The sequence below is a fragment of the Gopherus flavomarginatus genome, chromosome 11 (genome assembly GCF_025201925.1).
Source record: "Gopherus flavomarginatus isolate rGopFla2 chromosome 11, rGopFla2.mat.asm, whole genome shotgun sequence".
Lineage (NCBI taxonomy): Eukaryota > Metazoa > Chordata > Testudines > Testudinidae > Gopherus > Gopherus flavomarginatus.
Window position 1 is genome coordinate 51,798,048 of NC_066627.1, and position 51,874 is coordinate 51,849,921.

The 51,874-nt window shown below is 55.2% G+C and overlaps 1 protein-coding gene across 2 annotated transcripts; it reads right to left on the minus strand.

The window, feature by feature from the left end:
* Positions 1-1,068: 1,068 nt before the first annotated feature.
* On the minus strand, positions 1,069-46,304 carry VSTM2L (V-set and transmembrane domain containing 2 like). 2 transcript variants are annotated; one of them, XM_050917750.1, is made up of 4 exons: positions 46,132-46,303; positions 14,058-14,227; positions 11,521-11,571; positions 1,069-2,070 (listed from the first exon to the last, which is right to left on the minus strand). In XM_050917750.1, the coding sequence occupies exons 1-4, from the start codon at positions 46,220-46,222 to the stop codon at positions 1,729-1,731; spliced, it is 654 nt and encodes a 217-aa protein (XP_050773707.1). In that variant the 5' UTR covers positions 46,223-46,303; the 3' UTR covers positions 1,069-1,728. The 2 variants fall into 2 exon arrangements, with proteins under 2 accessions (XP_050773707.1, XP_050773708.1); XM_050917751.1 differs by lacking the exon at positions 11,521-11,571 and having other exon boundaries at positions 46,132-46,304.
* Between the last annotated feature and the right edge of the window lie 5,570 nt (positions 46,305-51,874).

Sequence of the window (51,874 nt, forward strand, 5' to 3'; positions counted from 1 at the left end):
AGCAGGACTGGCAGCTGCAGCTGATCCCCCAGCTGCAGGGAATCTAAACCCTCAGCTGGAATTGAAGTGCTGCTCTGCAGCTTGGCAGGGCCTGCAGCTGGGACCAGCACCAGGCTAGGGTGCGTCATGGCTGCGGGGCACCTCCAGGGGTCATTGTCATGGGGTGGGGATGCTGTCTCACATGGTACCCTGCTCAATTATATTGCCCAGTGTTTATTAAAGGCCCCCTGTAAAACGCTGCTGTGAACAGAGAGGCGGAGGCTGCGTTCATTTAAAGAGCTTTATTCGCTTCAGCGGGGCTGCAAGTCACAGCTTGGATCATGTGCTGCATGGGGAGGTTAGAGCAAGAGAGCAGCTGAGATCCCCTTTCCCCTGCTGTGTGACTGCAGGTCAGGGAGCCCATGGCCTCCCGCCCGTGCCAGGAGCTGCTCTTGCGGGCTGCAGCTCGCCCTCCCCGCGGATGATCGGCGCACATAGAAATACTAACGCATGCCCAGGAACAGGCTGGGCTCAGCCTGTCATATTGAACCAAGGTAGGAATGCTCAGAATCGGGCTGTGGTTTGAACCCACCCCCCTCCCTGGACAGAGGAGCGGGTTCGACAGTGCGGGAAGGTCAGCCTGAGTCCTACAGCGGGCTGGGCACCATCACCAGTCCTCAGGAGCGAGCCAGGCCCGAGCCCCTCCCCACTTCTCCATGAAATGCAATGAGGAAAGAGGGGCATTGGGTGCAAAACCTCCCTAAGGCTCTTGGGCCCCAGGGTTGGGCTAACTCCAGATGGCAGAGCTCTGCACTTCCCCAAGCTTAGGCACAAACCAACCGACCCAGGCCCCATCTTTTATCCAAATGAAATCTAGGCAGCTTGGCGTTTTCTGCCCCTTCCCTCCAGCCAATGGGATGGTTCATTAAAACCCATTCAGAGTGCCCCTCTCTTCCTCCCATGCCCTCAGAGACTGACCGGCCTGGGGGGTGGGGCGGGTTGTGGCACCTGGAGGAGGAAGAGGTAACTTTATTTACAGTCTATAGAAATGAGCGACATAAGTTGTATCCACATGACTGGATCCTACACTGGGTCTCTCGCGGGAGGGAGGACAGGACTCATTGGGCAAAGCAAAGGGGAGCGACTGCGATTCCCACATACAGAGAGACCCAGATGGGTTCACTAGAGTCATAAAAAGCTAGCAATGTGAAACGGGGGGGGGAGCAGCTGGCATACACTAAACCTGGCACAAAGCTGGAAGCCCTGTCTGCACACGGCCAGCCAGGGGAACCAGTGCGACTAGTGGCCATATTCCATGGAAATGAGCCCCAGCCCCTCCCCTGGGCACAGACAGCAGGGAGATTCCCCCCCCCTTACAAGCTGGTGGCACCGGGGAAGTTCCCCACCTCTGGTCACACCCTACTTGGGAACAGAGAGGTCCCATTTCTGCATTCGAGTCCTGGAGACGGCACTGCATCATCAGCTCAAGGGTATTTTTAAAGAAATTTAAAAATCCATAGCTACCTGGCAGGGTGGGGAGAGAGGGGTACATGCGAGAGTCACAGAGTGTGCGCACACACACGTTAGTCTCTGATTTGGAGCATTAGATTTCCATCGACCCGGCACCGGTCCTCGTGCACTCCTCCTCTGCCCAGTCTGGGGTGGGGAGAGACATGTGTGTGTGTGTGTGTGTGTGTCGGGAGGGGTGGGGGAGATCCAGCAGCCTGGTCTGTGCCACGCCGGCTCAGTCTACAGCAGGCAGGAGGTGTCTGCCGCTCGCTTCCTCAGCTCTTTGCCCATTTTGTGGTGGTGGTAGTGCTGGTGGTGGGAGGGGGTGCCACTCAGTCTGGCGTGGTCAGAGAGCTGGCCGCCCAGCAGCTGGGTGTCTTGCATGTGCCTGGCGGAGGAGCCGTGGTGGGGCGCCTCGGAGCTCTCCTCCGGCTCCACCCGCAGGTAGGCCTTGACCTTGTGGTGCTGGGCTTTGCTGTCGCTGAAGTCAATCACCCGGCACTCGTACGTCCCCTCGTCGGTGGGCTTCACCCTGGAGAGCCGCAGCTTGTGGGAGATGTTACTGCCGACCACCTTCACCACCTGGCGGGGAGCAGGAGAGAGCACAGCGCTGAGAGCAGAAGGGCTCCAACAACAAGCTCCCCTAACCCCCACCAGCCCCTAGGCGGGGCAGCCCGTCCCCAGTCCCCCCACTCTCCATCACACCTTTCCATGCAATGCCCCCACGCAGTGGTGGATTAGCCACTGGACCAACGGGGGACCCTGGAAAAATGGGCACCCCCATGTCCCGACCTGCTCTGCTTGGCCAGCGCTCCTGTCAGGGAGTGGGGTCGAGGTGCAGGGGCTTGCCCCACTCTGTCCATCCACCCAGCCCATCTGCTGTGGTGCAGGGCCCCCGGACCCTGACCCCGCTCCCCAGCAGGAGCACTGGATGGGCAGAAGCCCATTTCCCCGGCAGGAGTGTGGGGAAGGGCCCCCACTTGCTCTGGCCCAGGGCCCCACAAAACCCTAATCTGCCTCTGCCCCCAAGGAAGGCGTCAACAACTCGGGGTGGGTGGGGCCTTAGGCTTCAGGGTCACAGCTGCTCCCAGGCTCCGCTCTTGCTCAGGGCAGGGGAAAGCAGTTGCTGCAGCCCTTGAAAAGCCTTCCCCAGGTCCGGCGCCCCTGGCCCACACTAGGTCCATCTCCCCCCGGCTGTGCAGCACCCTCCAGAGCCACCATAGCTAGAGGGAGAAGAAGAAACATGGGGGCACGGGAGCTGGGTCTCTGCTACAGCTGGAGCGAGTGACCATCAGTGCCTGGCTGCCCCCAGCGCTTGGCTCACGCCAGGCCCTGCCCCCTTGGTGAGATCAGCGACCCTGTGATTAACCACCCCAGTGAAAGGGGCAAGAGGTGAGTGTGACCAAGTGGGGGGTTTTCTGGGGGTTTTCTGTGTCTTCCAGGGTTTGCATGCACAGGGGTGGGTCTCAATGTCCCTGGGTGTTACTGGTTTAACAAGGTGAGAGGAGAGGGAGTTTGTTGTTACAGAGGACCGGAGGGGGACTCGGGACCCCAGCCGAGGAGACACAACCAGTTCTGGCCAGAGGGAGGACAAAGGGCTGCAGAGAGAGGACCCCAGTGACCTGACCAGCCGGTTCCAGCCAGAGGGGCCGGAGGAGGACTGCGAGGAGAGGAGACCCAGGCCTTCCTGTTTACGACCCTGTTTACCTGGAGAGAAGACAATGGACAGAGGGGGGGCTTGAGGCCGGGCTGGGAAGCAGGGGGGCTTGGGGTTGGAGAGGGGGAGCAGGCAGAGCCCACCTGGCTGCAGGGGAGACTGGGATGTGCTGGGCTGAGGGAGGCCAGGCCTGAGACCCTGAGAGTTTCCTGTGCTGGGTTTAACTCTCAATAAACCCTCTTGTTTTACGCTGGCTGAGAGTCACTCCGGGCTAGAGAGCAGGGTTGCATCAACTCTTTCAGGGGTGAGGAGGCTCAGAGGGTCCAGAGCGCGAGGACTCCCTGAGGGGGCCCACGGCAGAGACAGACGTGCTGAGGCTCAGAGAGGTGCGGCTCCAGGAGGTGGAGGGGCCTGACCCCGAGAGAGTGGACCCCCAAGAAGGGCTGTCTCACTGAAAGGGGCACCCCCCACGGACTGCACAGGGCCAAGAGGGGGCACGATCTGCGAGTCCGTGACAACGAGGCAAACTGGAGCAGGCCAGGGCCCCAGGCACGAGGATGAAGCAGCTCACGCTTGTGATACATGCCATTCAGCCTGTGCTAGGAGAAATATTCAGCCACTGGCCGGGACATAACATCATCTCCTCTACTGCACACCCCTCACCCCCAGCTCCTGTGCACGATGGGATCCTTCAGCCCACAGCTGCTCCAGCCGAGGTGATGAAATCCAGCATTCTTCACCGAGCTGTGTTTGAGATCGATGCAGAACCATGCAGGCTAATTAGCTTTTCTACCAAATTGATTCGCTCTTAGTATTTATCACCCAATGAAATTTAAGACTTACGCACTAGTCCAAGCTGCTGCTGCTGTTGGATAAGGTCAATAAATCAGATTTATAACCCGCCCTGAGGCCCCTGGCTCTGTTCCCTCTAATCACATCGGATGGGAAAGGCCATTTTTCTCCTTACCACTGCATTGGTGAGCTGAGGATTTTGTGGGTTTAGCGTCTGGCCTGGAGGCTGCAGCCTGGGAGTCGTGAACCCCCGGCTGAAGCAGCAACAGGGCAGAACCAAACCCAGCCACAGGCTGAGCGAGCAGGAGAGACCTGTCACCAGCCTAATGAATGGATTAATTATAGGGCTGCATGTGCTCTGCAGCTGCAGGCCATGGAGCCAGAGAGTAATGAATTGATGCCTTAAGAGGGAGTGAGGTGGTCGGGCTGGACGCACAGTCTGGGGGTCCTGGCATTATGCAGCCACAGATGGGGTGCTCCTGAGACCTGCAGGCGGCTGCAGGTTGCATGGTAGCAACATGTTATAGCTGCTCTGCCACATCCCCTTAGCAGCGTCTGCTAATGAGAATCTCAGAGAGCTGCCAATGATCATTCCAGCTGTAAACCCAGCAGAGAATTGGCATGCAATCTCCCCCTGCCCTCTGCTGGGGTTGAAGGCCCTGTGGTGCAGCAAGGAACACCAGTACAGCAGTGCCAAGCTGTCACTAAGATTTTTTTCTCCCGCATTTTCAAAATGCAACATGAGAGTTAGCTGGGCAGGAAGCTGCCAGGGAGTCTAATACTGTCGATGAATTTTTAGAATGGGCTGGATAATTTTGTGACCAATACTCACACCTGTAGCTGCAGACTAGGAAAAGGGTCAGCAAATCTCATGCTCCTGATTGCAGCAAGGTCAGGAAGGAATTTAAATAGCAGTTTGCATTTATATAGCACTTTTCATCCACAGATTTCAGAGTACTTTGGAAAGTTAAGCAAAAGATCATTATTCCCATTTTACAGATGAAGAAATTGAGGCCCAGTACTTAGACCAAGGTCACGCAATGAGTCATGAGGCCCAGTCTGCTGCCCTGTTCCACTGGACAATGCTGTCTCTCCAAGTACAGCTGCTTACCGAGATGGGGAAGGCTAGAGGTCTGGCTAGAATTTACACACAACACCAAGTATTGCAGCCTTGAAGGGAGGTGAGCTATCCGGTCCTTTTGCTGAAGGGCGGGAGATTCTGGAGGATGTCATGGGAAAGGATCAGTTCCTCCTTTTAACTTTGTATTACAAGAACAAGGAGTCACTTAAAGAAATTAATGGCTGGTAAATTTAGCACTAATAAAAGGAAACCTTTGCAAATCTTGCAGTCAGTCTGTGGAATTTGCTGCTCTAGTGGGTCCTACAGTCCCGTCTTGTGGCTGGATTATAAAAGGGCTGGATAATTTTATGATCACTAATAATATCTGCAGTGATGCAGGCTGAGATAAAAGTAATGAAATGTCATGCTTCAGGCTGTGAAGTGACCGCCACAGGGGTCAGGAAGGAATATTCTCCTCCGGTGCAGCCACTGGACGCTGGGCTAGATGCTGGAAGGTTTCTTTTGTAGGCTCTCTCTGACACGCTGGATATTGGCCATGCTGCAACTGGACACTGATCGCCTTGGTAGCCCAGCAGTCTCTCCTGGCATGGCCAACGCTGCCCTCCTAGGGAAATGCAGTTGCTGTATGGGCATAACTGCCTTTTGGTGACAGCCCAAATGCACCAAGCCAGCAGCTTGCTAACGAACTCAGACACGTGCACTTGCTGTTGCCTCCCAAGCTGCTGGAAAAGCACCTTGAAATGCCACCCAATACTCCGTACAGGCTGCTTTGAAAGCAGTTTTTGTTTACAATAAGGAGACAAGTTTCCTTTGTGCCTCTCTCAGCTCAAAGCACCTTCTCTTCCGCCTCTGGGGTGAAATTCACTCCCGGGGAGAGCAGCCTAGAGCAAGGCTGAAGTCCTCCTGAGTCCCCCGGACACACAGGTCTGGAGCTGGCCCCTGCACGGGGCTGAATTTCATTCTGGCTGAAAAGCTGTGAATGGGGGTTAATGCAGACAGGTTCTGGGAAGGTGGTTTCTGGGCTGTAATGCAGTCGGACTCTCTGGAGCCGAGAATGTTATTTATGATCTGACTAAGTCTGAGCAGGTAACACCTGGCGACGGGAGCTTTCAATGCGACGTTTTCCACACGTCGGTCGCAGAGCCTGGTTTGCCTTCTGGGGCCGGGTGTGTTTGCTTTACTTCCCCTTCGGACGCTGCACATTTTATCACAGTCTCTTGCAGGGACGGCTCATCTCCCTGCATTTCTTTCCCAGTCTCTAAACGTTTAATAATCACGGATGTTTAAAACAACAATCAATAAATAAATGTTTTCAAAAGCGAATCTCTCCCCATGGCCTGAGCTGGAGGAAGCATCATCCCCAGCCTGCCTGGGAATCAATCACAGTTACACAGGAAAATGCACTGATCACATTCAGGCATGCAATTAACTGCCTAATTATGCTGGAAAATGCAATTGCGCAGTTAAAGAGAAGACCCCACCCCAGGATCCAGAGGGAGGGATAGCTCAGTGGTTTGAGCATTGGCCTGCTAAACCCAGGGTTGTGAGCTCAATCCTTGAGGGGGCCACTTAGGGATCTGGGGCTAAAAATCAGTAGTTGGTCCTGCTAGGGAAGGCAGGGGGCTGGACTTAATGACCTTTCAAGTTCCCTTGCAGTTTTAGGAGATAGGTATATCTCCAAAGGCACTCTCCTTGGTGGCGGAATCTCCTTCCTTAGAGGTTTTTAAGGCCCGGCTTGACACAGCCCTGGCTGGGATGATTTAGTTGGGGATTGGCCCTGCTTTGAGCAGGGGGTTGCACTAGGTGACTCCTGAGGTCCCTTCCCACCCTGAGATTCTATGATCATTCCGTAGCTTCTGCCTTCGTGGCCTCCCATCTGCTTCCCTTTGTGCTCCCTCCACACCTCCCGCTCGCTGGGAGTGGCCCGCAGGGGGTCCCGGCCGGCTGGGGCTGAGAAAGGGCCAGTGAGCTTCTCTTTCATTTTAACACTACACCTTCATTCTTCACCATGCAGAGCGGAGCGGCCGTGTGCCTGGCGGCCTGGGCATGAAGCCAGTGAGCAGCAGTGGATTGTCCCAAATGCCCACGGGTCCCCAACAGGGGGGCTAAATCATGAAGGCACCACGGTCCCACCAAGGGAAGCAAGGGTGCTCAGCACCTCCAAGAGGCATGTGCTGCATGGCCCCAGGCCGGTTCCATACACGTTGGACAGGCAGGTCTCTGACCTCCCAGCTGGGGCCAGACTGATGGGCCCTGAAGCTGAGCTCATAGCAAACCCCACGCCAGGCAACACTGCCTCCCCAAACGGACCAGGCTCACCCAGCCCATCTTGGATGAGCAGCTAGGAAGTCAGAGCTGGTGCTGGGTTTAGGTGGAAAAGCAGCCAAACCGGGGCAGTTTCCAGAGAGCTCTGGAATCAATCGAAACCAGCCCAGGAAAGAGAAGTCGCAAAAGGAGTGGGCCGGGTGGTTCACAGAGCTTGGTCGCTCGGCAATGCTGCTGCTTTGACGCTCACCCCAGCGACACAGCGTATCGCACTGAACTGGCACAGGCAGAGCAGCAAGGACCCATGCTTGCCCGGATTTCCAAAGGCACGAGAGCAGGCGCACGTTTGGGGAGCCCTGTACCTGAGCTGCTCGTTTCCAAAGGTCCCACCAGCAAGCGTTACCGGGCCAGGCTGGGACTGTGCTGGTGGAGGGGAGCGAGGAGATGGAGCCAGTGCTAATTTGTGTAACTCTCTCACTGCTGCCCTTTCCCAGGCAGGGACATGACCCAAACCAGCTGGGCTGGCATCCCCAGGCCTCGCACACAGGCTAGCGCTGCCAGGGTGCCAGGGGAGGAAAGCACGGGGGGCTGAGATGGGGATATTTTTGCCTGTACACTCACTCTGGGCCACTGAGGACTTCTTCCAGCATATGTTCAACCCAGTCTGACGCAGCCGGCTGGAGCCATTCCCGCCTGTTCGGCACATCGATACAACGCCTCTAACCTGCTAGCATTGCTCCAGTGGAGCCGGTCGGGGTGCTGTTATGCACACAGTAATGTGGGCTGGGCAAGGAATTTCCCCCCAGGTCAGACTGGCAGGGACCTTGGGGGGGCGGGTGTCACTTGCCAGGATTAGCTGGGTTTAGCTCACTGAATTCCTTCCCACAGCAGGGACCTCAGACATGGTGCGCCTCACTCCCGCCTATTCTCTGCCCATGCACAGAACAGTCTAGGGCCCCGGGGGCTGTAAGACCTTGGTGGGTCAGTGGGTGGGTGTACACAGGAGGTCAGACTTGATCTGGTGATCCCCCTCCTAGCCCTAAAGTCTGTGTCTCTGACTGGAGTGATGGTGATTTACATTTACACATTGCCTTCGGTCCTGTCCAGCCCCTGCCGACACTCTGTCCGGGAGTCATTCCCTGCCACTGAAACAGCCCCCGTTTGCATGGCATGCAGCAGCTGTGACAGCACCCGGGGGGCTGTGGGGGAGAGTGAAGCCCAGGCACAAAGTGTTTGGGGGGAACATGGAGCCCCTCTCCCTGGCGTCTGGCCCTGGCACATGGATTAACATCCCTGATTCTTATGAGAAGGTTCTGTGTGCTCTGATGCCCACAAGTAGCTGAGATCTCCGTTGAATCTCTCTTCAATGGCATGGTGACACCCTATTTCCCACAGATACTGAATCAGCAGGGGAAGCAGCCTGTCTGCACCAGTAACACTGGAGCTCTCCCAGGCTAACAACGAGCAGCGTTCGCGGCTAGTTAGCTTCAGAGGGTTCACGAGGCCACAGTCCAAGGGGGCACGGCCCTAGGTTGTTACACAGAATCCACACCCGAGCCACATTCAGACTTGTGAAACTCCACTGGAGTAGCAGAGTCCCTGGACGCCAGGTCTGAATCGGGCCCTGAGAACTTTCTAAACAGAAGCACCCTAATGAGGGTGAGTTGTTCTAGCCTCAGCGCCGAGGCAGCAGCACGACAGGTGCCCTAGAGAAATCTCAGCTAGATCAGGGTTTGAAACACATCCACATCACACGCTCTTTGAAATAAATGCCCGGTGGGACAATGTGTGAAGGGTGATGAATGTGGCTCAACATTTTGGAGATGACCCAGCTGACTAGGCCCAGGGGATATGCTCTGCGTGCTGGATTCCATGGGGGAAGTCATTATTGTCAATAGGATTTACCCATGTTAATCCCCACACATTGAAATGAGAGTAGATGCCCCTAGGTCGTGAGACTTGGAGCTGGATCAGCCTGGGAGTTTCCAGTTGCCTGTATCTGTATTTTCAGGCCCCAATCCTGTGAGGCACTGAGCACCGTCAGCTCCTGCCAAAGAAGACAGGAGGTTGGGGAGTGCCACCGCTGGAGGGGTGAGCTCAGCTGTTAAACTCAGCACAGAACATGGGAGTGATGTGCTGGGCTCGCTCGGCCTTCCTTGGGCTAGCGCAGGGCTCTGAAAATCCCAGGCAGTCAGAGCAATGGCAGTTAGAACCAGGACCTTTAAAATATTTTGCTATTTTTGTCATCCTGGGCCTGAGCAAAACCCGTCTCCGCCATGAGCTGCGAGATAATTGAGAAGCAAGTCTCTGTGACCGCCTGCCTTATCAGAGCCAGAGCAGCGAAAAAGCGCAGGTGGGAGCCAGACCGACAGGGAGGGAGCGAAGACGCCAGTGACAGCAGGCGGCCAGGACCATTTATTTTATTTAACTAATTGGTGTCTACTCATTCCGTTCATGTGAGCCAAAATGTCTTCGGCCTTCTAATCTTCTAAATCAATTTGATTATTTTCTTCTCAGTGTAAACTTGTTCCTTACATGCCTCAGGAACTCAAGTATCAGAGGGGTAGCTGTGTTAGTCTGGATCTGTAAAAGCAGCAGAGTCCTGAGGCGCCTTATAGACTAACAGACGTTTTGGAGCAGGAGCCTTCGTGGGTGAAAACCCACTTCCTCAGATGTATTCACTCATGAAAGCTCCTGCTCCGATACGTCTGTTAGTCTATAAGGCGCCTCAGGGCTCTGCTGCTTTTACAAGAACTCAAAGGAGATCTATCCTGGGCTGTCTGCACCCTCCGTTCAGGGAGTGCGACAATGGGGTTGGGATGAGCTTTGGGGCTTTCGCAGAACTCAGGCCAGCTCGGACTGAAGCAGCTGTGCTCCGGGGAGGTGAGGGAAAGGGTGGGGTCTGCAGCAAAGGCCCAAACCTGGGACTCAGGCAATCAATTTCCATCTGGGACACAGACACCCTGTGTGCACAGGGGCCACTTGCTCCCTCTTGGGGCCAGATTCTCCTCAACACCAGCAGGCAGCGGACAGGGGCCTTAGTGGGACTGAGAATTCGGGTCCTCGTGCCTCAGCTCCCCGCCTGTAACCTGGGGCTGGAAACCTCTCGTGTGGCCGTCTGGCCTGGTCAGACCTCGAGCTCTGGGGGGCAGGGACTGTCTCTCACGACTTGTCTGTGCCGCCCCCTGCACACTGGGGCCCTGCTCGCAGCCAGAGCATCCAGGCAATGCTAATAAACAAGGTTTAAGGCTGCAGCCCTCCTCCTGCCAGCAACCTGCACTCATGCAAGGAGCCCCACCAGAGCCACAGGGATGAGCACTCCTGCAAGGACCCAAAGTCCCTCGCCGCCCACGAACTCCACTGGGGAAGGAGGGCACTCAGCACTCAGGATCGGACCCTTCACATAGGCTAGTTCTGCAGTGACTGAGCTCCCAAGCTGGGCGGACCCCTAACCTGGCTGTGTGGGGCCACCTGGAGCCGTGGGATGACCCACCAGAAGATGTGCAGCAGGCATGTGCCTAGCAGCCTGACTGGTCCCATGCTCCAGTTCGGAAGCGCTGGCGCAGTGGATCCCTCAGTCGGATTCTCCCTCTGGATTCTCCAGCCTGGAGCGCCCCCTCTAGCATCCTCAATGGAAGCAGAAGGGAAGCCAGAGTCTTTGGCCCAAACCATTTCTCTCTCTCACTGTCCTTCCCTGGCAAAGGCCAATGACGTGATTTATCACGTGGTCACTGGGCAGAGAAAGGGCATCGCTGCACCGGGACTGACAGACTGACAGGCACTTAAGACCCCAAAGAAGTTTAAAACACTGCAGAAAACATAATTGCTTCAAGGGCTAACAGTCATTTTGTTCTAATGTATGGCCCCGATTCAGAAGAGCACACAAGCACGTACTGCACTGTACATCAGTGAGACTTGAGCGCATACATAAATGCTCTCCAGAATTCAGGCTTAGATTCCAAAGCAAGCCCCCCGGGAGGGAATCACTCCACATAGTGCCACACGGCACTCATGCGCCGTGGGTTGGAAGCCTTCACTGCGGAGTGGCCACCAGCTCCTGATCCCAACATGCACTAGTTCTCCTACCGGCAGCTTTTCAAACCAAGTTGAAAAGACTCTTTGGTCTTTAAAAAACAGAACAGGGCAATTTTTGTTCAAGCTGCCAGCATCTCGGGGACCAAAGTTACAGCTGTACCCTCGATTAAAGCCCTCGCCAGAAGTCATTATCCAAACTCACGCTTATTTTCGTCGCCTCCTTCCCAGTTTCTTCCTGCTGAGATGCTTTTAGCTGTCGGGGAGGGAGGAATGGGGGTGGCGAGAGAAGGAGAGATGAGAACCCATTAGTTTAGCTGGAAGGGGAGAAAAACCCATCAGACTAATTCACACCTCAGCCCCTAATGGATGCTTCCAAGGCAGGTGGCGGATGTAGTGTGGAGGAGGGGAAGCGAGCGTGCTACTGAGTGAAAGTTTCAGCAGTGAAAGAAAAAGAGGAAAAATTCATTCTGCTTCAGCCTTTCAGCTCTGAATGCTGCGCCTGGAAAAGGCACCAGTCCTGCCTGCTCACACAGGCTGCTCCTGGCCTGAGAGACCTGGCAGACTGCAGATTAGAAAGGAGCTTGCAATGCAAGATGATGACACCAGGCTGCAACAGGCACAGAGGCACCAGACCAGAGACGGGGAGATGGAGCACGCCGAGGATGCTGCAGTCAGTTCTGGGCCCCTCCGCGCCAGGCAGATGATGACAAATAGGAAGGCAAAAGCCGAATGAAGGGGCTGGGGTGAATGATATATGAGGAGAGATTAGCAACGTGCTGCTGGGCTCAATGATGGCTAAGGAATGCAGGGATCACTGGGATGGATGTCCGGGAGCAACAGAACCAGTCTGGGCAGAGGAAAATGCAGGCTGGATGTCTGGGAACCCAGACTTCAGACCAGGGAATAATCCGCCCAGGGAAAGGGGCTCAGTGGGCCCAGCGATTTAAGGGTGGTCTGGGAAGAGCCCTGGAGAACACACCAGGCAGGACCCTGCCCCAGCCCAGGAGCCTTGCCACACAGAGCATCTAGGAGTGAACAGACGTTCTTTGCATAGGGACAAGGCTGCTGCTGAGCCCGGGCAGCACAGAGGGGCCTGGGGTAAAGGAAATGGAGAAAGGAACAGGAGGGGAAGAAACCAGCCGTTCACGGAGCTGGTTGTTCTCTGCCCTCTCTCTCCTCACCCGTTCCAGGTGGCATCACCCTGCTGCAGAGAGCCACACCCCACCCCACACTGCGAACCTCCCATGCGGGGGAGCTGTTCCAGGTGCTGAGCACCATTTCCCAAGGTGGGTACCTAAGTAGAGCCCCAGCCTCTGCTCTGAGTATCCAGATACAGAACTGGGACCCCTCGGCGACCCGCAGGCACCAAGCATCATCGGTGGGCATGGGGGGTGCCAGCTTACAGGCTCTGGTTTTATCTTCTGTTCCTAAGTTCAAATATTGCGGCCACAATTTGCATGTAACTTCTTTAGCAGGTTGCTCTTCTAACTGGCAGGCCGTGATACCCCAGCTGTGTGGGGCAATACGGGCAGGGCTGGGTGCTACAGGCGACAGTGTGAAGGGAAAGTCTCGGACAGCTAGGCCACACAGAGACAAGCCCGGACTGATCGGTAAAGGCTCCTGGCTGGAATCAGGTTTTAGATTTGGGGTTTGCATTAGGTTTCAGTATCGGGATGACCCTCTTGCTTCCCCATTCCCCATCCTTCTGGACTCTGAGCTGCTTCAAAGCTCAGCACTTTCCCCGAGGAGAATCAATGCCTCTGAATGGCCTACTAAGCTGTGCAGTGAGCCTGCTCTGTCTGGGACCCAGCTGTCTGAGCTCTGCGGCACGGCATTCAGCTCATGCTGAGAGTCACTTTCCCTCCACCCCGCCTCACTCTCCCTCTACCCTGCTCTACAGCAATGCTGTCGAGTGATAGCATTTCTCTGACACGTCTCTCAATTTATGGTAATACTGCCAGAGACACAAGAATACAGCCTCATTAAAATATCTAAAGCTGCCTTTCCATTATTTGGCCCTTATCTCTGTGTGAACAGAAAGAGAAATAAAGAGACAGCTGTTTGCCAGGACTGATATCCGGAGCGAAAGGGGAGCGGACAATGACGGGATGGACAGTGGTGACACAAGGGGAGAACACAGGAGCACGAAGACAAATCCATTTATGATATTATCAAAACCCAGCAGGATTGGCCAGCTGGCATCAGAGGTAACTGGGGAAAGAGACACACCAGGGGGAGGCCACGCACCCCCCCGCAGCTGCTCCAGCCCAGCCAAGGTGCAGAGCGTGGCCTTTGGGACTCTGGGAAGTAACCTTCCCTGTTGTAACATCCTGGTATGATCCCTGATGGTGGGGTGGGACTGGCGGCCAGAATCCTTCCTCCCATCTGGGGAGGGCTGGGGAAACAGACTCCACCGCGAAACATGGGTTCTGAGGAAGGAGGGGTCCACTGGGATAAAGTCTCCATATTCAGCCCGCTGGAGACACAAACACCCTGGGCAAACTATAATAAAATGGCTCAGCCCAGAGATACCTGCCAACCGGGCACACTGCCAGGCTGCTGGCAGCAGTGGCAGGAGCAAAGGGAGGGGCAGCAGTCTCGCGGGAGGGGAGTGCCCGTGAGCAGGACCCCCCACCACCCCCTGGCATTGGGGGAGGGCAGGTCTGGTTTGCCAAAGGCAAACGCCAACAAATCTCAGGCAGTAATTCCGAGGCAGAGAAGCCAGCCGGGGGGCGTTACCTGGTTTGAAGCCCACGTCTGTTTGTCTGTCCAGTCCCGGTGATTGCGAACGTACCACCACTGGATCTCGAGCGAGTAGGAGGGGGAGCCACTGCCTCGGAAGGAGCAGGCCATCTCCACGTCCTCCCCAGCGTGGGCCGTCATGTCATGCGGGGTCTCTGTGAACAGGGCTGCAGGGGAGAGAGAAGGGAGAGCCAGCCCCCCGTTAGGGACTGCAGGGCACTCAGACCCCCTGCCCACAGCAGCCTGCCTCTGCTGACCACGGCACTGCCTGAGCCTGGCCCGTCAGGGGAGGTTTTCACCGGGAAGATCCCACCCCCTGGGGCTGAGGGGAGACACACTGAGGCTCTTCTGTCCAGCAGGCATCAGCCCAGCCCTAACCCATCCGCCTTGTGCAGCCCCCACATTCATTTAACTTTGGCCTACACGGCTTAGCCCTAACCCAGGGACCCTAAGAGACCAGCTTCTCTGCAGAGAGCCTGCCCCCAGCGCAGCCATCTTGGGAAGGATCCTTTCAGTACAAACAGGGTCATCCAGGTCAAAGATGTCTGCTGGGGCTGGCTCTCCTCTCACATACATCAGTTCTACACCTGAAAACCTTCACTAGCTCTCCTGTGCTTTCCCCAGACTCCTGCCTGTGTCCGTGAGAGCAGCACCAGACCCACAGGCTTTTAAAAGAAGCAGTATCCGGCCAGACAAAGACCCAGCAGCATGCAAAGGGGCCTTTTAGGAACCGTGAATCCATCCTGCTCTCTCAAGCCAGATTGTTCTTGGGCGCCTCCCGTTCCAGGACACGCAAGATGTCCAAGTTACAGGATCTCTGCCCAGTAAACCAAACACAATCCCAGCGCTGCCTAAATCGAAGTATAAATGAAAAACAAATCCTCATTTAATGCCGCCCCAAACAGTCTCCCACATGCCACATGGTTTGCTTTTCTCTCTCAAAACAAATATTGTTCAGAGGTGTCATGAGAATTCTTTTCACCGTCTCTGGAGAGTATTGTTCCATTGTAAAGAGTGTTTGCAATGGGCAGGTCACTCCGGAAATGCTATTGTCACAATTAATGACATATCCCACCAACAGCTTCTACCCTGTCAGGAGAGACCACTCCGTCCCCACCCTCTTTGGTTAGACTCCATGGGGCTGAGAGTTTAGCACCTGAATACTCAAAGCCTTCCAGTGTTTGGAGGCCCCCACACTTCAAGGTTGAACAGGCAACTTCCCTCCCAGGAGTGTTTCGTTTGGGTGAAATGCGGGCAGCTATTTTATCAGAACCAGTTCATCCCGCCCTGCTCCGTGCTGACTTTCCAGCCACCAAGATCCTCAGAGCTGCCTCTCAAATCCACCCAGTTTCCTCCAACTCCTACCCCAATGGCTTTTCCTGCCGCTGTGATTCTGCTCGGGAGCTGATTTCTACAGAACTGCATGTGCCGCTTCCCCGTGGGTTTCTTGCAGAGTTCAGATCCAGGCTGAAAACTGAATTATCATCACCCCAGACAGAAAAGTTAATACCTTTAATATCTCTCCATCCCTCTGGACGCATGGAAATCCCACAGACTTATCGCTTTCCTTTAATCCATTTTAGCAGGGGAGCTCAGGAAAATACATTGCATAAGGGGCTTAACAGGCATCCCCGTCTCCTTGCTGAATTCCTGGTGGCGCTCCTCCCATGCCACCCATTCAACCAAGGGACCCCAGACACCAAGAATTCCAAAGCTTCAGTCAGTGCAGGAAGATATCCCCAGGATTCCGTAACAGCCAAGCCCCAGAAATAAGTGCGAATTACAGGCCTGCGTATTCAAGCTGGCTACATAAAAAGGATGAAAGCCCCCTGCCTCCTGTTCCAGCTACTCCACACCACACAGCGAAGGGCTGTGCTGCTGGCTCCTGCAGCATCCGGGCTGGGGCCATTACCGTGAAACAATTACACAATAATGATGCTAATGTTCTCGGATTATGGCCTAATCGGGATCTCGCCCTCCAATTCCACCATCAGCAAAAAGTACAACCGATGGATTTCTCTGCCTGCGCCTTGTGTGTCCATTTCCTGCTCATGGAGTCCAAGGGCCACCAGCAGCAGGATACCGTGCAGACGCCTCCCGCTGCTCTTCCGGTGCGCTTTAATCCTCACCCACAGCCCCGCCTGGAGTGCCAGTTCAGGGGCTTCTATACAGCCCTCAGTGCCCCAATCCCAGCCCACAGCATTCCTGCCCTTCCAGTCCTGGCCATGGCAGAGGGACTTGCCAATGCTCCTCTCCCCCGACCTGCACGGCCCCTGCTGTCCCAGCCCGGGCAGGGCCGCCTCTAAGCTCTGTCACCTGCACATCAGTCCTGCGAGCAGAAGCCCTGCAATCCCAGTCTTCACTCTCTCTACAGCAAAGGCTAATGTGCTCTGGTTTGGTGAGGTGGAGACCATTCACCAGGGGCTTGAGCAAGGTTCTCCTCTGTTGTGAGGGAGGTGGAGTCTCTGAAGGTGAGCGGCTCACGCATTAGGCCCTGGCACGGCGCACAGAGGGAAGACTGGTTCATTGTTGGAAGGTAAAGAGCCATCCCAAGCTGAAGTATTGTTATCCCCAGTTCACAGATGTAGAAACTGAGGCCCAGAGCGGTTATGTGAGCAGCCCAGGGTTACACAGCAAGAATGCAGCAGAGCTGGGGTTCAGCCCCAGGTTCCTATGCCTAGCCCAGTGTCTCCATTTGCCTCCTTCAGTTCTTGAGAGAATCGTTCCACGGCAGCAGAGGAGCATGGCAGCATCTTGGTAAGGAACAAGGCAGCCACCAGTGGTTCCTCGTTTCCGCTTTCAGAAAACACAGCGTTGGTGTGTGGCAGTCCCACGGCTTGGCCTTCCTCTGCCCATCTGCTGCACATGTCCAGCTCTGGCAGTGGCAGCCAGGGTGCAAGGGCCCTGGAGCACCCATTCCGAGGGCAGAGGGCACGAGCTTTGCTGTTGTGCACAAAGCCTGGGGCCGTTCCCCAGCTCACACCCTGAGCCCCAAAGGTGCCCAGGAGAAGCTGCGGTTTGTGCAGGTCCCCCAACACTAAACAAAGCTACGTAAAAGTAAATGACTACCAAGTGAGTGGGAAGCACTTTCCTTAATGAGCACATCCTACGGGACTCCTGATTTCAATGCCACGTATGTTCTTATTAATGCTGAGCAGCTGGTTTTTAGCATCTGCATTATCTGTTCCAAACGCTGCACAACACAGCAATGAGAGCCTGTCATAAGGCCGGCTGGCCCTGCCCCCAGCTGTCCAGGACCCTGCTTTCTAAGGTGGAGTCTGAGCACAGCCCCAGCCTCACCTCGCGTTAGCCAAGCCCCACTTCCCCTGTGCACAGAGAATTAGTTACCCTGGAGGGGAATGTTGAGGCCGAACTATCCCCAGTGGAATCTGGGCAAGAAACCTCAGGGCTGCGCTTTTCATCACAAAACACATCTCTCCCAGCAGCTTTTTACCTGTCCACCCAGGACATATATTGCCTGAGCTCCCTGGGGAATGTGTTCTGACGTATGTCCTCCAAGGGAATCTGCTTTAATTATAGAGTTTAAAGAGTGTAGATTATGCTGGGTAGCCTGAGATCTCAAGCCCATGTCTAAATTACTCGGGACACAATGAAAATCAGCTCCCAGAGACTAGAATTTGGCAGACAAGCAGAGAAAAGGCCTGATTGAATCAAACATCTTCTTTCTTTCCAATTTTAATTGGGAAGCGTGCGTATTAATTAACCTCAGGACTCGGCCTTCTCAAAGGGCATCCGAACCGAAACCAGAGCTGCCTGCGCTGAACAGCTCCCCTCCTCTGTGGTCAACAGGATGTGCACCCCCATGATACCAACTTCTCACCCGTGGGAAACATGCAACCCCTCCCTTGGGTTCCCTCTGCCTCCTCTTTCAGCTCCACCTGGGACCCAAAGGAGGATATATCTTGGCTGGAGGCAACACCAGCCTTTAGGAGAGCTTCTAGGGGCCATTGCTCCATCTCTTGGAGGTCTGATGCTGTCACGACTGCATCTCAGGAAGGAAAGTGGCTGTGAAAGCCCCCGGCTCACAACACCACATGGAACCAAGAATGGAAATTCAGACTCCCTGAGATGCCCCGACCAGAGACAAGGGCAGGTGCCTAACAACTGCCTTCTCGGAAGCCTCACCAGGGCTGCAGAGGACACCGAGATGTGAAGGGACCAGGCCCTTCTGCAGTGAGCCGGAACGTGGTCCTCAGCACACTGCTGCCACTCTCCATTGACTCTACTAGGGTTACATGGCAGATTTACAGTGGTGTGACCAAGATCATCATCTGGCCTCTATGTTCACTCCCTTCCGGGTTCCCCCATCTGTACCGCAGAGCAGCGATCTAGAACATCAGCACCTCCCCTTCCTGAATCCAGGTGTAGCTGGGCTCTAGAGCTGCATCAAGACACCACAGCTCAGAGCACTCTCTGCAATGGGGCTCCCTGCCTTAGATACTGCAGCTGGGGCCAGAGAGGCACCTGAGCTGTTACGTATTTCTCCTCCGACCAGCCACGAGGCAGGGCAGTGGTTCTCCCTCCGTGCAGGGGGGAAGCGAGTCACAGAGAGGCTAAGTGACTGGCCCAACATCCCCCAGGAAGTCTGGACAGGGCAGAGAATTGAACCTGGGTTTCTCAAGTCCCCTAACCGCTGGGCCATCCTCCCTCTCAGAAACGAACCATCTGCAAAACAGGGGTTAATTCAGATTTATATCTAGGCCCAGCCCTGAGCTTGGTGGCTCCACTGCAGATCTCATGAGAGAGCCTGTTCCAGACCATGCTGCAGGCTCCAGAGGCTTGGACTGCTGGGAACGGCCTCCCTCCCCCCGCACTGGCGCCTCCCCTTGCCCATCATTAGACACTAAGGAGATCTGACCGAGCCTTAGCTGGAGCAGCCTCTGCAATCAAGCATCTTCCTTGGCTCTGGGTACCAGCAGCATGCCCGTGTGCTGACTTCCCTTTGCCAGCTCCACTTACAACCTCGGCACGTCCTGCAGATCAGGGATTTGCTCTAGCGGGATCTCTCTCCTGTGAGATCTCCTGGTGGTCCTCATCCTTGCAGCATCACCGTCCTCATCAAGTCAGGGCCTGGTGAATAGCTACAGGAGACAAGCTCAATGGGGAGCAAGTCTCTTGCTAAGCAGCCTGAGTAACAATAAAGGTGAGGGGGGGGGGATGTGGGGCAACAAGACCAGGAGGCTGCATTACCCCTAGGTAGGGCAAGGAGTGGGAAGCAATGCCCAACTGAATCACAGCCAACCCACTGCCCCCACACCCCGAGCCCCAGCCAATGCACAAGCGAGGCATTCTCGGGGTGACAGGATTAGCAGGTGCAAACGACTCCTCTAGGTTGAGCGGACCTGCTGGATTCTGCTAGGTGAGGCCAGGTGCTTTAGCCGTTGGGGGCAGACTGCTCCCTACAGCTACGCTTAGACGACAGCTCTGAAGGGCAGAGGGGGAAACGCACACGGGGCTGGATTTGGGGACCATTTCAGCCCAATTCCCAGCCAGGCCCTGCCTGCCGCAGCCACCCCACCATGTAAAATGGAGCACAGAGATTCCCCGGAGCGGACAGGACTTGGTCTTGGCTTCAGGAGCTGATGGTGCCTGCAGTGGTGAGAGGAGAAGGACGAAGAGGAAATAATCTGACCCCCATTATTGCATCTGTTACAAAATCGGTGGTTTCAGAAGCTTAAGACCGTAAAGCAGCTTATTAACATGAGCCTGCGAGAAAGGCACTGGAAGCACAGAAGGTAGCAACTGCCCAGGCTACAACATGTGCAGGGCCTGTGCTGCCAAGCAGCCCAGGCATTTAGACTGGATTTGTATTTGCTTCTAATCCTGGGTCCCTCTGTGACAACAAAGAGCGGGCTGGGGAAGCAAGCACCAAAGAGGATCTTGCTGCGAGGGGCCCCCGCCATCTGGTGGAGTCCTGGCACGCATGGCCAGCACGCTCGACATGTAGCAGCAAAGGAAAGGCGACAGTTATATCTGCTCCAGCAACATGCTCCCCACCTGGCTGAGAGCAGCCCTCGGCAAAGCTGACCTTCTGCTCCCCTTTGAGGTCCTGCCAAGTCCAGCAGCTGGTTCTCAATCGGCAGCGAGCAGGCTGCCATCAGAAGGAGGCAACCCAGGCTGTCAGCAGGATGCTGGGATTGGTACCAACCTGTCCTGGGCCAGGCTCAACAAGGGTTGTGACCTCCCCGACTTTCAGGCAAACAGAGGCCAATACAACCACCGGTCGCTGCAGCACGGAGGGCTGGGTTTGGTGCCCGGGAAAACCAGCGATTTGGCTCAATCCGTCCCCAAACCACGTGATGGTGATGGAGACATTTCATAGGACATTTCCCCAGACCAGCCACCTCATCCCTGCGCTTGTCCTGTGATTTGCTTTGATGACTGGAACTTTCAGCCCCACCGGCCCCATCGCTGCTCCGGCTTTCGGTGCTACCCACAAGCAAAAGCCACGAGCGCGCCAGCTGCCTGAAACCCAGCACTAGACTGCCAGGGTTTCTCACACGCGTGCACCCTCACGCCCCCCGCCGGAGCATCTTGGTGTCTCGAGAGACTGGGGAGACAGCAAGCACTGTAGTACTTGCCCTCTGCCAAAGTGACCCAGAGCAGAGAGAAGCAGGACCTGAGGCAGAGCTGCCCCTCCTTTATGGTGGTTTCTACTAGCCGAAAGCCATGCAGCCCCTCTCCCACCAATGACATAGTCAGCTGGGCCCGGGTGGGGGAAGGGGTTGGAGTGAGACCAGGCCCAACACCACCTGAGTGGGCAGCAGCGGCCAAGGGATGCACTGGTTCCGGGTCCATGTGAAGCCCCCAGTGAAATGACCTGGCGTAGCCCCGGCGGAGGGTGGCCATCCTCGCAGCCCCCGATGATGGATGCCTTGCAGTGCACAAAGGGCAGGGAGGGTGCGGCTGGGCCACGCTGGCCCCTCGACTGCTTCCAGATCCAACATGGTTCAGTTTCCTCACCAGGTCACAGTGGTTCCTCCAAGCGGGGCAACAAGGCCATGACTGTTCTGCTCAGCAGGGAGCCCTACTGTGATGGGTGTTCACCCCACCCCAGCTCTGACGGGGTCACGGTGGTGCAGGTGGGGCCAATTAACCAGATCCGGCGGAGCGTCTGGCTTGACTGACAACGACTAGTGGCTGATAAAGCCCAGCTGGCTAAAGGGTAAAGCCAGAGAGTCTGCAGCAGAAGGGGGCTGCAGTGTGGAAGCCGGCAGTCACCCTCTGGGTTTAGAGAGGGAAAAGCAGGATCCCCAGCAGCGAGAGAAGTGCTGGGATCCTGGCCCTGGGGCAGGGGTTTACCCAGAAGGGGGAGAAGAAAGCCTGTGGGGGGCAGAGTAGGAAGCAGCCCAGGGAAACAGCAGCGAGAGTGGAGATTGCACAAAACCTGGCTGCTGCTGAGGGTCTCTGGGCTGGGTTCCCCTGCCAGCCACTCAGAAATGGCACAGGATTGTGGGAGATGCCAACTGGACAGCTGGTCCAGACGGCCTGGGACAGCCCGGAAGGGGGCACTGTACAGTGACGTAGCGGGAGGGCTGTGACACGCTGCACGCGAGAAACCCCGAGCTGCAGACAGAGGGTCTGGGGCAAGCGAACGATGCAAGAGGGTGCTGGACCAGAGTAGCGCTGATTCCCCAGACACAGCCACGAGGGGGCGTTGCAGCAGCGAGTGAGCCCTATGACACCCACGTACAGCCAGAGCCTGGGGCCCCTGCTTGTTGGGGGGCACAGAGCAAACTGACACCGGCTGAGCGTCTGTGACACGCAGGCAGAGACCTGCTGTTCTCACGGGGCTGCTGAATGCCGTGCGACACCCGATGCGGCTGCAGCTGAGAGCGTGCACATCTGCTACCCACACTCCAGCCTCGCTAGTCCAATGTCCAGTATGGACAGGCCCTCTGCTCAGCCCAGCAGCTCCCCAACCATCCCTCCAGCTACCGGGACACGCTCGCAGCACCGCTGCTCTGAACAACTGCGAAGGCTCCTTGAAAACCTTCCCAGCTGGTCGGCACTGATGCCCGCAGCAGAAGGCGCCTCCCCCAAGGAGAGAATCCCGGCCACTGGCTACCATCTCCCCCACTCCACCCGCACAGTGCTGGCTGCAGCTGGGTCCCGAGCCACAGGGCCAGGGAGGGGAGGCTAAACGGGAGTGACCAGCCAGCTGGAAACTTCTAAGAGCTCGTCCATCAAAAGGCACCGAAGAGTGAAATGGGAAGTAAATAATCGCTGACAGGAAGAATAGGGGAGTTCCTCCCCCTCCACCACTGCAGCCCTGCTTGCCCCAGAGACCCAGCCCTTCATTCTCTGCTCCTTCCCCCCCCTCCGGTGCCCTCGGCTTCCTCCCACCCCCACATCTGGCTAGTCCAGTCTCCCTATCTCACCCCCACCACCTCTCTCTCAGCCGCCCACCTTTCCGCCCCGTCTGGCTCTCATCTGTGCTCATCTCCTCCATCCCACCCCCCCTCCCCCCGCACTGAGGGGTTTGTCTCGTGCCCTCATCTCCTCTCAGCTGCAGGGCCAGTTGAGCTGGTTCCACAGGCACCATCCGGCCCTGGGCACGCCCCCCCCCCCCCCCGCACGCTTCCAGGCTGCAAAGAGCTATTGGCCAACAGCCCCAGAGAGCAGCGCAGGGGAGGCAGCTGCTCACAGGCCCCAGAACAAGAGTGGGTGACTGTGCATGTGAGGGAGGAGACGCAGGAATGAGAAAGGGAGGAAGAGAGGTGAGAGCGGCGAACAGGGAGTGGGGCTATGGGGTGTTCCATGCATATGTTGGGGGTGGGAGAAGGTGTCAGACTGTTTGGCCTCTGCTGCTCTTCTCTGCCATACACCTGAGAGCACCCCAGCTCCTAAATGCAGCCCCCCCGCCGCATCGAGTAGGGGCCAGTCACCCCCCTGCCAGCAACCAGCTAGCTGGCAGCACATCTCCATAGCCTCCTACTCCCCCTTCTTAGAACCCAGGCATGCATCTCTGCTCATTAGATCCTAAGTCGTTGCCACGAAAATTACTATTGTCACACGAGCAGAATGTGGCCTAATATCTGGGGAAAGCGCGGTGTGTTCCAGGTCAGCGGGCCGAACGTCACAGCAGGCAGCGTCCCCGCAGTGGGTGGCAGAGGCTCACTACCTAGAATAGGGCCCCCTGGCCAGCTCGCTACACTCGGATTTGCATGCATGCAAATACGCATCTCCCACTGTCCCCTCCTTTCCACAGACAGCTAACGTGGTAAGTACAGTAAACACACGAACCACGGCACTGAGCCATTTGCTCACACAACTATCAAGTGTACGTGCTCAGCTGCAGTCCCAGCGTGTGCAAAGCTCTGCCTGCGTTGTTTGCAGGTGCAGTGCTCGCAAAGCATGGACCTAACTCACTAGCTGTCCTTTTAGAAAAATATCAAAGAGCTGCCATATTTCCTGGTGCCCTCCCTGCACTGGCATTGCAACAGCAAGTAATTCACCAAACACCCGCCTCAGAACTCTGCTAGCATCACAAACGTCACTGGTGCATGAACAAAGGAAGCAAAGCAAGAGTAACTGCAGGTCCCTTTACATTCAGTGTTATTGCTCAGACGGCTCAGGGAAATGGCTAACAGCTAAATAGCCAGAGGAATCCAAACTGCTCATAAGCCCTGACTAACTGCACTAATTCTCACATTTCATTACAAACTCCACAAGAGCAGCCAGGTTGGAAATCATGTTGCCTTCTTTCTGGAACTGGTTTTTGCTGGAACTGGCGCTATTTCAGAAGAGCAGGAGCCAGGCCCGGCACAAAGGGAACTCCAGAAATGAGAAATTCACATTTTTAATACTTTCCATTTGAAAAAGGCCATTTGTCAAATTACATTTAAAAGCAAAGTCTGAGTCTAAATTCTACTAACAGCTAGAAATAATCATCTTTCACGCAGACCCATTGTCATGGAGTCCCCGGGCGATGCTCTGGAACAGCTCCCCACAAAGCCAGTCAGGACTTTGGGGAGCCTCCTCTCCCTAGGAGCAGACTTGTTCAGGACTTCACTTCCTGGGTCTCTCCTTGGAGCATTCAGCATCCTCTGCCCCTCCGTGCGCTTTCCACAGTGAGTCCACCCAGCGGGGTCCTTGGAAAGCCACAGGGTCCTGCACTCCCACTTTGCAGTCAGACGTTGAGTCTCAGCCAGCCAGTAAAACAGAGGTTTATTCGATGACAGGAACAGGGTCTAAAACAGAGCTTGTAGGTACAGCGAATGGGACCCCTCGGCCGGGTCCATTCTGGAGGGCAGTGAGCCAGACTCCCCACATCTGCACTTCACTCCTCGTCCCCAGCCAGCTCCAGACTAACAACCCCCTCCAGCCCCTCCTCTCTGCTCAGCTCCTTTCCCGGGCCAGGAGATCACCGGATCTCTTTGTCTCTAACACCTTCAGCTGGCACCTTTGCAGGGGAGGGGCCCCGGCCATCAGTTGCCAGGACACAGAGTGCCAGGCATTTAGGTGCACTGGCCCCTTCCTCTGCAGCAATCACACACCCTTATTCCACCACCTAGATATTAAGAACTGCATAGGGGACACTGAGGCACCAACACAGTGTTCAGAGCAAACATTAAGAACATTCCCAGTTCCCATCCAGAGCACCTTGTGTATCCCATCCCAATGGCACAAAATCCACTGCAAAGAAACTGGCACCAAAGGCGTGGGCTGGATGCAGTCTTCCCTCCTGGCGCTTCTCTGCTCTACCCTTTGCAGAACACTGGGGAGTGAGGCTCCACCCAACTACCAGCACATCAGGACTTTTCAGTTTGAGATTGATGGAGCGCGCTAGTCTGGCTGATAGATGGACAGTGAGACACTGTCTGTGAGTGAAAGAAAGGCTGCGCAATAGCATGGATGTTAGCTGAGTGATAAGGTGATGGACAGAGAGAGGAATTTGGGATGAAGGCTCAGTGACAGAGGTGATATTTTATCTAGCCCCCCTTGCTGGGAACCAGTGCGGTGCGGGCAGAGAGTGTGGAATTGCAATCCCCAGGAGGTACAACGAGCAGAGAGTAGCACTTCAAAAACTGCAGTGGCGTTGCAAGACCAAATGCAAGCAGTTGGGATGCAGATGCCATGTTCTGTAAGGGCTTCTGCTGACGGTGGTATAAAATGGAGATGGTTCTCAGTATGTTAAAGTCCCTCTTGGTTAGCTGGGTATTTGAGGGGCAGTTCTTGGGGAGAACAAAAGAAATAAAAATAGACTGGGTCAAAAGGATCCATCTATTCAAGGGTCTCATTCTGCCTCCCAATAAAACCAAGGGGGCTTGGGGTCAGGATCAGCCACAGAGGTTGCAATCCCTGCCTTTCAAAGGAACATTTCACTGGAGCCTTTTTAACTATTAGTTGCTATTTAACCTTTCAGCAATATTGGAAGACACTAATTATATCTTCCTATAACAGAAGCCACGGCCTCTTGGGCTGCAGAGGTGCCCTTGCAAACCCTGCGCCTGGGGAGGGCTCCGTCTCACCCTGCCAGCAGTGGATGAGCTGCCCACAGATACATGAGCAGACGCAGACAAGGAAGAAGTCTGCTCTTCTAATTCAGAGTGTACACGAGCTTCACCCACAGGCCCAGGTCTGGAGATGGACCACATAGGTACCAGAGGGGACGAGTGTCTCGGAAACACAATGGGAAATCCAGAACACCACAAGGACACTGGATTAGGATTGACTATTCCCAGGAAGCAACTGACCGATTTCACAAACTCAGCCCTCGCTCCTGTTAGGGAGCAGGCGTCTCCTGGACGGTTCGGTTCTTACACAGAATTCTTCCCGCAATTGTTTCAGATGTATTTCTGCCTGCAGACGGTCACAAACTGACTGATATCTGCAGTGTGACTGGTCAGTTAAATTACACGGGGTTGCTACTGATTGTGCAAGTGCTTCCAACCCAAAGGGTGGCTTGTGACTCCCTGTGTTCATGTGCAAAGGCCCTGGTTCACACGGGAGCAGAGGGGTCTCCACTGAATGGCACAGCTGGTCCTCAGATGAAAAGCTTCAACGTTCATGGAACATGAAAAAGAACAGGGCACAAGCTCAAACTCCTTAAAGTCAAACATTTGTGAATATGGATTTGCAGCATTCTACACACACACACACACACACACACACACACACACACACACACACACACACACACACACACACACACACACACACACACACAAAAACAAACAAACTAACCCAAAAGAACCGCATGGAGTGTTCCAGTTACACGAAGTGGTAGACGAGCAAGCAAAGGGCAGGAACATCACATCATGCAGCTGCTATCAGAGGTAAAATAAAGAATTGCTTTAATGAGGGTTATGATGTTACTGCCTCTGATTGGTGTCGGTTTCAGCAAAGTTGGCACCTGGCAAAGAGCTGGAGAAAGGCCCAGGAAAGTGATAAACAGTTTGGGGTCCCCCTGGAGGGAAATCCTAGGAAAGACTGATAGTGGTGTAGCCTTAGGAGGAGATAAGGACGACTGTGAGGGCCTTTTATAGCAATGCAGCGCAGACTCTTTCTCCGACAGCCCTTTCAAGCTGTGCTGAACCTGCTGTGCTGACCAGCACTCCAAAAACACAGTGCAAGGTGCAGGAGAGAGAAAAGCAGGAGCACTTCATAGGAAAGCCCCCGAGACCTTTGCTTCCTGCCCCTGGGATCAACAGATCACCCCAGTGCTGCTAATCAGGGGACCTCCCTGTGCCATTCCTACACAAGGACCTGGTGCAAGTACTTGTGCATGTGATTCTAAAATTCAGTTTCCACAAAAGTCTGTGCACAAAATTCACTTTCCAAGACTATTTGGCCTGGTGAAAACTGATCGCACAAGTGTTCACAGAGAGATGGAGAAAGCAAATTTACTAAGAAACTGGAGCCACAACATCTGCAGTGTAATAAATGGCAGCTGCCGATGTACTCTCCAAACCGTGCTGCCACTAGGGGCAGGCCAGAGGCAGAGACAAGGGTTGGACACCCCTGCCTAAAAACTACTGATAGTTTGAGACCAACAGTTCCCTGGTTTCCTCTCCCATATTCTCCATAGCTGCTCAGGGCGTTCACTCCAGCCTGAGCAGGTTTTCCAAGGACAGACATGGCAGGGTCCTGCCTTCTCAGACTCCGACTCCTGTTCCCAGGGCAGAGCAGAAAAGGAAACTCAGTGGGATACCCATGCAGGCCAATGCTCCTGTCCTGGATGAGTCTGTAGAGGCTTTGCCTGTGCGACTGTCTCCCTCTAGGGGCCAGTCACCAACAAGCAGAACCGGCTGTTACGCTCCAGCTGCCCTGACTGCCAAAAGCTGGGAATGGGCAACAGTGGATGGATCACTTGATGATCCTCTGGTCTGTTCATTCCCTCAAGGCATCTGGCATTGGCCACCGTCGGAACAGAGGATACTGGGCTAGATGTGCCCTTGGACTGACCCAGTCTGGCCATGCTCGTGCCATTCCTTACAGCCGATGGAGTTACTGGCCCAGGTTTCTATGTTCGACTCGTGGGGTTGTGCATCCACAGGCTTGGCTTGTGGTGGGCGCCAGAACCTCAGTGCTCTAATCCCAGCTCCCACTGCAGCCCTGGGCTACACTCGTCCTCTTGTGAGTAGCCCCATTCACAAGGAGGGTCACAGGCAGGAGCAAGTCCTTATCCCTGTTCTCCATGGGGCAGAGAGGGGAAGGCTGCTCTCCCTGGGGAGCTCAGAGGGCCCGTTGGGTGAGGATGGTGCACAGACATTGCAAAGCGCTCCAGAAATGCCGAGCTGTACGCCCTTCCCTGACATCATCTGGAAGTGCCCAGCACGCTGCACCTGCCCCACCCTGTTGGCTCTGGAGCTCTGGCCCCTTTGCACCTTGCTCTGCTCCGCCCCCCCCCCCCGACATTGGTGCTGCCTTCTCTTAGCCAGCAGGCAAAGGAGAGAGTGACTTTAACAGGCTTGGTGCTCCGATGGTTTATAGCCACTGCCTGTCATAAACCGAGGAAACCAGGATCGATAAATCTCCCAGGAAACAAAAATCAGGGGAAATAAAATGAACTCAATGGGGAAACATAGATAAACGGAATTGAAAACGCCTGCTGGGACAGCCTGGGGCTGTCATAACCCTGAGATATACTGGTCGCCTCGCTATCTCCCCACCGCCGCACAGCCCAAGTCCCGGCAGGGGAGGGCAGCACAGACCAACCCACCAGGGTCGCTCAGCGCAGCCGGGCACTCCTGGCACCCAACGCAGAATGAGACACCCCGGGGAGAAAGGGAGGGCGCGCCCAACCGCCCAGCACTTTCCTGGGAGGTGCTTAGCCACACTTCTCCCTGCAGGGGCTGCCCCCCAGTCTGTTCCTGGGGCGATCTGCAATCCAGGCCAGGTTCGCCTCTCAGCTAGACTGGACTCCAGGTGAGCACAAGGACCTGACACCAGCTCTCCCTTGCTGAGGGCTGAAGGGGGAGCAGGAGGAACACAGAGACCAGGCCAGGCTCTCGGCCTTCCAGAAATGGCCCCGAATCCATGGTGTGTGGGGAGCGGGACCTTGCTAGACAGTGACACTGCCTGCTCCTCCCATGTCCCTCTCCCTCAAGGCTGGCTCTTGCTCCCTCTGACATGAGCAGGAGATTCGCCATGTTCCTTAACTGGACCAGAACTGGGCCAGGGACCCAGCTCACAGCAGCAGTGGGCCCCATTCTGCTCTCAGCTGCACAGGAGTAAAGATGGAGCTGCTCCCGGGACGCAGGCGGGCAACAGCTCAGAGCCTGCCTTGTGCTCTGCAATGCGCTGGGCACATGGCCGCCCTGTGTGGGAGTGGGCAGAGCTCTTCTCCTCCCTGTTCCACCTAAACAATCAGCAGGAGCAGCCCCCTGGGGCTGCCAGACATGTGCAGACTTGGGGACCCAATATTTTGATTACGGGTCTTACCAGAGCACAGACAGCTCCTATGTGACAGCCGCAGCAGGCTTCCTAACAGAGCATCCTTTGGAGATAACGAGATCCCCACTAGACAGCTGGGGCACCAGCCACGGGCTCCCCGGCTTGTCGCAATGGCTTGGGCGACGCTTGCGACCTGCCTTTGCCAAGCTGACAAAGCACAGGCTGAAGCAGCCCAGGGCAGGACAGTCTCATAACTAAAGGACTTTGCCATCGTCACACAGCTGCTCTACTGGGGGAGGAGCAGACGGAAAGTGAATAACCAACTTGTGCAGGTGCCCAGTAATTGCCTCTCCTGGCCTGGCAGTCCGGCCTGTGGCAGAGGCTCCTCGCTATGTGCCAATATACTGAGGCCTTGGCTACACTGGCGCTTTATAGCGCTGCAACTTTCTCGCTCAGGGGTGTGAAAAACACCCTCCCCCCCCCGAGCGCAGCAAGTTACAGCGCTGCAAAGCGCCAGGGTAAACAGTGCCCCAGTGCTGGGAGGGGGAGGGGGCGTACCTGCAGCGCTGGGAGAGCTCTCTCCCAGCGCTGGCACTGCGACCACACTCACACTTCAAAGCGTTCCCGCGGCAGCGCTGTGTAGCTCTAAGTGTAGCCGTACCCATAGATTCCAAGGGCTCTAACAGCGCCAAGAGGCTAAAATATCTCGAGGCTCATTAGCAGAGCTCGTTAAGGCCGGCAGTGCCAGGGGCCGCTCTCCGGCACATTCTCTCTCAGCACTGCTTTCCCGGTCAGGTTTTAAGCTCACAGCATAACTGCAGCCAGGGGAGAGGGCAGGGTGGGTTTGCAGCTTCCTGAAGTGCTGTGCCTGCATTTCACCTGTTGTCCCCTCCCACCAGTGGGATACCCTGGAGAGAAGGCAGAGCGAAATCCCAGCCCAGTCGCTCAGACAGGAGTTTGTCTGTCTCAGTGTTTGGTCCAGGAGGTAAAGACAATGCGGAACTCTACAAAGGACCCTCTCGGTCACTGCAGGAGGCAATAAGCGTGTGACATCAGCCCTACACACACAGACCGAACCAGCGCTCGCATTCAGCCTCCCAGCTGGGAGAGGGACGATCTCGCCACCAAGTCTGAGGCCCTAATTTACACGTTCAAAGCTGTAAGTCGCGTGCACCCTTCACTCAAAGTCAGGTCAATCCCCTGCACTCCGGAGCAAAGCTCTGTGCCACAAGCAGGCGAAACAGAAACAGAACACAAGCTGCTCCGGGGGGGCATCAGAGGAACAAACAGAAACCAGGCTACTGCTGGAGCTACCTAGAAGGCAAAGGTCTTTTCCAAGTGACCATTATCAACCACAGGAGGCCAGTGGGAACCCCTCCCCCAACAGCCAAGTGGCCCTGGCAGGGTGGATGCGGTTGGTACAATTATTGCTCAGCCAGGTAGTTTCCCCTGGGTGACAAACTGACAAATCCAAAGACAGTCCATTTGGTTCAAACCAATGCTGAATTTTTTTTCCCCACCATGAAATGAAAAAAAAATTGCTCAGGGGAATAAAATGCCTGGAACGGCAAATCAAAGCCACAGTTCCAAACCTCTGGTGTTCAGGATTTTTTCAACCAAAACTATTCACCCAGTTCTGCCTGAATGCACCAAGTTTCAGTGCCCGGAAAGCGTATTTGTCAGTGAATTTACTATTCACAGAACAAAAGTTGTACGGCTCTAGTCGCAACTGCAGTAAATGCTTGTGCAGATGAACACCCAGCAGCTCACAGCGCCTGCATTTGCTACAGCCGCGTGTGTCCTTTTCTAACAATTTGGGCCTACAAGTTTTTCATGCATTAAATAACATTCCTTCTCATCATTAACAACCTGCCTGGAAGCTTCACATTTCACAAATTAACCTCCCATCTGGTGCCTGGACTCCCTAGATACTCGGGGAAATGCAGCAAGGTGTAGCCTCCTTCTCTGGATACCATTTTGCAGCGGTGGCACCTCAGAAGATACAGTTCCAGCTCCAGCAGGTTCCTAGGGACCATGCTGGGTGAGGTCTATGATGGCAGGCGTTCTCAACCAGCTGCCTTCTCACACTGCGACCAGCGAGGGTGGGCCTGGCTGGATCCCAGTTGGACGGGAAAGGGATGGCATTGAAAAGGTGGAGAACCGTTGTATGGTGAGGTAGATATGGAATTCTGTTCTGTTGGCTGGGACATGAAAACAAGTCCCACGCTCATTCTGAAAGCGGGAAGGAAGGGTTTCATGGGCCATTGCTCAGTTTTAGGGTTCACATTCCCTTCAACAGAAATTCACTCGAGACAGCTGAAAACCCTCTGTGAAAGGCCCCGAGTGCTTTCAACACACCTGGCTAATGGCAAGGCTGTAAAGTCAGCTGTTTAATCCCCAGCTGACTCGCCAGTCTAGGCAGCGAGCGGTAGCCCATCACAAAGCATTTGTATTATTAGTTACTCGTTTTAGCAGAGCTGGACCAGGACCTGACTGTGCCATATGCCGAACAGACAGACCAAAAGGATAGTGCCTGCCCCCGAGAGCTTCCAATCTCAGTCTAACTCAGGAGACACCAGATTGCTTCCTTGTGCTCCTCCTTTGGTCTGTCTGTAGCCATGAGACAACAGGGCTCAGTGACAGGCAGCAGGCGCCACCCAGCAGTGGCATCATGGTCAGGAGAATTTTTGGGAGGCGAATGTGTTAGCTTTGCAGATGTTTGGGGAGTTCTCCCCAGGTGGGAGGGACAGCATGGCAGAAAACAGGAGCCTGCTTGTTTCAAAATGTAACGAGCGATGGAGGCTGGTGCCACGGGCCAATCTGAAATGGGCACTGATGCCACGATAGCAAGTGAGAGATGACAGGGAGACAGGGGACTGACTGTGAAGGGCCCTGAAAGCGAAGTCAGGCAGCTTATGTTCAGTGCAGGAGAGAGGAGGAGCAGTGGAGGGATGCAGAGAGGGAAGTGACGGGGGAGGAACGTGATCGTTGCAGCAGCATTCTGAAAGGAGACGGGCAGGGCAAGACTGCCTGTGCCAAGGCCAGAAACATGCCCAGTGATTGCGACACAAGATGAGAAGAGCATGTAACGGTGTGGAGGGATGGGGAGGGACGTGCCTGAGAGCTGGTACGCAGGAAGAGCCAGCAAGGCCTAGACACAGCCTGCCGCCCTAGTGAGAGGTCTGAGTGACAGGCAGGACAGTGGAGAAAGGAGGCAGCAGGCAGGGCTTTGTGGGGGAAGATTGGGAGCGCTGGTTTAGAAGGGCAGAAGGTGACAGAGGTAGGTCTATGGAGCATCAGTGGAGAGATGGTCGCTGAATTTGTGTTTGTGGATGAGATCACCCAGAAAGAAGGTGCAAAGGGAGAACAGGAGAGGACCGAAGACCGAGCCCTGTGGAGTCCCACAGACAGCTGGAGGGGGAAGAGGAGGATCTGCTGAAGGAGTGATTAGGGAGAGGACAGAGCCAGGGAAGCCAGAAGAGCACCAGATTGCAAGAAGCGCCTGGCCAATGGCATTGAAGGCAGCTGACAGGCGGCTTTGTGGGTCCAGCACTGGCTCTGCGATTTGGCTAGGAAAAGGACTCTGGGAGCAGTGGCCCCAGTGGAGTGCGAGGGGTGGAAACCAGGCCAGAGAGGAACCCCAGACAGCGCCAGTGAACAGCAGAGTCAATGAGCTCAGAGATGAAAGAGGAACGGGGCGATACTTGGAGAGGTCATGGGTGGGGGCTTTGTTCCCTAGACTTGAAAACGAGAATCACAGACGGACTCAGGTCCACCAGGCAGGTTTATTGCTAATGGACCCAATTAGAAAGATATAACCCCCCCTGCCTGGGGGCTTCAGTCCCCGGGGGGCGAGTGGGTAAGAGACAGGGACTCCCAACCCTCCACCCCTTCCTCGTGCAGTGGCTGGGATGCAGCAGCAGAGGAAGGAGCATTCTCAGCTGCTGCAGGGACATTGATGGGGATAGCAGACGAATTACAAACCTAGGGAGACTTAAGGGGGAAAAACCACTCTGGCACTTGCAGGATTGTGCTCGTTGAGCAGCTTCTCCAGTGGGATTTCATATCATACAGCGGGACAGGCTCAGGGGGAGGGAGAGGAGATTCTTACTGGGGGGCCTCCTACTCATGGGGGTCCTGCAAGCAGGCCCAGGGAGGGAGAAAACTCTATTGACACGGCCCTAATACTAACCCATCCAGGGGCAAAGTCTGCTGCGATCCAAGCAAAGGGAGCGAGGAAGCCAGGGTGTGAGGGATACTGGAAATCCCAGGAGTAAGAGGCTCCCAATTCCAGAGCAGAGGATGGTGCCGAACAAAAGCAAGGCACAGCAGCAGGGCGGAGGGAGCGGCGCGTGCAGGACTTCAGCAGCAGACAGGCAGAGCTAGCTGCCGCGCAGCCGGGCGACTGATCTCAGCCAGCACAGGTGGGTTTAATTAGCAATAACTGGAGTCCACCAGCGTCTGCGGAGAGTGGATGATCCAAGAGACAGGTGAGCCCCTGCAATGCCAGCGCTTTGCCTGAAATCACCATACTCACTACTATGCAGACACAGCCTCTTTTCACCCTAACAATAAACCCCACAGCCAGGCCCAGGTCTACAGAAAAACTCTCCTGATCAAGGCGTTCCTGCCTGGCTGGAACCAGCTCTGAGCAGCCACAGGTTCCCCTCTGATTACTGTCCACTTGGCATTTGCAACAGATCAACTGGGGGCAGAGATGGAAACAAATCCAGTTCACTGTCTCCTCTGCCTCTTCCCTCCCCGGAGCCTGGAGTGGGAGCAGTTATCCTTGTTGCCGAGATCAACACTGGTCCCCAGGCAGCCGGTGGCCAGTGCGGCTCAGACAGAGAAGCACGCGGCAGGCGCAATCTGTTTGTTTCTAATGGGGGAAAGCAGAGGAGCCAATGTTCAGAGACACACAGAGGCTCACTAGCGCACAGAGCAATCAAATGGCTTTGTCTATATTACTGAGAAGCAGCTTTGTGGAGAGTGGGTGGCTTCTGAAGACTGAACCAGGGTGCTGCCTCATCTGTGCCCTTCACTGGAATCCCCTTCACATTAGCCTGAGCTACTCAGACCCTGCAGTGGGAAAGCAGGGGCCTCTCGCTGGAGATCTTTCAATTCTCAATGCTCGGCTTCAACCCAGGCCGGGTCTGCGACATCGGACAGCAGTGTGCTGGCCTGCGCACCATGAACTGGGGATTCCAGTGTGTGCCCATCGCTTAGCCTGTGCCTGTGCCCATCCCGATGGTGGCTCAGCGCTTCTGCGGTTTTAGGGCACAGAATCCTTCCTCACAACTGCTGCCCTTGGCAGCAGCCTTCCCAGAGCGCCCAGCACTGAGCGGACTCCGGAGACAAAGGCTAGATTGTCTCTGGGCCCAGCTTTGCTCAGCGTGGGAGTGAGGACATCAGGAAGCTGCTAGAAGCTTTGCAGCTCTCAGAGTCAGCTCCAGCCCCAATGGGACTGGGGGTTGCTTGGCAGCAGCTCTGGGTCCACACCTGCCACCCAGAGCGACTGGAAAATGGGTTCCCCATTCCACAAAGATTTTCAAGATAGTGAAAACTTGTCCTGGTCCAAATTGGGATGAAAAGTTGTAATCTTGAAAATTTTCACAAATTCCAATAGAGAAATGAACGAACAGAAATTCTCTTTGGGCCATTTGAAGTGATGCGTTTTGATTTGGACCGTCTCTTTTGTTAACGTTTGTCTAAATTTACTAAAATTTCAAAACCAAAAACTGTTTTGACTCAAAAACCAACAATTCAACAGTTCCAAAGTTTTTTTCCCAGTAATGTTTTGAGTCGGGAGAGATGTCTAACCCGACCCTGTTTTGGTTTTGACTAAACAATATTGTTTGCTAGGAGAAAAAAAACAGTGGATCTGGCCCCTCTCTCAAGTCTGATCCCCGGCTGGGGCCAGCTTGCAGGATGCTTGCACAGCTGATGCTCTGCGGTGTCTCCTCTGAGGACAGACACAGATGCCCAGAACCTCCAATGAGCCTTTAATAACCATCCTGTGAAGATATGTTCTGAACGTTGTAGCTCAAACAAACTGGCCCACAGGTTAATATTTGTGTAAACACGTATTGAAGGGCAATTAAAGATGTACAGTAACTCCTCACTAAAGTCATCCCGCTTAATGTTGTTTCTTTGTTACGTTGCTGATCAATTAGGGACCATGCTGGTTTAAAGTTGTGCAATGCTCCCTTCTAACGTCTTGGCAGTCGCCTGCTTTGTCCACTGCTTGCAGGAAGAGCAGCCCGTTGGAGCTAGCTGGTGGGGGCTTGGAACCAGGGTGGACCAGCAGCCTCCCATCAGCTCCCCACTCCCCAAGTTCCCTGTCCAGCAGGCTAACAATTGCAGCTGTCCCTCCCCCCACTGCCATGTGCTGCTCCTGCCCTCTGCCTTGGAGCTGCTCCTTGACTCCTGTTGCTGTGCTGAGGGGGAGGGAAGGAAGAGGGGGGCTAATATCAGGGTGTCCCTCTCCCCTCTGCTCCTGTACCCCACTTACCCAATCTTCCACAGAGCAGAGGATGGGGCACACGACAGACGGAGCTTCTGGGCAGCAGCAGCTGCACCTGTGGTCAGGTCTCAGCTTGCTGATCTAATTAACAAGGCAGTGTACTTCTGACCCCACTCTTCATACTTAAAGGGGAAATGCGCATCTCTCTCTCTCACACACACACAGGGTGTGTGTCTCTGTCTGCCCTCCCTCCTTTCCTGCTGCCTTGTACAGCAGAATGTGAGAGTTAACCCTCGAGGGCTCAGCCAATTGCTAGTCCATCATTTAGCAGTAAGGCATTCCCTGGAAGTACCCCACCCTCTGACTCCTCCACCTCAACCAAGCTTCACAATTATCATCACTGTGTACCAGTATTGAATTGTTTGTTTAAAACTTATACTGTGCGTGTGTGTATTGTGACAGACCCAGACCAGTGTGGTACAGGAGTCTGGTAGAGGGCAAATATACTGGTCCCTGGGTGAGTAGTTTTCTGTTCCCTGAGTGACCAGAGCAGGGGCTGCACTAGAGTAATCAGGAACTTGCTAGGACCAATTAAGGCAGATAGGCTGATTAGACCACCTGCAGCCAATCAAGGCAGGCTAATCAGGGCACCTGGGTTTAAAAAGGAGCTCATTCCAGTCAGGCGGGAGGAGCCAGAGGAGAGGAAGTGTGTGTGAGGAGCTGGGAGCAAGAGGCACAAAGAGCTGAGACTGAGAGGCTGTGCTGCTGGAGAACTAAGGAGTACAAGCGTTATCAGACAGCAGGAGGAAGGTCCTGGGGTGAGGATAATGAAGGTGTTTGGAGGAGGCCATGGGGAAGTAGCCCAGGGAGTTGTAGCTGTCATGCAGCTGTTACAGGAGGCACTATAGACAGCTGCAATCCACAGGGCCCTGGGCTGGAACCCAGAGTAGAGGGCGGGCCTGGGTTCCCTCCAAACCTCCCAACTCCTGATCAGACACAGGAGAAGCTGACTGAGACTGTGGGGAAGATCACTGAAGTGAGCAAATCTGCCAGTAAGCGCAGGACCCATCCAGGTAGAGGAGGAACTTTGTCACAACATATATAAAATAGTCTTTTGTCTGGTGAAAAAAGTTTCCCTGGAACCTAACTCCCCCATTTACATTAATTCTTATGGGGAAATTGGATTTGCTTAACATCATTTCACTTAAAGTCACATTTTTCAGGAACAGGACTACAACATGAAGCGAGGAGTTCCTGTATTGGACATTTGCAAAAGGCATATTAATTACTGTGTTAGAGCTTTAGCTTGCCTGTGAATTATTTACCCCGATGAACCATGACTGACTCTAGTCAATCAGAGGCATCTTGCTACATCTACATGAGCCAAAGGCTTCTCCTCTGGAGTTTGCAGTGGAACCCCCCCCCCCGAGCGGACCAGGAGCATGGTGACTTGGCCCCACCCCTGAGGAAGTGTGATGGTTGTACAGGGAACTGGGTGTTTTACATAGATCCGTGTGGCTGTTTTCTGAAATGCCCAAAGCTGCCAGTGCCCACTACGTAGGCTCGGGGTCAGCTCTCCAGCGGTGCTGAGTCCCTGCAAGTCGTACAGATGGACATGGAGCTGCAGGTGCTCAGCACTTGTGAATATCAGGGGTGAAATCCTGGCCCTACTGGAGTCAGTGGGATTTTGGAGAAGAAAAAGGATCAGGAGACAGGCTCCTTGCAGGTTAAATAACAACGAAGCTCAGCCCGACACTAAGGCCTCTGAGCTCTGGCTGCTTCCACTTGCAGTGAGAACTTACAGCCTGCCCTGGAGCTGGGGAATTGTAATTTTCCACGTTGGGATGATAAAAGCTGCTCCCTGGCTCAGGCGGCTGAAGGCAACACGCGGCACAGAGCACCTGCCACCCGCCCTAACAACAGGGGGCTCGAATGAAACCAGCGGGCCTTTGACTCCAGCAGCACAGACAGCGCCACTGATGAGTTTGCAGGGAAAAGCACAAGGCAGGCGCCTGGGCCACTCAGAGAGAAGGTTCACGGCTGACATCCTTGAGCCTGTCATTAGCAGGACCCACGAAGGAATCACGGGCAGACAGAGCCGGAGACGCAGAGGCAGGAAAGGTATCTGAAAAGGACGGGGAGGGTGCGAGGAAAGCAGGCTGCTCCCAGGAAGGGAGAGGAAGAGCGGGCAGACACAAAGAAAGGCGGAGCGGGACTTTGTATCACTAGTTCTCTAATTTCTCCGTACATTCTGTACTGCTGATCTCTCACATTATGTGCTGGGCTGCGAGTGAGGGTGGCTTATTCTTTCCTTTCTCAGAACTCGTCATAATTCAGTTTTTTTATAGTTCAGTGAGTCAAGGTGCTCATAGAACTAATTGCCAGCTCAGTCTCACTCGTACACTAAGCTATTCCCCCTCCTGGGCTCCGCTGCCACGTCACACCAGCCAGGAGCAAACGGCTCAGTCCCACTCCCGGCTGGGGTTAGGGAGCAAAGCTGGGATTCTGCAATTTAATTATAGCTCCCAGTCAGCACCGCCAAGGGCTATGCGAATGCACCCTGAGAAGCCTGCTGTGGCTGGGAGGTACCATTGACCAGGTGCTGGCCCATCAATAGCTCAATGACCACTGCTCCCGGCCGGCCCCACCATCCCCTGGGCCTGCGTCCCAGAGTGGCCATGTTCTGCCTTCTGCTGCACCCGTCAGCCTGCTGCTGGGATGGCAGGGGGGCAAACCAGGGCAGAGTTAGGGCCAGGTGTTTAGGACCAAGTTTCACGGCAATGCTATGTGTGAGCCAGCACATGCAGCCGGACGTGGTCGGGAGGCAGCTCACGCAGCTGAGGGCTGAGCGAGCATCTAGGGTAAAATCGCCCACCCTGCCTAGAGAGTTGGGAGCCTACGTTCCGGTTTGAAAGTGACTTGGGCACTCGGGGGCCTGGGTCTCCCAGAAATCAGTGGGGTTTAGGCTGCTTCACCACTTCAGCCCTTTTGAAAATGTCTACCTGTGTTCTACCCCAGGAAGGCCCCTGCTTTAATTTACAACTTCCTGTTAGTCCTGGGAAACCTTCCCAGCCCTGCCTCATGGCCAGCCAAGGCGTGATGCCATCACCTCGCAATTCAGCCCCTTCGCCCCTCTGGGCCATGCCCAGGCCTGGGGAGAAGCTCGCGTCCCTCGCGCCAGAGCTTCTCTTCAGTGGGCTCCTCTGCACAGAGGGGTCAGGGGCTCTGGCTTCCGCAGCAGTGTGTGAAGGCGTGTGTGTGCGTGTGTTTACACATTACTCGCACAAACACCCAGTGCCATCACGTGAGCAGCCTGCAGGAATTGCCAGGGCCCGTCTAGTTAAAACTAACCACAGCCACTAGCCCCTCTGACTTCACCCATCTGTTCCAAGTCCTGGCTGTCCAAATTTCTCCTCTCCCCGACCCCAGTGCAGCTCACTTCCAGCCTGTGCCACTGAGCTCCCCAGGCCCGCGAGAGGAGCCTTTGCCGCTCTCAGCCCGGAGTGCTGCGAAGGAGACAGACGGCGAGTTGGGGAGGGAGATTGCTCAAGGGAAGAGGCTGAGGCCGGACTGTGCCATGGAGAGTCCTGGGTGTTTCACTGGAGAACCGGCTCCTTGGGTCTGCTCTCCCTGGCACGGAGCAGGAGCGCTGGAGTCAAGGCAGGAGCTGGTGTGGAGCCAGGAGCTCCCTCCAGGGCCATCCCCAAACTCCCAATGGGGGATTTCTCCCCACACTTCTCAAGCCGTAGACAAGCCCTTACCTAGTGTAGAAAACTCATTGCTCTTCCCCTCGGCCGTCAGCTCTGCCTGGCGCAATCAGCTGCTGCTGCGCTGGAGACACCTGAGCCAATCCTGATTCACCGCACACTCCATAGCGCGAGAGACAACCCTACATCACAGCAGCTGCACTCCAGCATGGACTGCACAGCAGTGTCATGACGTGCCACGCTTCTCACCAGAGACCTGGAAGCCAACGCTGGCACCCACCCGGCTTGTGAGTTGTGTGCCATTGTGGGGGTGGGGCTGGGGTTTAAACCACCACAAGCAAACAGCTAGTTCTGCAGACTCGGTGGAGCTTTCTTCTCCCACTCACCTCCTGACAGCCTGATGGGATATTACATAGAAGGTGATGTACAGTCACGTACCAGCTCTCAACATGCCTCAAATTGTAGCACTTGTATTTTAAATTAACCCATCCCAAATCCCCCTCGAGCAACCCCTATCCCCCCAAACACCCAGCCACTGAAATGCCTGGTGATAGAGGAGAGTGTACTTGGCATATTACAGATATTCACGTATCACACGCATGCAAATCCCTGCCCCCCCCCATCCCAGCGAGGACTGGGACAAAGGGTTCTCAGCAGGAGTTTGGGGTGGTAGCATCACTGACAGTGGCACAGCCGAGAGCTATGCACTCTGCATGAGTGCCCAGAAAGCCATTCCCCCCCACCCCGGGGGGCACCCTCCATTGCAGAAAGCCTCTTACGCAAACGTCTCCCACTGGGATTATTTTACAGCCCTTCACCTGGCACCTCCCTTGCCATGAGGCCAGCTGTATAGTGCTCATCCACGACTGACGGAGATAGATGGAGCTCCCATTCCCATGATGTACCACAATCCCAGCCCCCAGCTCCCGATAGCACATGGGCTTATCAATCTAAAGCTGGGACAATCTCATGCCCAGTGGCCCAGGCCTGTGTCTTGCCCCATAACCTGGGTAATTCTGGGAGAGAACTGCCATGTTTGGAGGGCGGAGGAAACATCTGTCTGGCAGCCTGATTTATTTTTTTTAAACTGGTGATTTGCAGCTTCTCCTGGGCTGGAGCCATTAGCTGGCAGCTCGGGGGAGGGAGCATCAGCAAGCAGAGGCCAGGTGCTCAAAGGCGCATGATAAATTCATTATTACATGGCTCAGGTTCAGCACCCAGCCCCCCTTTCCTCCCCCCGCCCCCCACACTCAATATTCTTCAAAGTACCCCTGAAGCTACGGGGCACATACCAAACCCTGACAGTGGGAATCCAGTGAGTTTGTCGCTGCCACTCCCCTGCTCCTGTCTGTGCACAGCGAGCCTGATCCTGTGTTCACCTGCAGCCCCAGCCACTCACCACTCACAGGAGCTGGTCTCATAGCCCCTGCTCCTACTCCCATTAATGCCGATGGCAAAACTGCTTTGACTTCCACAGGAGCAGGACTGATTCCACAGCCAGCGCTCCCAGCGCTGTGCCTGTGAACCCCGGGGGCTGCAAAAGGAGTAAATACAACAGACAGTGAGCCACACGCCAAAGGCCTTTTCTGTCCTACGGCTCTGCCATGGTAACCGGCCTTGGACTCCCTTATCTCTGGCTAGAGGTGGCCTCCGCTTCCCGGGGGCAGACACCTCGCGGGCTGGGTGCCAGGGCATCGCTAGCATAAACCACAGGGCAGTGCCGAGCAAAGGGAACAGCCAGGGCGCTTAGGCAGGTGTGTGTGCGTGCAGAGGGGGTACAGCACATTTAAAGCAATGCATCCCCATTTCTGCTGTGAATTTCAAGTAGCCCTCTAGCCTGTGCAGACGCTGCTCGCTCCTGCTTCATGCCTCTCTCCACGGACCAACGGATGGAAGTGGGGTCGGGGCTGAGTGCAGTTCTGATGCCAGAATGCACTCAGGGCATCTGAACTACGGCCATTTCTCCACATACCCTCAGCATGCTGTGCCTGTGCTCTCTCCTAAACGGGCTGGGCAAGGTTCTCTGGCCTGCATTGTGCAGGTCACACTAGATTATCACAGTGGTGCTGTCTGGCCTGAGAATCTCGGAATGAATCTGTTTTTAAAGAGCCTGCTCCGGGGGAAAGCTGATGCTAGGTCATCAAGAATGCATCACAGCACCGAAGGCTGATGCACGAACATAGCACTATGACTTCCTATGTCACAGGCATGAGCAGAGGGGGCACCGATAGCTGTGAGAGTGGCAAAGAGGATTCAGCTTCGAAAACGACCAGATACAGACGCTTAAACAGAAGGTATCTTTCTCCTTTGTCCCTGTGCAGAAGTCCTTGCTCAGTGATCTGTAAGTCACTCGCTTCATTAACAGCATGATGTGCAAGGCCACACACACACACACACACACACAGAGCAAATCTTGAAATCAGCACTAAGCCCCCAGAGAAAACCACAGAATCTCAGTTGTGGAGCACATCTTACACCCAGAAAGCTCCCCAAATGCCTTACTAACATAGGGCCGAATCCTGCTCCCATCACAGTCAATGGCAAAACTCCCACTGACACAGCAAGGGGAGGATCTTGTGATACGTTACACAAAACAAAAACCAAAAAATGCAACTAACGTGGGGATTTTGACCAGGGCTGGAGCTTACCTTGCCAGGGAGCTGGAATTACCACAAACTGGTGTGTATTTCTAACAGTTCACTGTTCCCACACAGGGGAAAAGGCCTCTTGTCCCCATGGGAGGCTTCACCGTTGCAAGGGAAGGAATGCATGGCAGAAATCATCCCTGTCCCCCATTTCAGGCCCCTCCCAAGAGGTGACACTTCAAGGGAAGAGACATCCAGCAGCCTAAATGTGAATTAGTTTGGGGTCACATTCCTGTCTCTCCCACCGTTCTCTTCCAGAAAGAACAGAGGAGAAGCAGTTAGAGCAGAAAACGGGGCACCAGGACTTCTGGGGCTGTTCTGAAAACTCTACCAGTGACTCTTGAGGGGTCCCTGGCAAGACTCTTCCAGCCAAAGCGCCAGATGCTGCCTCAGATTTGGAAGCTCAGCTGGAGACACCATGGCCTGGTTTTCATGGAGGTTGGGCACCTGCAGCTCCACATTATTCCCAGTGGAGTGGTGGGGGAAGAAAGCCAGGGCCACGTCATCTCAAGCTGGGCACCCAAAATAAACAAGGCATCAACAGCCACTGGAGAGAGTGCTGCTCTTGGCTCCTCTGGTTCTGCCAGGTCCTGCTGCGTCCTGTCCCCCAGGCGCTGGCCACATTCACTGTCACTGGGCGCTCCAGGAAGTCTGGTGATGGGAAAGGAAACAACTTGCGCCATCCTACGTCAGTCCGTGCAGCTGGCTGAGGGGGCACATGCCTGTCCAGGAAGGACCAGGACTAAGGCAGCATGAAAGGACCAGAAACCACTGGCCTGGTCTGTTCTGCCTTAGTGAGTCCAGTGACCAAGGACCATTATCACAACCTTCGCCTCCGCGTGCTGCACAGCACAGAGCATTACCCAAGGGCTGCTGGGAACAGGAGAGGAAGATAAAAACTAGAACTTCGGTTAAGGCCAAATTCAAGCCAGAGGAGGCGGCTGTGGTCTGGGTTTGGAAAGGGGCATATTATCCAGGGTCAGGGAGAGGCTGCACCATACAGCAGCAGCAAAGGTTCTTCCACCCCCAGGGATGTGAACAGAGAGAACCTGGACTAGGCCAGAGTGAGAGAGCCGCCTACCCTAGTCACCACCCGAATCACACCAGCCTGAAAGAGGAGCACTCCTGAGACAACGCAGAAGGACGCAGGGAGTTTCCAGCTCCTGGTTAAATCAAGGTCCCTGCCCTGTCTGCCAAATTCTTGGGAACGGCACCCATTGCTCCAGTTGATTTGCTGCCTGGTTCGTGGAGAATTTTTAAATGACAATTAGCTGTCATTGTCCTAATGTGATAATTCCCACTGTCTTGCCCATCATATGTCAGCCTTCTTCCAGGGAAAGTTAAGCACCGACATTTGATGGGGAAGGGATGTCAGAAGTAATTGTCTTGAACGACTGCATGAGAAGCAGCAGAAAAAACACATCGGATGGAGAATTCCCACCAGGAAGCTTGAAAAAAATCCCGAAGAATGCAGAGTGTTTCTGAAAGTAATTGCTAGAATAATCATTGGCGTGTGCGACAAAGGAGAAGGGCAGCACCGTGGGGAATCAGGGCACAGCTCCCTTAATCCTTCAGCCGTTAAACTAACTGGCTCATTGATGTAAGACACTCACATTTGCAGCTGATGCAGAGAAGAAGGCTAGATTCTCCTGCTCTGGAACGCACACTGTTTACCAGCTGGCTCTTTTCCTTCCGGGCTCCGTGCAGACAGACAGACTGGGACTAACCCACGTCTGAAAACCAATGGCACCAGCCCAGCGTGCGCACACTGTCTGCAATGGGGGCATGAATAATTGAAGGAAGTAGCCTGAAGAAGAGCAAGGCAGTGCTGTTTGTGGAGGAGTGACAGGACGTACAATGCAGTAGTGGCTCCCTGCTCGGGGGCAGGGCATAACTAGCTCAAAGCAAACCCTTTGTGGTGAGGACACGGGGAGGGAGTTTGAAAGAGATTTGTGGAGAACAGCCTCTTTCAGCCAGGTGGGCTGGGATCACATTGCTCAGGCTTGCAATGCAGAGGAGGATGGGGGGACAAACGTACCCACATACCCTTGTAAAGGAAGACATATTGTGTATATTACCGTAACACCTAGCAGCTGCAGTCACAGACCATTCATAAGAAACCTCTCGGAAGCCTGCTGAGCATATGGTGCATTTTCATTCCAACGCCCGGCTGACGCCTTTGGAGACAGGATTTAAATATTGCATCCCTAGAGCACATGTTCTGGTTCGAACTCTCAGCTGCAGACAGGGGCACTCAGGCTGCTGGTCCCTCCCCCAAAAGCCTCTTGTGCTTCCACATAGGTCAGAGGCAGAGGCACTTCTCAGACGCCGTTCCTCTCACTCCAAGAGGCTACCCGGCCCTGGCTTGCACCCACCAAAGTCAACAGGCATGTGGAGGATCAGGCCCGGAATGAAGACAAAGCACACCGGGCTGTTGTTTTCTGGAGTAACCAGTTTGATGTGCCCCCTGAATTGCCTGATGCCTGGTTCCAGCCCTGTCCTGCCCTGCAGGATCACTTGCTCACTCCAGGGAGGCTTCCAGGGCTCTGTTCTCCCCTCCTCTGCCGCTGCTTGGGGAAAGCTGTACCAGTGACTAATGAAATGATCAATCTCCAATCTGCTAAACAGCAGTTTATCCAGGCTTGCAGCACACGCAGCTTTTATCAGATTGGTATTCACCTGCTGAACACAAATGGCTTATTATACATGACCCACTTACTCACTGCATTTCAGGATCCTTAAGAAAGGTTCTGTTGTGATTAAGTGAGTTGCTGCGGAACTGCCCATGGTACAAAGCCCTGTAAGGAGGCTCTGAAATGCACTCACCCACTCCCATCTTTTTTCTTTACAGCAACCATTTCAGTGCCTAGTCGTCTATTGCTGAATTTCTGCGGGAGCTAATGGAGGCAGATCTCTGTCTCTGGCACCCGCTTCCCAAGCACCCGGGGAAGGCCAGCAATCCCAGGAAATGCTCCTGGTTTCCCAGGCACTAGCACAAATGACAGATTAGTCCTGAAGCATGACAACACATTGCTGTTCATCCCTGTTAGACTGCAGGGCATGGTAACGATACACTGCGCAGCAAGGCAGTCCTTCTGCGCGCCAGGCAGCCATGGAACGTGGCTCTTAAATAGACTGGAAGCGCCTCAGGGCAGGGACCAGCTTTCACTCTGTGGGGTCCCGGTTCTGATGGAGGCTCCCATAGCTAACCCAGGCTAATAGACCAGGCTACCATCACCTGATCTGTGAGCTCCTGGTTTTCCCCAGGGAAGGGTGAGGGATGTAACACACATCCAGCTCCCTGGCTCCAACAGGGAGGAGAACCCAGAAGCGAGTGTCTCTTTCCCACCTCCTCCGGTGCGGGATGCGCTCCTGGGAGCTGCTTGGGAAGTCCTCATGGGAACCAGACACTAACTGTGGAGCTGTGCACAGAAGGGCTCTCCCATGTTCCAGCTCCAGGAACCAGGCCAGGGGAGGGAGGGCTTCCGGACTGCTCTGCTTGGGAATCAGGACGAAGCAACCCAGGCGCTTCTCGCTGGAGCGAGGGCAGGCCGGGGAGCGGCGAGGGGCTTGCAGTGGCTCGTGGCTGTGTGAACAAGGCGACGCGGATAATCGGACCCCCCGGAAGGGCTGGAAAGCGGCAGCAGCTGAGCCCCGGAGACGAGTCACTAACTTTTCCTCGCTAAACTCCTGGCAGACCAGGGTCTCCCGCGAGCTCCCGCGCCGGCGTCCCGGACCCGGGTCTCCGGGCGCGCTCGGCTGCTCCTGACCCCGAGCGGGGCTGCCTCCGCCGGGGCTGTGCCCGGTCCCTGCCCAGCCCGGGACAGGCGGACCCGCTCCGCTCGCTGCTGCCCTGCGCCGGGGCCGGGGCCGGGTGCGCAGCACGCAGCGGGGAGCCGCACCTCAGGCCGCCCCCCGCACACGGCTCCGCAGCAGCCCCCTGCCCGGCCGGCTGCGCCCCGAGCTCGCTTCGCAGCCCCGCGAGCCCCGGCTCGCCCAGCCGGCCGGACTCAGCGCCCCCGCCCCGGGGGGAGAAGTTTCCAAAGCCCCGCGCTGCCCCCCGGAGGCTGCCCCCGGCCCCGTCTGGCCTCCACCCTGCCCGCTCCCTGCCCGGTCTCTGCCCCAGCCCGGTCCCGGTCCCTGCCCTGCCCCTGCCCGGTCTCTGCCCCAGCCCGGTCCCTGTCCGGTCCCGGCCCCTGCCCGGTCTCTGCCCCAGCCCGGTCCCGGTCCCTGCCCCTGCCCTGTCCGGTCCCTGTCCGGTCCCTGCCCCAGCCCGGTCCCGGTCCCGGCTCGGTCTCTGCCCCGTCCCGGTCCCGGCTCGGTCTCTGCCCCGTCCCGGTCCCGGCTCGGTCTCTGCCCCGTCCCGGTCCCGGTCCCTGCCCGGCCCCGCTCACCGTTGGCCGCGGGGGCCCGCGCCGGGGCGCCCAGCTGGAGGTAGAGCCCCAGGTAGTGGAGGATCCCCAGGGTCAGGCCCAGGGCCCCCATGGTGCTCGGGCTCCGTCCGCCTGCCCGGCTCACATGGGCTCGGGCCGCTCCGCAGAGCCGCCGGGGCTGCTGCCGCGCTGCTGCCGGAGACTGCGGGACTCTTCCCTGCCGCGGAAGGCTCCGCGCTCGGTGGCGGCGCCGCGGTTCAGCCAGAGCCCCCCCCCCCGGCGGAGGGATCCGAGCGCTTGATTTAGCATCAAAGTTTTTCCCGGGGTCTCATTGGCCGGGCCGAGCCGAGCCGAGCCGGGTCGGGTCCCAGCGCCGGGGGCTCCAAGGCACCGGGGGGCCGCTGGCCGTGGCCGAGCCGCGCTGCCTGGCCGGGGGGGCGGGTCCGGATTTACCCCCCGCGCTGGCCCTGGGGGGGCTCGGGGTGCGGAGCCCCTGCGCTGCGCCGTGCACCGGCCGGGCCAGGGGGCCCCTTGCGCGTCTCCTGCTTCCCGGGGCGCGGCCCGGCCCGCACGGACCAGCACCGCGGACAGCGCCCGCCCGCTCCCTGCCCCGGGCGCCGCTCCGCGATGCGTGGGAAGGGCCGGGGGCGCCGCGGGGGTCCTGGGAACCCAGACTCGGCCCGGCCCCGCCCGGCCCCTCAGCGCCCCCCCGGGAGCCTCACCTGGCCGGGACTGCGGGGAGCGAACCCGCGGTGCAGCAGCCCAGCCCCAACCCAGGAACATAGACCGGGGGGCACCCCAGGGCCCCGGCCACGCGTGACAACCTGGGGGCTAACCCTGCCCTTCCCCCCGGGCCCTGGCACTGAACTCCCCGGAGCCCAGGCGGCAGATCGGAGCCTCTGCCCTCGAGGGCCTGGGGCAGGACCCGGGACTGGGACAATCTGGCTGTGTCATAGGGTGACCTGGCAGCACGTGTGAGAAATCGGGACAGGGCCTGAGGGGTAATAGGTGCCCCTATGAGAAAAAGCCCCAAATGCTGGGACTGTCCCTATAAAATCGGGACATTTGGTCACCCCACTTTGTAGCTCTGGAGTGGGGTGATGTTATGAACTCTGACCCTTCATGGGTGGCTGCCTTTGCTGTGTTCCTCCTGCCTCCCCCGCGCTAAGGAGGGGACTGGCGCCTGGGGATCCCCGTCTAACCAGCCTGCTGGTAAAGATCAGCGCCAAGTGACTCGCGCACAAACAGTGGCTGCAGCAGCTTCCCTAGGGGAGAGGGAAGAGTGGAAAGAGGTGTTAGTGCAGGCCTCTAAAAACAGAAATGGAGAAGTGAAAGGAGAGAGATGAGTCCTGAGGGAGGGGGAACCCTTTGACTGTGGTATGGGTCCAAACTGGGGGAAGCTGGCTGGCTGTACAGGTCAAAGAGGAGATTTGCTCCTCCTGAGCGGGAGGAGTAAGGTCTGGTAGAGGGGAGCTAGAAACCTGAGGAGACTGACCAAATCCCAAAGCCCACTCAAGAGTGTTGAAGAAACCCAGGCAGAGAGTGGAGGCCTGTAGTTATTGTGTTGCCTAGAGGAATATAAATCAGAAGGTACGGAGTGTAGAAAATTGATATGGGAAGCAAAGGGACACAAAGAAATCTGCAGCCTGCAGCATTATGAAAAACAAGGAATTGTTAAAGTATTTTAGGAACAAAAAGAATCCTAGCAATTATATCGGTGCATTACAAGATGCAAATGGTAGAATTATCCATAATAATGCACAAAAGGTAGATGTGTTCAATAAATATTTCTGTTCAGTATTGGGGGGTGGAGGGAACAGATGATGTAGTCGTATAACAACACTGTTTCCATTCTGCTAACATCTCAGGACGATCTTAAACAGCAGATTAAAAAAATATTAACGTTAATGTTTAAAATTAAATATTCACAAGTGAAGAGGGAAGGTCCTGTACATCTGGGGTCAGGCTTGAGTTATGAGGGATTACAGGTATGGCGTACAAGGTGTGCCGGAGCAGGGCGGATTTGACCTGGGAATGTCGCAGGGGGGTTACATTGGGGATGGGGGACTTCCCTTGAAGGAAGCTCCCTGAGCTGTAACCTGAGCCGGGAGGGGGGTTGGGAGAAGTGACACCTTCTGCCTGGGAGACTGAACAAAGGAGAGGAGGAGCAGGGGGAGGGGAAGAGAGCTGCTGGAGGAGATTCTGTTTTCAGTCTTGGGCTGGGGGGTGCAACGCAGGGAACCCCAAGCTGGGGTCTAAGCTCCCTGAACCTCCCAGAAGGATTTGATTGAGGGGTCCTGGTTGTACCTACACGCTCCGCTTGGCACTGTGTTCCTGTCATCTAACAACCCTTCTGTTTTACTGGCTGGCTGAGAGTCACGGTGAATCTCAGGAAGAGGGGTGCAGGGCCCTGACTTCCCCACACTCCGTGACACAAGGATCACGAGGTACATACATATCACATCACCCACAGACCCAGATTGGGGTGTGGGAGTTTTTAAAGTGTCGGGATAAGTGGGCTCAGGTACGCCACCCATGGAACGTATGAAGAGTCCAAGTCAGTATTGGTGTAGTGAATAAGTACATGGGTGGGGTGCGTCCCTTGGATACTACATTTTAAAATCAGCAGGGCTGGTTAACTTGCACTCAAGGGTTTAGAATATTTTAATGTATTTTCATGTTTCAAGCAATGAGGTTTGTGGTGCTCTCCTATGAACCAATTTGAGTGTCTCAATCCTTGGCAGGGGAAGTTCCCTGCGTGCCCAGGTTAGATTTGTCTTTGCCCAGTATAACACACAGACAGTCCTAAGGAGAACACTTTAGACTATCCCAAGAAGAGCATCAGAGCTGCCTAGTTTTGTGCACTGCTTCGCATCATGGTACCCAGGGCCCTCTCAGCATTATAGGCCTCAGGAAGCCATTCCACCCAGAAGCCCTGGACTCCCAAACCTGCAGGCCTCAAGTTAGCCTCAAGTCCTTATTTAGACTCCTAAATTAGCATCCTGCTTCATGGAGTCAGTGGGAACCGATCGATTCTCAGCACTTTCAAACATTTAGTCACGCCCTTAAGTTGCCTGCCTATGGATTTAGGACCTAATTTTAGGCACTATGGGGTGAGAAGCTTGGCCAGAGGTTTTAGTTCCCTCTCTCGGCAGGGGTGTGCACTCACCCCATCTCCACTCTCTCCCTTGTCCTTTTAACAGCCGCTGGGGGGTGGCAGCCAAATCCTGCCCTGGTTGCTGCAGCAAGGAGAAGCAGAGAAGTAGCTCCAGTCACTCTCGCCCCAAGATCCTGCTGCCAGGACACCCTGGATTCAGGGAGCATGTTGCTGCTTGTGCACCACTATCCAGCGGTGCCAGAACAGGAGGGCCAGGGGGCAATTGCCCTCCCACTTTTTACAAGCCATATGGGTGAGTGACCAGAGGTGGGGAGATCTTGTGGAGGAGCAGAGCTTCTGGGGAAGGGGCGGTCCAAGGGCAGGGCCTCAGGGAGAAGGGGTGCTGCAGAGGCAGGGCCTTGGGGGGCATGTTCAGACACCAGTGACCTCCTGCTGTTAGGGAGCCTTCTGCTGGCCCTGCCACTGCCTGCAAACTCAGCATTTGCTACTGCTGCTGGTAACACAGGCACTAGTGCATTGGTTCTCAACCTTTTTTTTCCATTTGCAAATCCCTTTGGAAATTTCATATAGAGGTGCAGCCCCCTCTGGAAATCTATCGTCTGTAGCTATAGCTGAAGTCTGTTCAGTCAGTTTGCAGACTCAGTCTGTCGTAGAGCCCTTAGATGTAGTCTGCGGCCCCCTGGCAATCCACAGGTTGAGAACCACGCCACTAATGCACAAGGAGAACAAGAGCTCCTGTCCCAACCACCGAACAGGTGGACCTGGGCCCTGCTACCTCGTTCCACCTTCTAATGCATTGTAGCAAGATCTGACTCTGCTGGGGAAAAGGCTCCTTATGGTCCCCAGTCCCCTCCCACAGCCAGCTCAACAAGGAAGCACAGGCCAGGACCAAGTCCCTTCCGGGTGCTCAGCCACACCCACCAGAGCTAAGGTTACCAAAGGTTCTGTCAAAACCGCATGTGCACATGCTGTTAAGCTCCTTACTCCGCTGGGTGTAACGTTTTTCCATGGTGGGGCTGTGCCTGAAGGAGAAATTGTTCTGGGAAGTTTGAGATAAATTCCATCTTCTGTTTTCCAGTGGCAGGGGAGGGAGAGAACACTTCCAATTAGACTACCTTATTTTATCTCCTGGATTTTCTGGTTAAGTGACATAGCTCAATCTATTACAGTTAATACAGTAACACATAGAAACCAATACCCTCAAAGAGAGATTTTAAAACACTGCATTACTGGCGGCTGTTTGCAGGTAGCACCCACAGCTTTTTGTAAGAAAGGATTTCTCATAGTGTGTCACAAATCACAACTCCAGCAAGTTCCTCTTCATAACAAAAAGCTTAATAGGCTCCAATACAAGGCTGGAAGTATTCTCGATCTACTGTATATTACCAAGCAGCAATACTCTAAGTAAATCCTATTTTGATGATTTCATTATGGTATTTTATAGGAAGACAGACCCTTGAATGTACTTTCCCTCCCCCACAATGGAAAATGTATTATTTATAGTGAAATAAAAGAAGCCGGCAGCACTAGACTCTGACAAAGACTAGGCAATAGCTCACACACCCCTGTTTGCTTTAGCCAGTGGGATGCTGCATGATCCCAGCCAGCACCGGGGTTCTAGCACTGCTGTTTTATAACGATTATTGTAACGATTAGCGCAATGCATTGTAATCGTGCTGCCTGGGGACAGCAAGGGTATGATCCTGAAATCCTCACTGAGGCAAGGCTCCCATCAATAGCAGTGGGCGTGCTGTCTGAATAATGGCGGCGAGACGTGGCTCATATACAATCTAAGGCCCGCGTGAGTGAGGAGAGACACTTTGCACCGACGAAGTGGGTATTCACCCACAAAAGCTCATGCTCCAAAACGTCTGTTAGTCTATAAGGTGCCACAGGACTCTGCTGCTTTTACAGATCCAGACTAACAGGGCTGCCCCTCTGATACTTTGCACCGTGGCACTTTCTTGCTATAAAAGATGTTCAGGAAATGATTTAACACAATGGGTCTGATTCTGATCTCATTTACACTCATGTAAACAGGGCCACTCAGAGGATTCAGGGGGCCTGAGGCAAAGCAATTTCGGGGGCCCCTTCCATAAAAACAAGCTGCAATACTCTAGAATACTATATTCTCATGGGGGCCCCTGCAGGGCCTGGGGCAATTGCCCCACTTGCCCCCACCCCCTCAGGGCAGCCCTGCATGTAAACCTAGGAATAACTCCACTGACATCAACGGAGTTTTCCCACAGTCCAGCAGCATAACAGATCAGAATCAGGCCCACTCAGAGGGCACGACCTATAACTTCTGTCAACCTGCTCTAGAAAGGTAACAAAAACACAAATAGGAGCCCGCAGGCAACATATCACCCGTCTAAATACCAAGCTTCTTCTCTAAGTCACAGCTACTGTCTTCACTCCTCTGATGGTATCTGTGCACTGCACAGGAATCCAAATGACATTTCCTCTCTAGATAAACAGTCAGAATCAGATTATGTCAGGTATTGCTGAGAGATGACAGACACCTCCCCCCCACTCTTCAAAGAGATTCTTTAAATTGGACTTGAAAATACAACAGTATTTCTTCACCCTTTGCTCAGCGGGATTTCTCCCACAAGTGGCAAAAGTATTTCTCATATTACCACCCTG

Excerpts from the sequence above, each read along its gene's own strand:
- VSTM2L (XM_050917750.1), bottom strand. The coding sequence starts at position 46,222 with ATGGGGGCCCTGGGCCTGACCCTGGGGATCCTCCACTACCTGGGGCTC. Across the intron at positions 14,228-46,131 it reads GCGGGCCCCCGCGGCCAACG|CCCTGTTCACAGAGACCCCG; the intron begins GTGAGCGGGGCC and ends TCTCCCCTGCAG. Across the intron at positions 11,572-14,057 it reads AGACGTGGGCTTCAAACCAG|CTAAAAGCATCTCAGCAGGA; the intron begins GTAACGCCCCCC and ends CCTCCCCGACAG.